Source organism: Borostomias antarcticus (assembly GCF_949987555.1).
Source record: "Borostomias antarcticus genome assembly, chromosome: 21".
In the NCBI taxonomy this organism is placed as follows: Eukaryota; Metazoa; Chordata; class Actinopteri; order Stomiiformes; family Stomiidae; genus Borostomias; species Borostomias antarcticus.
The window spans coordinates 18101649-18154148 of NC_140254.1; the positions used below are offsets into that span (position 1 = coordinate 18101649).

The window sequence follows — 52500 nt, forward strand, 5'->3', positions numbered from 1 at the left end:
CTAAATCAAAACCTTAACATTAAACCTAAATGAAACAAGCTCTTGAAGGCCAGTACAGAAACCTCACTAAAGTTTGCAAGTCTTCAGAAACAGGGCTACCAACTCCTGCTCTGGACATAAAAGTGTGTGACCCATTTTTACCCATTCTTCCCAAAGAAAATCATCTTGGCAGTGGTCAGCCAAGCAGGTCGGCTGTCCCAGTGTCCTGGGAGAGGAATCCAGGGAGGATATTCCTGTGTCTGGTCCACGAAGAGACTCGGAGAGAGATGCTCCGATATGCTGCGGATACCCAGCCACCTTTAACCCTGGACTCTCCCTCCCAAACCCTCTCCCTCCTCCTCTGTGAGACTCACGACACCGGCGTCTCAAGTATGGCTGGATGACCTCGGTACGATAAGCCTGGCTGTGATCCTCAGCTAAGTTGAGATCAGATCAATACCTACTCAAGGCAGAGAGAATAAATGACTAGGCCTCATTGAGGCCTGGAAACCTTCAGTAAGAGATCTTGTTAAAAAACATCTCTCGTTGAAATTCTCGTTGAATTCTCGAGTCACGTTCAAATTCTCATCGTTGACATCGTCGTTCCTCTCCTGATTTGTGGTTTCAGCGTCTCTCGTCCTGCTTCTACGTCTCTTTCTCTTCCCTACTCTGGCTTGCGTCCTTCTCCTTCTCCCTCTTCAATCCTTTCTGCCCGTTCCTCCTTCAATCTTTCGATTTCCTTCGTTCTATCCCTCCGCCCCCTCCCTCTCCTCTGTCTCAATCTCTCTCTCTCTCTCTCTCTCTCTCTCTCTCTCTCTCTCTCTCTCTCTCTCTCTCTCTCTCTCTCTCTCCCCTCATTTCATGCAGCTCTGGGGTTACCTAAGAGACTGGGCCTCAATGGAGAAAATCTCCTTTGGTACAATGAACTGGGCGAGAGGCAAAGGGGGAGAGAGGGAGGGAGCGGAGAGAGGGAGGGAGAGAGGGAGGGAGAGAGGGAGGGGGGCAGCGAGAGGGAAAGATAGTGATGCAGAAGCAAGACAGAGAGAGGGGTACAAAATCCAAAATTGAATAAGTGGCTGCGCTTGTGTGATTTCGCCTCAATGGTCAGTCTTTTGAGGGTCTCCACCCCCCCCCCCCACCCCCCTCTCTTCCCCAGTCGGTCGGGCTGTTAGGTTGAACCAAAATTGTCCCTCCACTTTAGAATCTCATGCTGAATGCTCGACAAAACTCTCCCCTTTCTCTCTTAATTGAATGAAAACAAATCTGTTCTTCTGTTAGGATGAGTGAGAATTTTACTTTTTGAATAGGTTGATTTATACGATAAAAAACGCTCATGCATATTCAGTTTGTCATTTCGTAGAACACGTTAGTTCTGGAAGTTTCGTTTTAACAGTTAACAGTTTTTAAAGAAAGTCATTTTGTTTGTTTGTTTGTTTACCCAGAGAGAGAGAGAGGTGAGAGGTCATAGAGGATCAGACCTCTCTTTACAGAAACAAGTGTGTGTTTTGACAACACAAACTGTCTCTCCTTTTCGCCACCCGGATCCATTCACCAGCAACCGACAGACGGTTCTACCTCACAGATCGGTCCTAGAATCCACCCCAATGACACCAGTCATCCCGGAACTGATCAGTAATACTCTCACCCAGTTCATTTTCTGCTTGCAACCTTATTGGGAAACTTAATGATGCCATTCTTTTAGACACTTGTTTTCAAGTAGCAAACAAATCCCCGCGGCCCCCGAGTCTGTCTGTTTATAACCCTCTCCTCAGCAGGATGTGAGGAAACAATGGAGCTTGTAAAAGTGGCCGAGATAATTACAACTAGCTGATGAAGAGTCGCCACTCCCACACTCTACCACACATGAATAGCACCGGTACTGTGAAATAGGATAGATGGCAGACTACTAGATACCCCTCTGGTACAGCTTACTGCTAGGGCCGATCCTTATTCTTGTCTCCATGTATGTTTGTGTCTATGTGCCAGGCTGATTCCAAGATCGCCGTGGTAATGACTTTATCAGATCACATGACCAGGAGTCCTGCAGAGGAATGAATCTGAGTGGGTTGGAGGGGGGGGGGGTGGGTGGTAAGAAGGGGGAGTTTAGCTGGAGCGTTATAGGTGGAAGGAGCTGTGTGTGTGTGTGTGTGTGTGTGTGTATCTGTGTCTGTGTGTAAAGAGGGGGGGTAGCCAGGGCAGATTGTCTGCTGCTCGGTTGAATGAAGTTATTTCCAGGGCCCAGTCCATCTGTTACCGTGGCAGCGGTGACTGCTGCGTTGCCATGGTACGGCTCACACAAAAGGGCGTGGCGTGGGAACGGGTCCAGGGGTCAGGAGTGAGGGTCAGCAGGTCAGGGGGTCACAGCCAGCTGGACAACACACAAGAGGAGGCCAGTGTGTGAAAAGAAGGAGGGAAGGGGAGAAGAAGAAGGAGAGATGGGGGTGCGGTGTTTTTTTGCGCGGGAGCGGCCTGGCTGGACACCACTGGACATTAACATTGAACTGGGTGGTGAGATGAAAGGGGTGAGGTTGTGGGGGAGAAAGGGGGATGGGAGGGTGGGGGGGTGGGGGGGGGGGGCAGAGAAGGGGCCCACGGTCCAGGCTCTGTGGAACGCTCCTCGCATTAGGCCAGATATCCACTGGTGCCTAATCGCGCATAGCATTTGACAGGCAATTGACTCTGGTCAATGTCCACGCAAATGCAACCATTGACAGGGCTGCGGAAGGCTCTGTGTGTGTGTGTGTGTGTGTGTGTGTGTGTGTGCGTGCATGCATGCGTGTGTGCGTGCGCGCGTGCGTGTGTGTGTGTGTGTGTATACTTATGGACAGATAAGTGATGGGTAGAGAAAACAAATCTGCCGTTTGCTACATTTCAGTCAGGCGGCTTTAGAATGTAAAACCCTCAGGGAAAATAGGATAGACAGAATAAATGGGTGGGTTCAAATGCAGCTCACATCTCCACACCATACCAGCTTTTACCATTACATTTCATGTTTACAAGTTACAATTCCTTGACAAAAGCAATCTTGGGCAGCATACTGAAGTACTATATACTATATGACTATATACTATACTATATACTATATATAGAAGCGTGTGGGGAGGGACAGGAATCCCAGCATCCAGCTGCCCAGTGACTAGCCCTATTAAGAGCTCAGAAACTCGGGTTACCAGCTATGACTCAGGTACGGAGGGAACAGCTTACAACGCAATTAAAGTTACACCACCACCCAGAGCCCTGTGGTCACCAGCCAGGCTTGCACATCCCCACGGACCAGGAACAGAGGGTGATCGATGAAAAGCTGCGATCCATACATCACAGACACCAGTAATAGGATTAAGGACAGCCATGGTAGAACATGGCAGAGCTGGGCCTCCTCTCTCTATGAGATCGTTTGTAAATCTGCAGAGATGCCGTTCAGAGCAGGAAGATGGAGGGAGGACGGCGTTTGATGATGTGTTGTCGTGCCGATGGGAGAGGGGTGAGGCAGGGTCCCACCCGGGACAGATACCATTACATCCTGAGGTTCTGACATCTCAATCGCTGCTGCTTTTGGTGTTGGTTCGAGGCGACTTTCCGAATGCTGAGGAGAACTTTTATCTTGACATTTCTGATCATTGATAGCTAAGCTCTGGCGTGTTTTCTTCCAGGGCTAACTTAATCTTAAAACTGCATCCCAGTTTCTAGTGGAAATGCCTCATTGAGCCTAGCCATAGCCCTACAATCATATATAAAGGTTGTTAAAACATATCTTTCCTGGACTCTTTACTATTTAATTCTCTTCTTGTTAATAATAGTGAACATTGAACATATGACGTAGAGAGACATCATGGTTTACAGTCGTCCCGTCCCCCGTCCCCCCTTCCAGTGCGAAGCGGAAGGACGATCAGATCCTGTAGTTCTGCGCTCCAAAGAAACACATCCTGCCAAGTCTCAGGGACAGGAGTTCAAATCCAGTCACCACAACACAGCTTTTACCCCTTCATGTAGTTTTCATTTTTAAAGGCCTCGAGCCCTGTGGCCTGTACTCCCTATTCTCACCATGAAACGACCCACCCCACACTGGGCTGAGCTGTGCTGCTTATCCACCACCCCCAAACTGTCACGAAAAAGAACAACATGGGGAAAAAGACACGGTCTTCTCCATAAAGAGCTTATATTTAATTAGATATGCATTCAGCATTACTAAATGCTTTTTATTCATTCATTCATTTTATTTGATCCTGAAAAAACGGTGAGCTGATTCAAATATGGGCCCATGGCTTTAGAAACGTCCTGAGACCTCAGCTGCAGAGCATGTCTTTGTGCTCCTTTAAACTTGACATGCTTTCCAATGATACCCGGCTCTGAATGAACGAAAGGCTGAATGGATCCCAAATTAGAAAAGGAAACGTTTGACTGGATGGGCTGAAAAAAGAGCCCCTGGAATTGATGTGAAGGGAACGAGTGTGAAAAGCCCCGTCTTCACGGCTAGGTCATGTCTCCCTCCAAAGGGCTGACAAAACTGTGAGAACGCAAAAAGAGCGGTGCATACGATTATGGGCCTTGGCCCGGAGCCGGGGAGCACGACGCTGCAGACGGACAGAGCAAAGGACGTTTACCTTGAACCCTGGCTGAGACGTCTCAGGGGCGGGGTCAGCGATTGTAGCGAGGTCTGACAGGGTCAAGGGGAGAGAGGGGAGGGCCAGTGACAGGGGACACCGGCTGCCCCCAGGGGTCGTGGGTGCCACCCTGTGGGGGGGCGGGGGCGGGGGGGGTGGGGGTGAGACGGGGTATTGGCAGATTTGGGAGGACAGATGCTCAATATGCAGATGTCTAATCGAATTGTGGGATGTTAAACTGGCCCCCTGATTTGCATCAGAACAATGGGGGCTCCTTGGCCACCTCTGGCCCGGGGGTCAGTGCCCCTGGCTGCTCAGACCCAGGCAGCTGTCTGTGTGTCTCAGAGGCTGTGAACTTGAATCAGACTTTTCTCAGTGAGAGGGATGGATATACGTTCTAATCTCTTCTCCATGTTTGGTTTGAATATATGTCTCATATAAAATAAACATCTATATATCTTGTGTAGTTTTGCATCTCTGTGGAAAAAAAGACAGGCTGATAGTGTGACTGGGGACATATTACCGAATCATACACCACAAAAGCTGTGTAGAATGTATACCATGTGTGCTCTATGTATGAGTGTCTATTTGTCTGTTTCTCTTTGTATGAATTGAATGAAACAACAAAAACACCACCACCAACAACAACAACAAAAATATGACCTATAAAGTTCTAATCTGGGTCAAATTATTTTAAATGTAAGATCGAGTGGGTGCACATTATTTTCTGGGGTTACTCACAAGTAAGGAGTCAGCCTGTCCCATTCTTGAGTTTGTGTAAGGTTATCTGCAAGTGATAAGGGGGTAATGGAAAATATCGCCTCTCTCTGACTCTCGCTGCTCCTGCCATTATAGGGGAAAAAAACTGCTGAGCAAGACGCTTTCTGAACATAGACGCCTGTATTTTGGAAGCCATAACAAATTAGAACAACCTTATTTTATTTGCCACTAAACTGTTTCACTTGGGTTGCTTGCTCGAGGCATCTGGCTTTTCTCCCTCCGGTCAATGTTGACCTGCATTTCTCTGTTGGCACCACAGGAGGCAGTAGTCCCAGCACACCAAAATAAAGAAGGACACCAAAATCAACCTGCCGATCTCCACTGCACAAGTAGAGTAGTGGTGATCTAGTGATTACTAAGGGCCTGACTATCGCTGTCTCCTCTATCAGTGACCTTGCTCTCTCCGACCATTTCTGTATCTTCTTCACTGCATTGGTTCCTAAAGTCAAAAGTAGTACTGAGCGCATTGTCAAGAAACAATATCTTACCTCCACAGTAGCTGATAGTTTTAGAGAAATAATGATGAGACAAACAATTTATCAACTCCAGAAGAAGGGCCCTCAGGTAATATTGAAGACTTGGCAACGACCTTTAACACCAAAGTAAGGGCAGCCTTGGATTCTGTAACACACATAATTCAAGAGTGCTCTGTCAGTACAACCTGCTCTCTACCTCCAAATGTGAGGAATTTGCAGCTTACTTCAGAGATAAGATTACAAATATTAGGAGTAATATCACCCAGGAAAGGCCATGCGTTCCGCTCACTGAACCTCTTCCTCCATGTAATGGACATAATGGGCTTGTTTACACTGGTGGACACAGAAATGTTGAGAAAAGTAGTATCCCAACTCAAGTCCTCCACATGCCTGCTGGATCCTATCCCCGCCGATTTTTTCAGAACTATTTTTGACTCTGTGTCTTATGACATTTTATCCATTGTCAATGACTCCCTGTCTACAGGTATCTTCCCACCAATACTTAAAACTGCTTTGGTGAGACCCATGCTGAAGAAAAACAACCTAGACGCTTCAGTTCTTAGCAATTTTAGACCAATCTCCAACCTTCCCTTTTTAAGTACAATTCTGGAAAATATTGTTTTCAAACAGATTAATTTCCTAGTTACAAGTTCTACCCTCAACATTTTCCAGTCCGGCTTCCGCGCCCACCATAGCACAGAGACGGCATTAGTCAAAGTTGTAAATGACCTCAGAACTATAATGCTGACTCCAAAGAGCTCTCGTCCTCCTGGACCTGAGTGCAGCCTTTGATACTATAGATCATGCGATCCTCACCAAAAGACTGGAGAAGTGGGTTGGGCCCTCCGGTCCAGTCATTAATTGGCTTAGGACCTATCTAACCGGTCGTGATTTCTTTGTTGCCCTCGGTGACCATAGCTCAGGAAAGATTCCTATGACCTGTGGGGTGCCTCAGGGATCAATCCTAGGACCTCTACTCTTCAGCCTGTACATGCTGCCCCTTGGCAGTGTCATCAAGAGGCACATTAGCTACCATAGCTACGCAGATATTTCTGTAACACCCAGTAACTACAGCTCGATTGACTGCCTTGTTGTGTATTACGGATATAAATGTATGGATGTCACATAATTTCCTCCAACTAAACCAAGACAAAACAGAAGTACTTATCATTGGTGAAAAAACTGAAAGAGAGAAACTATCTGCACATTTAAAAACTCTGGCAATTGACACCAAATGCCAGTCTAAAAACCTAGGTGTTATGCTTGACTCAGATCTTAATTTCGAAACCCACATCAAGAATATTACGAAGACATCTTTTTACCACTTAAGAAACATTGCCAAGGTGCAACCGTTTCTCTCTCAGGCTGATACTGAAAGACTAATGCATGCTCTCATCACAAGCAGGCTGGACTACTGCAATGCTCTACTATCTGGCCTACCAAAGAAAGCAATCTCTAAACTACAAATGATACAGAATGCTGCAGCACGAGTCCTCACTAAGACTAGACGGAGGGCACACATCACATTAGTCTTAAAATCACTACACTGGTTACCTGTCAATTCTAGAATAGACTTTAAAATACTTTTATTAGTCTATAAATCTCTCCAGTCACACACCTGAATACATTTCAGACATGCTTGTCAGGTACATGCCCAACAGACCACTCAGATCCTCAGGTACTGAACTCCTAACAGTTCCAAAAGCCAGGACCAAGAAACACAGAGAGGCAGCTTTTAGTTTCTATGCCCCCAACCTCTGGAACACCCTACCGGAGTGCCTAAGAAGGGCCGAAACAATGGAAACCTTCAAGCGAGATCTCAAGACGTACCTTTTCAGCCTAGCCTAAAATCACTAGCCAGGACCGACACCGAAAGGCAGCTTCCAGCCTGCCTGTGAATCCTCTGTTTACATTGATGTATATCCTGTTATGCACTGTATGTATATTTAGAGCTGTTTGCCCTGCAACTGGCACATTCTGTTTTAATATCTGTGTTGCTTTTATGGCTCTGCGTGCTACTAACCCTGTTCTGCCTTCCCTCTCCCTAGTGCCTCTCTCTCTCCCTCCTACCTTCTAACCAGGTCCAGTGGATGCCCCACTGTCACCCACAGACCACCCTTAGTCCGATAGATACCCCTGTGTCTACTGTGGATGTCCAGTACAGCCACTAAACCTGTCCTCCTCCCTAGTATCTCTCCCTCTTATACTCTAGGTCTTGTGGACTCCCCCTGTCTCTTGCACGCCACCCTGTAGCAGGCCCCAGAGAACTCCCCCTCCCCTCCGCCCTTGTCCTCAGCCAAAAGTCCACCCTATGGCTCCTGGAAAGGCCCCCTGCCTCCCCATGACTAGCTCCTTCCCACTCTGTGTCGTCAGCTGTCCCTACCCAGCCAACCCCACCCATTTTTTCTTTTTTTTTTTTGCCTTTGGCTCTCTGCTTTCTGTTTCCCCGCCTCTGCCTTGCGGCATTCTCTATGAGCCTGTTCTGCTAAGTGCTTGCTTTGTTATATGATTCACTCTTCACTAAGCCCTTATCAGGTTTCTTACCTCACCTGCACACATCTCAATTTATATCAAATTGTTGTTGTTATTTTATATTAATATTTGTGCAAAATAAACTATAGTACAAACTATAAACTATAGTACTCAAATATCATATTAGAGACTACAGGGATAGCTAACACATAATGGCCTACCATGTAGGCAACTTCTCTGTAACTATTTGTGCACTCTCCTGTTAGTCATGTCTCTCTTATGAAGTATCTAGCCCATGTTTACTGATCTGTATATGTTCTTAGCCAATAGACAAACATTTTCCAGGAGCTTACTTGATCACTTTTCTGGCCCCTGGGTGAAACAGTTTTTTTTGCTTCCCTCTGGAATATGTAGGGGTGGGACCCATGCCCACCCTCCCATTGCTCTCTGTAAAGTGCATTGTGTTGCCTCTGTGTATGATATGCGCTATATAAATAAAGTTTGATTTGATTTGGTGAGAGCATATGTGGGTTCAATGCCCTGGTGGAGATGACTTTATGGGACTATACCCCAAACCTCCACATGTTCATCTTTTCACTCCGACCTTTAGCCCTTGCCTTATAGGTCAGATCCTGTCCCAACCCCAACCAACACTCCTTCCCTTATAGGTCAGATCCTATCTCAACCCTTATCCTAAAGCCAACCCACACTAGGGACTGGAAGAAGGACACCAAAATCAACCCGCCGATCTCCACTGCACAAGTAGAGTAGTGGTGAAAGCATTGGACTCCCACCCGGGAGACCACGGTTCAGGGAGACCGGGGTTCAAGGCCCTGGTGGGGATGACTTTATGGGACTAAACCCCAAACCTCTGTCATAGAAATTGTAATTTTACTACCTCCCTCAACCTTTCACATAGCTGTGCTAACCTCATTTATGACAGGAGGACCTCTTCAGGAGGTCGACACACCTAGACGTTGTCTGCCCTGAATAACCATCCTTTGTTCCATTGTCCCAGCAAGATTTACCGCCCTTTCTCATATCAAGTGTCTCAACTCTTGACCATTGTTGATGATGTCTGCCATTTAATATGACGTGTACAGATGGGTTAGCCAATCACATCCCTGGAAGCGTCATACCTGTGTATTGCTTGAATATAAGGCCGCGCAAGACCAGACTGCGGGACTTCTGTTGGATACCACTTACGTGCGTTATCCTGAAGTCCTTGCGCTCGTATGTTTTCTCAATAAATAAGACTTAACCTTTTTGAGCGAACCTTGGCAAATCTTTTTACTTTCGATTTAATTCCATTACACCTCCACATGTTCATCCGTTCACTCCAATCGTTTTATCCCTTACCCATACGCGCAGTTTGACTTTTTGATCAGGGGGGGCAGTCAGTCCCAGCCCCCCCCCCCCCCCCCCCCCCCCCCTCCATCAAATAGGGATTATAATAGCGGTAAAAATACGCACGAACATTGGAATGTGCATATTATGTTACAGCTGCATGATTGCCCCACAACATTTCAAAACACAGTGCTTATTCTTTCCAATATCAACGTTTCGTTCAACTGCGCCTCCGCTGCGCCAGAGTTTGAGGCAGAGTTTACAGACTTTTTATTTCTTCATTAAAACAGAATGTATGCTACACCTTTCATACTTCAATGTCGGGATGTGTCATTATACAGCGTATTAGAATCCAGCAATAGCCTCTTCACATATAGCCTATCTGCATTTATATCAAAGAATAATCACCAAAAGAATAATACTGCGTGCATAATCGATTTGACAACTGGACAATGGATACGTTGCACAGCAAATATGCAGTAGGCCTATCCAACAGTTCGTTCATGGCTAGCAATGGTAGGCCTACAGCTATGGGATTAGCTCATGTTTGGGTTGCTGTCAAAGCTGCCACTCTTATGTTGCTATAGCCTACAATTATCAGAACAATATGAACATTCAGTTGAAGGTTTTCCATCCACCTATAACTGGATGAGGAATAAGCACTGCAAAAGCTATCAATTCTCACACAAGCAGGAGCCAGGAGCTGACTCCTGAATAGCTAACATTACAGGAATCATCAGGGTAACTGCTATAGCCACTGACCGCTACCATTAATGTTATGGAAGCTGCTGCTAGTTGTTGTGAGCCTAGACCTGGTCCAGGGCGATATCCTACGGATAACGCCCTGTTACTCTCAATGCAATTTGCAATTCTACCGGCGAATCGGCGCTCAACGCTTTGTTTAGCCTACTCACTGCTGCCGCCCATGTTGGGGATGATGCATTACATCTTAAATGGTGTTGAGAGACTTTAAGATGTAATGCATCATCCTCGACATGGGCGGCAGCAGTGAGTAGGATAAACAAAGCGGTGAGCGCCGATTCGCCGGTAGAAGAAGACAGTCGATGCGCTGTGGATATAAAACATTTAAGTGTACAAATTTGCCTTTTATTTGAAAGGTGGGGGACTGCAAACTGTAGCGACTTAGGAGAAAAGGCTTTCATCTTTCCAACGATGTGTTTACTTTGGTGAGTAACGAAACGGTTTTGTCTGTAGACTCAGACGACCGGGCCGATGAAGCGCTTTCATAGGCAAATTGCATTGAGAGTAACAGGGCGTTATCTGTATAGATATCGGCCTGGACCAGGTCTATTGTGAGCCCATGAGCTAACTGGCTATCCCACTCTTATTGTTCTGGATTCTCGCATTGGCAGCATTGAAACTGATGTGTCCAGGCAACAATTTATCAGACATTATTTCATGTCATTTCAATTCACAGCTATTTCAGTGGCATGACTAGCTTCCGTCCTACCAGTCCTGAACAGAAACAAGCCAGCCACGCACATAAGCCAGGCTGGACCTGGCCTGGTTTCAGGATGAGGATGCTTTTCGGAGAGGTCGTGTGTATCTCGCGGTGTTTGGACACGCTCTCCTCTGTTTCTTGCCCGGGAGTGAATGAGATCTCGCGATATCCCAATGAGTTGACTATTTGCCACGTCTGTGAAAGCCTAGCTAGCCACACAGCAGCAGTGAGTGGACAAAAATAACAAGCATTTATCGGATAAACCGTCGTTACAGACAACGCTGCTTTCCAACTCACCCACACGACACAGCAGTAGCTGACAGGTGAGTTTGAACGGCTTTTGTCCGCAAGATCATGTGCGAGACAGTCGATGCTGCATCAATGATCAACTTGTTAGCATTAGCCCACTAGCCAGGATACAACTATAACATTGTTTGCTGTCTACTTTGTCGCCATCCATTACACACCGGAAGCAAATATATCATAAAGCAAAAGTTAAATTGCAATGACCGGTGAACGTTAATGTCAGTTACTAAGTTAAGTACAGGGATAACATTAAGTTAACATTATTGCTAGTCACTAGCTTTCCCCTAGCTAGCCATTCAGACTGTATTTCTATTACTAAGTTTTGCTGCTAGCCTCTTCGCTAGCAAGCAATGGGTACTTTATCTTCTTGAGAAGCTAACGAGCTGGTGTCCTTGTGTACAGCAACATCTTAATTAGGAGATGTATATCTAGCTGTGTAAGTATGACTTGCAAACCCACTACACAACACTTAGGACCTAATTATGGGGAAATACCTTGTGTGTATGAAGGGATAGGAAGCAGTAACGTATGTGTATGGGCTGTAGTTGTAACTGTCTCTCTCTCCATCTCTCCCTCTCTCTCTCTGTCTCTCTCTCTGTCTCTCTCAGGTGATGCGATGGCCCGCCATGGAAGTCTGCTAGCACTGACCCTGTTCACTTCAGCAGCCCTGCTGCTAGCTGCCCAGCTAGCTCACACACACTCTCACGGGGACCATGGCCATGCCCACACGCACGGCGGCGGCGGTGGCTGCCATGGTCACGCCCATGGTGGGCAGGTGAAGATGCACCACGGGGCCAGCAAGTATAGCGCAGAGGCCAACCTGCCGTCACCAGAGGACGCACATGGACATGACCACGGGCACGCTCATGACCACGGGCACGCTCATGACCACGGGCACGCTCATGAACACGGGCACGCTCACAAGGAGAACAGTGATCACCTGCACGCCGATGGAGGGGAGAGGGTGAAGAGAGAGGTGGAGGGAGAGAAGAGAGACTTGGTGGAGCTCTGGATGCAGGTCTGCATAGGATGGATGGATGAATGAATGAATCAATGAATGAATGAATAGGCCTGAGGAGGTGAATGAGTGTGCACGTGTGTGTGCACGCGCTAGAACGAGTCGGTGTTTCCTTATGTTAGTGGTGTTACCACTGTAACACTATAGTCAGGTGACATAATGGTACTTATGGATACATCCTGTTTCAGACTGTAGTCACTATACTAGTTCCTGTTCTACCTCCTAAGACTGTGAGCAAACACAGCTTTCTCTGGAGATTAAACAAATCCCTAGGTACACAAGCAAACAATATGGCCCTTTTCACCTTTTACAAACTACTTCCTTCTTGCAGCCTAGTCTGGTGTTTGGTTCCAACTCAGCAACCTCCATTTTCAACGTGGCAGTGTACTGCTGGTACTTGTGGATTGTATTTGATCACATACAGTAGGCTACTTTTTAACGACTTTTAATGACTCAATCCACTCGACCTCATTCTTTTACTCTCCCTCTCCCCCCCCCTCCCCTCCCTGCCTCCATCTCTCCATCCCCTCCCTACCTCCATCTCTCCATCCCCTCCCTGCCTCCATCTCTCCATCCCCTCCCTACCTCCATCTCTCCATCCCCTCCCCTCCCATCTCTCCCCCCCTCCCCTCCCTGCCTCCATCTCTCCCCCCCTCCCCTCCCAGGCCATCGGAGCCACTCTGTTGATCAGCGCGGCTCCTTTCGTAATCCTCTTCCTGATCCCGGTCCAGTCCAACACGGACCAGCACCAGAGCCTGCTTAAAGTCCTTCTCAGCTTCGCCTCCGGAGGGCTGCTGGGAGACGCCTTCCTGCATCTCATCCCCCACGCCCTGGGTAGGTGGGCGACTCCGCCCCCTATCTCACCCTCAAGCACACGATCACGCAAAATAGCCATCTCATTATGCTGAAGCTTCGTGGAAGAAGACTCTTGTTTTTGCACTAATTTGCACAAAATGTTTTTGCACTAATTTCAAACGTTCCGTCTTCCACTCCTCTACACAGAACCCCACTCTCACCATGGAGACGAGGGACACGGCCACTCACACGAGAGCGAGGCGTCACATGATCATGGCCACTCCCACGGTGCAGATATATTACATATGCAAACTAGCGAGTCATTCAGTCAAATTTTATTTGGTAAATGGTAAATGGACGGCATTTATATAGCACTTTTCTCCAAAGCGCTATACAATGGCCTCTCATTCACCCATTCACAGACACATTCACGGCACACAATGAATGAAATGGAACAATTTCAATGTCTGTCTGTCTGTCTGTCTATCTAAGCCATACACTTCACAACACTATAGTATGTCTCTGACCCACCCTTCTCTCTCTCTCTCTCTCTCTCTCTCTCTCTCTCTCTCTCTCTCTCTCTCTTCTCCTCCCTCCCTCTTGTCCTACCCCTCTCCACCAGGTGCTGCCCATGGCCACATGATGTCTGTTGGTTTGTGGGTCCTGGCGGGCATCGTAGCCTTCCTGGTGGTGGAGAAGTTTGTTCGACTTCTTAAGGGCGGCAATGGCCACGCCCACTCCCATGGCCACGCCCACTCCCACGGTAGGCAGGGCACGCAATCATGAACAGCTGAAACTCAAGCAATCATGTCAACCTGATTAGCTGCTGATGGGGATACAAATAAATAATAATCATAATAGTGATAATAATAACTATAATAATAAGATGTATTATTATTACATTAATAAAGAATATGTCTGATAACATGTATAACATGAATTATAACATGGATCATTTGAATTGATGGCAGAAGTCTCTAGAAATTGTTCTAAACCTAGATCCTGTGTTCCTTATTTAAGCTGCCCCTAAGGCGAAGGAGAGCGACGGAGAGGAGGAGAAGGAGGAGGAGGAGGAGGAGAAGAAGAAGAAGGAGGAGGGAGGAGAAGAAAGCAAAGATGAGAAGAAAGAAGAGGAGAAGAGCACAGGTAAGACTATGAGGCTGGTGAGCGATGCTGATTCAGCTCATTCCTACAACTCTTAACTGTGGTGATACGGAGGAATATGACCCCCCCCCCCACACACACACACGGTATATTTGCTGTTTGTTAGTTTTAATCCTAAGTATCAGAGTATCTCTTTCTTATTATGTTTCATTATGTTTCTATTGTCCTATTGTGTTGTCTACTGTGTTTTTTGTATTGATTGAAATGACGAGCACTTTGGTCAACTCTTGTATTAAATGTGCTCTATAAATAAAGTTGGATTGAATTGTGTACGCGTACGCGACAAGTGCATATTTTGCGGTTGCGCATTTACAGCCTGCGCTCTAGCCCAAAAAGTGCAAGACTGCAAGCCTAGATCTCATGGCACTGTAGCGCTAAAAAGCGCTTGGAACACAGCTCTCGTCTCTATAGCGCCCTAGAGCTCATTACCCGTTGTAAACAACGAGAAAACAGCGCCAGCTCTAAAACACAGCTCCCCGGTGGACACGCACCTGCATATGTGTTGTATATAATACTGCATATGTGTTATCCCCATGCCCCCTCCCCCGGCTAGACATCAAAGTGTCGGGCTACCTCAACCTGGCGGCCGACTTCACCCACAACTTCACGGACGGGCTTGCGATCGGGGCGTCGTTCCTGGTGAGTCCGGCGGTGGGCACTGTCACCACCATCACCATCCTGCTGCATGAGGTGCCCCACGAGATCGGAGACTTCGCCATCCTTGTCCAGTCTGGCTGCACCAAGAGGAAGGTAAATTTAATGCGTGAGGAAACGCTGTCTCTCAAGTTTGTCACAGTCAAACTGTGTCTGTTTTGTTTTGTCATTGTCTGTTTTGGTCTGTTAAGACTTGGGTTTGTAAATAGACAGGTAACTACTGGTAGGGGTAAATGTAAACCAAACCACCACTCTTACTGTGCACTCACACAGCGAGCGACTTGGGCGACGAGAGCGGTCGGCTGCCATTCATTCTCAATGGAAGCTGGCGACAGGGCGACGGACGCCTCGGCGGCAGAGAGCGACGCGATACCAGCGATCTGAGCGTAGATTTGAAGTTGGGCAGAGTTCAACTTTATGCAAATTAGCAGTGACATCGCCGAAGCAGCAACCAATAGCAGATCAGTTTACCTCAGAATGGCAGTAGAATACATCTTCAATAATGTGAGTGACACATGAATGACCCGCCCCCCCAGCGTCTGCAGCTCTTGGCTGCCGGGGAGCTGGCGACGCGATGCACGCAACCAGAGCGACCACTGTCCCCAAGTCACTCGCTGTCTGAGTCTACAGTCATCCTTTGTTAGATGAGTATTTGCAAAGTTAGTCGCACTGAAATGAAAAAAAACATTCTGTCCCATTTTGGTCCACATAATTGGTCATAGTGTTCACCTATTCAACGATGTATGCCAAAATATTTACAAAATTCTACTTTTGTTGTAATCTTATATCAAAGTATATAATTTCTTACTTTCTGGAAAACGGTAGGTCACGTGCAGTGACGACAACAGGTACCTTAGATTTTAGGCCAATAATCTCACGACATCCACCCGTCAATCAGCGCTATCTTTCTATGGAATCTGTCTAAAGTTCTTAAAACCCGTCCACTTGTCAATGTTCCAATCAAATTCCTCTAAACATATGTCCCACCCTTATAGCTTGTTTGCGTCGGAAATACGTCAAACTACGGAAGTTAGATGATCTCAAACGTCCGTTTCAGTGCGACTTTAATGTATGTAGGGATGTATAGAAACCTCCTTGGCAGATTCTGAATCCTACTCAACGCCTACTTCCTGTTTTCCCTCAGGCCATGTGCCTGCAGCTGCTGACGGCCTTGGGGGCGCTCGCTGGCACGTCCTGCTCCCTATTGGCCGAGGGGGTGGGTGCAGCCGCCACCGCCTGGATCCTGCCATTCACGGCCGGTGGTTTTGTATACATCGCCACGGTGACCGTCCTGCCGGAGCTGCTGGTTGGCCGCTCCAGTTTCGGCCAATCACTGATGGAGATTATGGCCTTGCTATTCGGGGTGTACATGATGGTGCTGATCGCTGAGTACGAGTGAGCGGGCGAGAGAGAGAGAGACTGAGAGATGGAAGGATGTAGGGAAGAAGGAAGGAGGAATGAGGGAGGGATGGAAAGTGGGAGAGAGTAGGAGGAGGAGAGATGGTGGAATGTTACCTGAAGGCTAGCATTTGAAATCTGAGTTTTAAGATGAAGACCCAATGAGGTGTGATGAGCAGCAACTGACAGAGAAGGATCTTTCGTAAGAGAGGACCGTGCTAAATTGAATGTTCCAATTAGGAAGTGACCAACCAGTGGGAGGGGAGAGAAGATCTGAACTCTGAATGGTTGTCATCAATGGGACCGAAGGTAAACTGAGACTCTTAAGGGAAGAAAGACCCGGAACTGGACAATATCAGTCTATCCACCCTTTTCTTATCCCCCCCTGTACCGTTGATCTATTCTGTCCATGAGTTTAAAATAGAACTACGGTACCACAGCATTCATGTTTATTATGTTCTTACCTTATTCTTTCTTGCTTGTATGGTTAAAATGTAAAAGGCTGAACACAAAAAGCTCAAGAGTAAAGCTGTGTGTCAGTGTATGTAAGGCATTGCTGTGGAAAAGTATGTCTTAAAATTGAGCCTGCAACTGGAAACATTCCAACCAAATTAAGCCTGGCATTATTTCATGTTTGTAAGTGGCAGATATCATTGGAATTTTAATGTTAGATACAATTATAGAAAAGGCATAATAAGCAACGGGACTTATTTGAAAGGTGCATTTGAATCGTTAGACTGCTATACACCGTCTCAACCACTAGAGGGAGCGAGAGATTTTACTGTTATTGGTCTGTCTGGGCTGGGTTTCCCAGAGGCATCGTATGCCTCTGGGAAACGCAGCCCTGTGCAATTGTACAGAAGGGGGTGTGAACCTCTTCATCCGTTTCTATTTTATGTTAAGTTTAGATGCTTTCCGCATGTGCTCTTCTCCACATTTAGATATTTGCTTGTGTAGATGTTCATGAATGTGAAAAGCCAGTTGTGTGGGAAGTGAACTGCACTACTCTGGGCTGAGGGGAAATGAGGGGGGGAAACGGGTAGTTCTCACATGAAGTGGCCTCCGCTGCTGAACGCACGCCGCCCGGACGCTTTCAATCTTGTGACTGTTGGCTTGCTATTACACCAGGACAACTCACTGATAACCCCCCTTTGGTTTTTATGCTGTTGCTATGGAGACGGGTTAAACATAAGTTTAAATTGTCTCCAATGCGAGTCGTGACCCAAGATATTCACTCGATTTGTTTCCCCTTGTTCCACAAGCAATCTACTACACAGCAGCCCTACTTCATCAAGATGTCCGAAATTAACCAGGGTAAAAAGACCAAACTTCTCACTCAGACAATCAGTGCTGTAGGGGTGTGATTCCAAACTTCCACCCTGACCCTCTCCCTAGTTCCTTATTGATTTCCACTCTTGCAGATCTCAAACTACTGTCTGCCATGTTAATCTTAAACTCTGTGGGGGCGTAGGTTGGTGTGATGTGTTGATTCGGAATCAGACCATGGCGTTAGAATGGAACACCGTAGTCTGGGGGCGGGGCATGGAGGCAGGACAAGATGAGGGGGTGGATTTGTTTAGTTGTAGTTACTTTATGTTTTGTTGACTTTACAATAATAAAAATGAATAAAAGACCTAATTTCTTGCATTGTGTTCGACTATCAGGTCAGATTCAGGTCGGTTTAACTGATTCTTGAGAAAATGGCAGGTTTTTCCAGGTACTAATTAAAAACGCACAAGCCTGTGAAACATGTTTTGTTGTGTTGGCATGGCTGCTTGCAACACACCAATTGCAATTTATTAAAATAAAGTTTCATGGCAAAAGGATAGAACAATTGTAGCTTCCCTATAGCATGGGAAGTCTGACAGATAAAGTTTGACCATAGGAATATGCCAGCATGACCAGCCTTGGGGCAAATTGTTCAATACGCACCTCAAAGCAACTAAACCTACATTTGACCAAGGTCTGGATCTGTCACTCGTTCTGCCCATCCGCTAAAAACAGCTTAGCCTCATTAAACTACATTCATGCATGACGTCAATACAGCCTACACATTATAACCAGTAAAACTTCAGCTTTAACCATCAGCTCAGTGCAGAAAAGTCAGCGTGATGAGATGGTGGATCTGAGGGTTCCTGGTCAGGTGTTCTGTCCAGACATCCAGCCCCTGGTCCAGACATGGTGGTAGAGAGCCTCGCCTGCCAGCACTGTGGCCAGGAGGAAAGGGAGGCAGGCCAAGCCCAGCCCAGCAAACATCTCCTGGGACGACACCGTAGGGGGCGCTAGAGAGCTGGAGGAATAGTCATCTGCTGGAAAAACATGAAAATAACACATCTACAGTATGTACTATTTCCACTGACGTTTGAGAGAATACACAAAATATACAGTATATTATAGCAACTACCGTGCCATACCCTTTTAACCTACCCTAGCTTACCACTACAGATCAAACTAAACTGACCCAAAATTAATACAGTCACATGATCCACGGTAAGATCTGAGATAATAAACAGGATAACATACACAGCCAGAGGACCTCAAAGGCCTCGAGGGATAAACAGGATAACATACATAGCCAACGATACAAACACTGACTGATACCACTTGGAGTCTTTCATTTCTACTTTTTCTCCTTCCTCTCTTTTTTATAGTTTGATATGGCAGGGTTTCGGACCTGTTGTCACAGCTGGAACTAGAAATGGTGCTCGGAGAGGCTTCCTCACATGATCCATGGTGACCTCTGAAATGTAAACAACACAAACACTGACTTATCAGCTAATTCTCACCACTTGGAGTCATTGATTTCTTCTCCTTCTTGTCCTTCTCTTTATTGTTTGGCGTGGCAGGGTTTAGGACCTCAGTTGTCATAGCTGTAAAAAATGTGGGAAAGTCTTTTGAATAGTTGAATACTTTTTCCGATACCAATTACAACTGGGACAGTGTACCAAAGACAGTGTTCAGTAAAATGGCTGCCTGCTGAATTCAAATGGCAGAAATTCAGAGATTCTTTCTATAGAGGCATCCAGAAGCTACACAATCTCTCAACAGGCCCCACCCCCTCTGTCTGATCCATCTCATGCACAATTTACTCAGTGACAGACTGCAAGCTGTGCAGGTGGGGGGCGGGGCAACCATATCACCTACTCCTACACTCACCACTGAAACCTGACAACTGCAGGATGGTGTGTTGAGCCCCTTCCTGTACACACTTTACACCAATGACTGCATCAATCAATCAATCAATCAAAGCTTTATTTGTATAGCGCATTTCATACCCAGAGGCAACAAAATGCGCTTTACAGAGAACAAGGGAGGTGGGTATACGACCCACCCCTACATATTCCAGAGGGAAGCAAAATAACAGTAATCACCCGGGGGCCAGATAAGTGAGCTGTAAAAATTCTTCCCTGACCCCTCTCAACAAGGCGATCGAGCAAGCTCCTGGAGTATGTTTGTCTACCGGCTAAGAACATTTATAAAGCAATAAATTACATTGAATTACATTTTCATTTTCAGAGTAAGAGAAGCTAAAAAACAACATAGGAGAGACATGGCAAATGGCTTCACCACTGGTTCACCATCACAGTAATACATCCCAGTGTCTGAGGCCTTCACGCTGACTATAATCAATGACATGTCTGCTACTGAACCATAACGTTTGCCAGGGTCAGAGAGGTGTTTGGTCTCTCTGAAACTTCCTACTTCCACAGTCAGAATGTCAACTCTCCTTCCATCTGTGTCTCTGCTCCATGTCACTTTACCCTGCACAAAGTGACCACAGCTCAGCTGGGGGGTGGCCTTCTCCTGGACAGTTTGAACGGTGATCTCTGTCATGACAAACAGGGATGAATAAAGTATAACTGTTAGTGTTACAGAATGTGACCAGATGCAGGATGGATTCAATATTGTGACAGCATTTCATCCATCCTGCTTCCGTAGCCTGTACGGCAGTCTAAACTATAATTATGAAACATACTGTATAATTCTGTTGTTTGGAAATTATTGCAATAATAAAAATGACTGGAAAATGACTTAATTGTCGGATATTGTCAGACATACAATAAATTGAAGAAATATACTGGTAATATAACGGTAAAAGTAATTAAACCTTCTGATATGAAAAGACAATCACAACATCTTCAACTAAGCAATACACATTTAAGAAACAATATGAAATTGTATCTACATATAAAAATATGTTAAATAAATGTATAGTCTTACCGCAAGAGACACTGCACACAAAGGCTGAACCAGAACCAGAACGTAGAACAAAGCGTACATCTTCACTCACTGTCACTCGTCTGTCTGTGTGGGTTCATGTGTTCCGTGTATACATTGTGGTTAAACCAAGAGCAGAGACCTATGTGTCATTGTAGCTATAGATGGCTTCCTGCTAGTTTTCATAACCTTTGCTATTTCCCATCATGACTGCTCTGGCTCTTCTGTGGTTCTGTTGATGTGGAGATGATTGAGGTACATCATACTGAGGTATCTTACATGTATCATCTTCAATCAGATTCAGATGCAGATGCCTTTATTGTTACATCCTTTGTACGAGTACAGGGGAGTACAATTCTTGGGTTCTAGCTCCTCAACCTCGTAGCAGCAACATAATAACAACACAGGATAGTGACAGTAAGGAAGTATGATACAGCATAATAGTAAGGATGTACATTTCCTGAAGAAAATGTAATGTGAGCATCCCCAGCCTCTCTCTCCCAGCCCCAGCCTCTGTCTCCCAGCCCCAGCCTCTTTCTCTCAGCCCCGGCCTCTGTCTCCCAGCCCCAGCCTCTCTCTCCCAGCCCCAGCCTCTGTCTCCCAGCCCCAGCCTCTCTCTCCCAGCCCCAGCCTCTGTCTCCCAGCCCCAGCCTCTATCTCCCAGCCTCTGTCTCCCAGCCCCAGCCTCTTTCTCCCAGCCCCAGCCTCTATCTCCCAGCCCCAGCCTCTGTCTCCCAGCCCCAGCCTCTGTCTCCCAGCCCCAGCCTCTGTCTCCCAGCCCCGGCCTCTGTCTCCCAGCCCCAGCCTCTGTCTCCCAGCCTCTGTCTCTCAGCCCCAGCCTCTGTCTCCCAGCCCCAGCCTCTCTCTCCCAGCCCCAGCCTCTGTCTCCCAGCCCCGGCCTCTGTCTCCCAGCCCCAGCCTCTGTCTCCCAGCCCCAGCCTCTGTCTCCCAGCCCCAGCCTCTGTCTCCCAGCCCCGGCCTCTGTCTCCCAGCCCCGGCCTCTGTCTCCCAGCCCCAGCCTCTCTCTAGTCCCAGCTTCTCTCACACAGTTAAGTCCAAGGCGTTTAGCGTAGTATCTGTTGTAATATTGTAATTACCTCCACCCCAGTGACAGTGCAGGGGCCTCATTTATCATTGTGAATCATGACAAAACTCGATGGGAAATATTGAGATATATACACAATATTTCCCATAGAGTTGTCATGATACATCACATTATTTGCGGAGAAAAGCACGTACAAAAATCAGGTGTAAATGAAAAAGGGTGCATCCACAATGATAAATGAGGCCCCAGGATGAGAGGTGACGCTTTTAGTGCCATATTTGTTCGTTCATTTGTTTATTGGTTGGTGGATTACGCAAAAACTAACAGATTTATTTACAAATTAGATAGGGAACTCCGCCCACTTATTTTTTCTGGGTAAAAATGATAGATTAGATTAGATAAAATACGCTTAGATAGACAACAAAGGATGGTGTGGCTAATTGTAATGTTACGACGCAGTAGCCACAACACGGTGTCGACCTCCCCGACGCATGTGCGTCAATACAAATGTAGACCTATTGATGCTTGCATCAATTTGCCAAAACCACATGATTTTTCAAACGAAGCTTTGTACGTTACGCAAGCACCCGACTCGTATTGAACAACACATCACATGAATGTGGGCTCATTTGTATTTTGCACACAATTCCTCTCGGATTTGACTTGTCAATCAGTCGATACAGCCGCCACACCATGAATTGACCAGCAGATGTCACTATGGAGCTGCTGTATCGACTGCATCAACAGATCAATAGAAACATTACATATTTTGCTTACTAAGGTAAAAATGTGTTGCACACAACTTAAGTGCCCTTTTTTAAACTTCCTCCCCTTCCCCTCTAACATCCAGTGCACGTCCCTGATATACAGTGAGTATGCAGAGTGTAATGTGTAGGTGGTAGGTGAGTGTGTGTATGTGTATGTGTGTGTGCGGCGGGATGTGTGAGTGCGGTGCGTTCTATACATATTCAGGTCATGTGCAAGTGTCTATTGACAATGTCTCTCAGCAGTGGGGAGGGGTCAGGGGGGACACCAGCCTTGTTGGTGTGGGGAAGAAGCTGTGTCTGTGGCGTGCAGACATTGTCCTGATGGGAGGGGCACGAAGAGGTTATGGTCGGGGTGGGAGGGGTCGGCCGCAATCTTCCTGGCCCACATCAGGGTCCTGGAGTTGTGCAGGACCAGGAGGGAGGGCAGGTTGGACCAGGAGGGAGGGCAGGTTGGACCAGGAGGGAGCTACTAACCCTGCTCTGCCTTCCCTCTGCCTTCCCTCTCCCTAGTGCCTCTCTCTCTCCCTCCTATCTTCTAACCAGGTCCAGTGGATGCCCCACTGTCACCAGCAGACCTCCCGAAGTCCGATAGATACCCCTGTGTCTGCTGTGGATGATGTAGCATGTCCGTAGAATATTCTCTCTCCTATGATGCTTTTAGCCTCTCTCACTCTGAAATGTAATTTAATGCAATGTATTGCTTTATAAATGTTCTTAGCTGGTAGACAAACATACTCCAGGAGCTTGCTCGATCGCCTTGTTGAGAGGGGTCAGGGAAGAATTTTTACAGCTCACTTATCTGGCCCCCGGGTGATTACTGTTTTTTTGCTTCCCTCTGGAATATGTAGAGGTGGGTCGTATGCCCACCTCCCTTGTTCTCTGTAAAGCGCATTGTGTTGCCTCTGGGTATGAAATGCGCTATACAAATAAAGCTTTGATTGATTGATTGATTGGCAGGTTGGACCAGGAGGGAGGGCAGGTTGGACCAGGAGGGAGGGCAGGTTGGACCAGGAGGGAGGGCAGGTTGGACCAGGAGGGAGGGCAGGTTGGACCAGGAGGGAGGGCAGGTTGCAGCCGATCACCTCAGCAGATGGGATGACGCGCTGCAGTCTGGCCCTGTCTTTGGCTATAGTGGCGGAGTACCAGATGGTGATGGAGGAGGTGATGATGGACTCAATGATGGAGGTGTAGAAGAGTACCATAATTTGCTTTGGTAGACCGAATTTCTTCAGGTGCCTCAGGAAGTACATCCTCTGCTGTGCCTTCTTCACGAGGGATTTGGTGTTTGGTTCCCATTTGAGGTCCTGGGAGATGGTGGTGCCCAGGAAGCGGAAGGAGTCCACAGTGGACACTGGGGTGTCATTCAGTGTGATGGGGGGAGAGGGGATGGTTTCTTCCTGAAGTCTACAATCGTCTCCACTGTCTTGAGACCGTTGAGCTCCAGGTTGTTTTGGCCGCACCAGTACAGCAGCTGATCGATCTCCCACCAGTAGGCAGAGTCGTCTCCCTCAGAGATGAGTCAGATGAGAGTGGTGTCATCCGCAAACTTCAGGAGCTTGACAGCTCAAAGAACATGACTTACTGTGCCTCCTGGCCTCTCCAGGTGTGAGTAAGCTCTGTGGAGTAGGTAGATGATGGCATCGTCCATGTTGATTCAGGCCTGGTACGCAAACTGCAGGGGTCCAGGAAGTCGCTCACCATGGGCCTCAGGCGCTGCAGAACCAGTCTCTTGAATACCTTCAAGAAGTGACATCAACGGCCTGTAGTCATTGAGGACACTAGGACATGCTTTTTTTGGACACCAGAACAATATAGGAGGTCCTCCACAGCTCTGGCACCTTCTTCAGCGTCGGTTAGAGGTTGAATAATTCAGATGCCGGCTATGCAGTCGTGGGTGTACAGGGAGTCGAGAAGAGGGCTCAGGACGCAACCCTGGGGGGGGGGGGGGGGGGTCTATGGGGCGGAGGTGTTGGAGCCCAAACTCACCACCTGGCATCGACCCAACAGGAAGTCCAGGAACCAGCCACACAGGTCAACACTGATTCAGCATCATTGTGTTCATTCACCAACGTGTCGTCACCAACAAAGTGTCAGATGATTACCTATTCTAACATAAAACTATAGATCTTGTTAATCTTTCAGTCGATAAAATTAGCTAAGCCTGACCTGCATGCCAAGCAGAGAAGAGTGCAGGACAGATTAATGGTGTTCATTGTATTTGCACTGTCTTTACACTGTCCTGTCCTGCACCCTGTCTAATGTCGTCTCCATCAGTGTATGCACCTTACCCTAAACAAATTCCTAGTATGTGTAAAACATATACATGGCGAATAAACCGATCTTGAATCTCAAGGAATGAAAAGACCGAAGAGTCAGAGACATCTTTCACATTTGACCTTGGAACAGTCAAGGAATCTGACGCAGCACATTTAAGGGGTGGTGGCGTCTAGGCTCTGGAACAGTCTGCCATGGCACATTAGGTCTGCCCAGACCGTAGAGTCTTCTTTAAAGACTCACCTGTTCTCCCAGGCCTTCCACTCAGGTTGAGCTGGACACCCGATGGCCTCTGTATTGTAGGCTACTGTTTTTATATTGCGTATGGACGGTGCATGGTGTATTGTAGTGTTCTGTTGTGTGCTGTGTGTTTGTTGCTCTGGAGCTGTACAGCACTTTGGTCAACCTCGGTTGTTTTAAATGTGCTTTGTAAATAAAATTTGAGTTGAGTTAAGAGCAGAGCCTAAAAAGGCATGACTTAATTAAAAACCTAGCTTGGTATATTGGCCCACCGCCAACCAATAATTATGTTGCCACTGTCCTAGCCCAATATCTGCAATAGCCTCTGTGGATCTGCTTTGATAATATAGATCGATGTATATATAGATATATAGATCGATGGATATGAGAGCCAGTCCAGTCAGTTTTATCAAGTATTATTTTTCTGTCGATCCTCTTGGATGAACATGGCCATCAAGTCGTGTTCAGACTGAGAGGTCACCCCTCCTGACCTTTCCTGGACAGGATAGGCTAGGCTGAATAGGTGATGGATAGGTGTTGTTGACTGAAAGGTCTAACTGGGCTATTATAAACTTCACTGGTGTAAAATGATCAAGCTATGCTCTCTCATCATAGCTTTGCCCTCATCATGTTGGGGCAAAAGGGGAGGGTTGTCGAGGAAGCGAAGTGGGGGTAGCAGAGGAAGAGCGCAGCCAGGGCCTACCACTTCTTTTCATGCGAAGAAACGGCACCGTCCAAACACGTTAGTAAACTGCATCGTTGTTGCAACCATTCATATTTTCACGAGGTTAGATGGTATTTGTGTAGGTAAATGTCATGGTTAGTTGACGGTGTTTCCAATCTGGCCAACAACACCGTGGTAGTTAGCTAGCTAACGTTAGCTGTAGCTAGACTAACGTGATACAGGAGCTGCAGCCTTTCGTCCGATCTGTCTCGATTCGGAGGAAGTCATGTTATTGTAACTGTTGTCTAGCTAAACGGAACATTTCGCTGTTTGTTGATGTGGGCTCAAAAAGGAGAGTAAATGATAATGTCGCTGGTTTGTTGTCAGCTAGTTCGCTAGCACTAGCTAGGGCTTGCTTCCAGGCCGTCTTGCAGACAGAGACTGGCTGCTAACCTGCTAGCTAGCTGGGCATAACTACCAACATGCTTGTGACTGCTAGTCCCACTGTCAACAACAAACAAACAAACAAAAACATTGCAAACGAGTGGTCGCGAATAAAAGCCGTCACTGAACAATTTACTGGTACAGATTGGGCGTATTTTTGTCTGAGCAAACGCTCGTCATGATGTTCATATGTCTTGTGTTGGAATTTCAGCCCCATTTTGGTCACCCCAAACAACTCTGGCCCGGGCCTCAGTCCGCGGTCTCGAGTTTAGTTTGAGGCCGAGCTGGCAGGCGGGCTGGCTGGGAGTGAGTACGCCAGTTAAGAGCCTCACCACGTACTCTCCACCCCTGAGGCCGTCATGGGCGACAGCAGAGGTAAGCTATCTAATTGTTAGTGTTTTGGTGTTTATGAGGTCAGTTTTACAGTTAATTGGGGTGGGGGGAAGACTGAGCCAAACATCCCTGAGATTGAGTCTGCATTATGTCAGGCAACTGCTTACCTACCATGATGCTTTATAGTTTATATGCATCTGTGTAGCCATGATAAAACTAACAACATGTAGGTGGTAACTGCAAAAGTAAGAGTAAGTGGTATATGTTATTAACACTGTAGCTGTATTAAGTGTTTTTTTTTGGTCCAACCTTGACCATTCAACTGTGCAGTAGGCCTACTTAAATATTATGAATCATCACTAACCGACATGATGTTGTAGTTACCACCTTATCTCCAAATTGATAACTGACCTGTACTGTTACTGTAATGTTCCCAGATTCCCGGAGCCCGGACAGCTCCTCTGTGTCGTCCCCTCCATCAGGGCATCGCTCCTCGCCCCCCCTGGCCCCCCCGGCGGCAGCCATGACCTCCCTGCCCCCCATCACCTCGGCCGTCAACAGCCCCATCAGCAGCATCGGCTCCCCCTTCTCCGTCATCAGCTCCTCCCTGGGCTCCCCCTGCCTCCCGGGAACTCCCTCCGTGGGCTACGGCCCCATCAGCAGCCCCCAGGTGAGCTTCAGAGCACCAGAAGCTGCTAGCTAATATGCAGATGGCTTGCTAGCTAGACAGCTGACAACAGATTTTTTTTTTTTTACACATTACTCACACTCTCTCTCCTTCTCTCTCTCCTTCTCTCTCTCCTTCTCTCTCTCCTTCCGGCCCTCTCCCCTGTTTCCAGATCAACTCCACAGTGTCCATGTCCGGGCTCCACGCTGTCAGCAGCTCAGATGACGTCAAGCCTCCGTTCGGCCTGAAGCAGCTGTCGCCCCACAGCCCCGGAGGACCCATGATGTCCCAGAAACGCCTCTGCTCCATCTGTGGAGACCGCTCCTCCGGTGAGCTGTGAGACAGGGAAAACATGCAGCAAAAATAGTGATGCACCGATGCGGCATTGACTGGAACCGGTCGGTTTTGCCCTTTAAGTAACCGCCGATTTATTTTGTATTTTGTCTTGTTTAAAAAACTGAGAATTAAGTGAATTAAGACGGTTTATATGGCTTAATTCACCACAAAATGTATCTTAAAGGACAGGTCCGGAATTTCGCAACCTTCCCATGTTATAAGGTTAATTACAATCATATATAACGGCCGACATCAAAGTTTCGTCAAACGGTGGACTCTCGAGATATAGCCTGTCACCGCTAACACACTCACTGGGTCCATAGGTTCATTTGCAAAATCCCTCAAAAACACCATAAGCTCTCGTTTTCAAAGAGAGGAAACTCACTGAGTGGTCACTGGTGTCCACTCTACCTCCACACCTCCCATCCCTCTCCCTCTCTCCCTCCACACCTCCCATCTCTCTCCCTCCACACCTCCCATCTCTCTCCCTCCACACCTCCCATCTCTCTCCCTCCACACCTCCCATCTCTCTCCCTCCACACCTCCCATCTCTCTCCCTCCACACCTCCTATCTCTCTCCCTCCACACCTCCCATCCATCCCCTCTCTCCCTCCACACCTCCCATCTCTCTCCCTCCACACCTCCCATCTCTCCCTCCACACCTCCCATCTCTCTCCCTCTCTCCCTCCACACCTCCCCTCTCCCTCCACACCTCCCATCTCTCTCCCTCTCTCCCTCCACACCTTCCCTCTCCCTCCACACCTCCCATCTCTCTCCCTCCACACCTCCCATCTCTCTCCCTCCACAACTCCCATCCCTCCCCTCTCTACCTCCACACCTCCCCTCTCTCCCTCCATCTCTCCCCCTCTCTCCCTCCACACCTCCCATCTCTCCACTCGCACTATCCCCCCACCCCCTCGCTCCTCATCTTTCTACACCTCCCTTCTCTTTCTTCCATCACCCCTCTCTCTTTCTCCTTCCCACGTCCTGTCACTCTCCTCCACCTTCCTCCTCTTCCTACACCTTCCATCTCCCTCCATTGCCCCCCCCCACCTCTCCACTCCTCCCTCCCTCCAGGTAAGCACTACGGCGTGTACAGCTGTGAGGGCTGTAAGGGGTTCTTCAAGCGGACAGTGCGCAAGGATCTGAGCTACACCTGCCGGGACACTAAGGACTGCCTGGTGGACAAGCGGCAGAGGAACCGGTGTCAATACTGTCGCTACCAGAAGTGCCTCGCCATGGGCATGAAGAGAGAGGGTGAGCACAGGGGGCCCACCACCTTTATATATGCTGCACTCTCATTCACTGTACTCTACTGGACTCGTGTCTATTCCAAATACTCTATGGTACTTTATTATACTATCCTCTGCTCTACTCAATTTTTTTTTCGTTCCCTCGATGCAATGAGGATGTTGGTTATGCGTTGTACACATGGATGCGTGCTTGCGCGCGCACACACACACACTTATGTGTCTATCCACTGAATCAGTGACTGCATAATGGAAATGTTGATGCTGTTTGAATCTAATGGGAGGCTACGGGTGGTGCTCGTAGGGGATGGACAGAACGAGCAAGAAAAGTGGCGGAGAGAGGGGAGGGTGAGCCTTGTCAACACTAACACCTATTCCCCTCTCTCCCTCTTTGTTTCCTCTCGTTCTCTCTCTCTCCTTCTCCCTCCCTCCCTCCCTCCCACCCATCCTCTGTAGTGGTCCAAGATGAACGACAGCGATGTAAGAAGGGAGGGATGGAGGGAGGGAGGGGTGTGTGTATGGTTGTTTATGAGAGTGAAAGTCTAAAGAGGTGGGGGGGGGGGGGGGGGGGGTGTAGTACAAAATACTGTCCTGCAGTCTATGATAATGCTCAGGAATGGACCATGCCTACTGGGAGACTAGGGTATGAGCTAAACATAGGCTACTACAGTACATACTAGCGTAGTAGGACTTGAAGAGGTGTTTAAAACAACAGTGGCCTGTGGTTTTGAAATGGTCCATTTCTGCGATCGCACCGTGTTCTGAATGTGGGTGTGAAAGGGTGAGAGTGGTTTAAACTAACCAAGAAATGTACATATCTGTGTATCTCTCTCTCTCTCTCGCTCGCTCTCTTTCAACATCTCTTTTTCTAACTGCCTCTCATTCACTCTTACTCCGCTCCTCTGTCAACCTTTCCCTCATCTCTCAACTCCTTCTGCTTGTCTTTCTCTCCGCTCTGCTCCTTCTGTCTCTCCCTCTGTCTCACGCACATCATCCTTCTATCCTCTCTCGTTCGTCTGCCTCCGCCCGTCTCTCTCCCTCCCTCTACATTTCCCTGTCTTCTTCTCTCCACCCCTCCCCCGTCCCCTCCCTCTCTTCCTCCTTTCCTCTCTCCCTTGTCGTCTCTCCTCCCTCTTCTCCCCCATCCCCTCCTCCCTCCCTCCTCCCCCCCTGTGCCCGTGCAGCGGTCCAGGAGGAGCGTCAGAGGAACAAGGAGCGGGATGGGGAGGTGGAGTCCACCTGCGCGGTCAACGAGGAGATGCCCGTTGAGAAGATCCTGGAGGCAGAGATGGCCGTGGAGCAGAAGACGGAGACGGAGCTGCACGCTGACGGGAGCTCCGAGGGTAGCTCTGTAAGTGTGTGTGTGTGTGTGTGTGTGTGTGTGTGTGTGTGTGTGTGTGTGTGTCGGGGCGGGGGTCTTGACTGTGTGCTGACCCCATCACCCTCGATGTCATAGTTCAGTTTAGGTGGTCTATGACTTCTCCTTTTGGTGATCAGATCCTCTCTCTCTCTCTCTCTCTCTCTCTCTCTCGCCCCCCTCCCCTCTCTCCCTGCAGCCCAACGACCCAGTGACCAACATCTGCCAGGCGGCCGACAAGCAGCTGTTCACCCTGGTGGAGTGGGCCAAGAGGGTCCCTCACTTCTCTGAGCTCTCTCTGGACGACCAGGTCATTCTGCTCAGAGCAGGTACACACACACGTAAACACAACCGTACTGCGCACACACAGACCTAAACACACACACACTTGAACATACACGCACACACACACACACACGCACAGTCATCCAAACACACATACACACTCAGAACGTATCACCCCTTCCTGCCTTCCCTCACCCCGCCCACAAAAAAAAAATCCCACCTCTCTTCCTTATTGGCCCTCGACACCATAGACCTCATCCTCTGATTGGCCGGTGACCCGGCCCCTCTCCCCTGTCTCTGTCCCGATAGGCTGGAACGAGCTCCTGATCGCCTCCTTCTCGCACCGCTCCATCTCTGTGAAGGACGGGATCCTATTGGCCACCGGCCTCCACGTCCACAGGAACAGCGCCCACAGCGCAGGGGTGGGGGCCATCTTCGACAGGTAACACACACACACACTCGGAAGGCATTTACACACACGCACACACACACACACTCTCAAGAGACATGCACATCGAGATGTGTACGCCCCGCGGTATACTTGCTTTTAACTACGCGTACAAAAGACTGCGTCCCTTTGGAGCGCTGGCTGTGATTGGCCGCGCGGGCCCCTCGGAAACGAAACGCGCCGCAAAATAACGCGCTCGTCTACGGTGGCTAACGGCAAGTATACCGCGGGCTTTAGACACAAGCACAAGCACATCGAGACGAGCGCACACACACACACACGCACTGAGACATTGAGGCGTGCGCGCACACACATACACTTACAGACATACACATTGAGGTGTATACACACACACATTCTCCGAATCAAACGCACATAGGCGAGAGTTGATTATGACCCACAGTTCATTCCAGGACATCATGGATCACGTATGCAGCCATCTTAACATCTCAGCCTCACGCCTCACACAGGAAAACACGCTTCATGCACTGGAGAGGAGATGGGGGGCTTCTCCTCGGCCGCACAGCGTGGCTCGCTGGGTGTGAGGAGGGGGAGGAGGGGACGTGTGTTGGTGTGTGTGTGTGCGTGTGTCTGTGTGTGTGAAGAGGGGGGGGGGTCTTGTTGGCTGGTTCTGTTCCTGCCTAGGTAGACTGACTGCCTCTAGAATGATGGTGCATGCCAGGCGACGGGGGACTAATTCTTCTGTAGACACGGCTGTTGATTTCAGTAGGACACACACACACACACCTAACAGTGTGGCTTCTACACTGGTAATTACATTGTTATTAAGTCTCGTCTGAGAGACTGGTGGTGAACCCTCCTGTCCTGCCCCTGCTCGAGTCTGCTTCAGGCTTTTTTGTTTTGTTTACAGCCATTTGCTCCAAACCAGACACCTATGCTTTTTGAGTTAGCATTGCCTCACATTTTTTTCTGTTCAATTTTGTTTTATTATCGTGCTCTTTTTTTTTAATAGCTAATTTCTTTTGCCCCCCCCCCCCCCCTCAAAAAATTAGCCCAGTCTTTTTTGTCTTCCAGTTTGTCTATTATGATTTATGCCTAAATTGATTGATTCCATTAACCTGACCATTCTGCTTCACTTGTTGTTCTTTTCTTGATCCTCTAATGTGCTTCTGCTTCCTGCTTCACTGTTATTGGCTCACGCTATTATTACCCATAACCCCTGCTGATTTATAAACACCAGTTGGTTATGTTACACACTTCTATTGCGCATTCCTTAACTCGACCAGCGAGTGTAAAGCACACAGTCCATCCATACTACAGGGTTAAATACAGTATTCTAAGATACGTATGGCCTTCATAGTGGATTTATGGATCAGACTAACCCAATCTACATGCTAAATCTAACAACACCTCATCTAGTATGGTGACCCAAATGTATTCAGCCTTGTATCCATGACGATGTGACTCCTGTTTCTGCAGACTATACAGCCTGTCATATCTCACACACTTAATATTGAAACATTTGTGTTCAGATGGACATAGATATCTCTTGCAACCAGATACTTATATTTAAGTGTATAACAATATTTATAAGTGTCTAACCAGATGGAAGTAAACACATCTGGTGTATCTGAGTCTTTCCCCTGCTCATGCTCCCTAGTTGTTCTGCGGTCAGCAACAAACAGATCCCGAGGCTACGTTTACACTAATACGTTTACACTAATACGTTTACACTGATACGTTTACACTAATACGTTTACACTAATACGTTTACACTGATACGTTTACACTAATACGTTTACACTAATACGTTTACACTGATACGTTTACACTGATACGTTTACACTGATACGTTTACACTCATACGTTTACACTCATACGTTTACACTAATACGTTTACACTAATATGTTTACACTTATATGTTTACACTAATATGTTTACACTAATACGTTTACACTAATACGTTTCCGCATCAAAATACAGACCTTTTGCCACGTTTATGCCCAGCGCCCACGCTAGGGCTGTCAAAAGTGCCATGAAATTGAGTTTGAAAATATTCGAACGATATTTGATTAAAAAAAAAAAAAAGAAAAGAAATTAAAAGATTTTTCATTAATTGCTCTACCTATTCAGAAAGTACCTTTTTATAGTATCTACTGTAAACAGTACAGGTACACATTGAGCAAAGTACTGTATGCAATGTATATTAACAGTCAAGGGGGGGTTGTGTCATAGAAGTATAGCAAAAAAGGATTCTCAAAAACAATCTTGCCCTATTGGAACAGTGCGCTCTGTGTGTCTGTTCATACAGTGTGACCGTGAACAAGCTCTACTAGCTTCGCCTCTGTTCATACAGTGTGACCGTGAACAAGCTCTACTAGCTTCGCCTCAAAACCTTCCAACATTGTTCTCATTTGTTCAGTCTGCTGCTGCTGACCTGGTTGTCAGATATACTGCCCCCCACGCCTCATCTGCTGAACTGCATCTTGCAGACGTATCTGGCGGGGCCTTTATTTCTGAGGACCAAAGGAACGCAAAATACACCATACTGCGTATGCGAACGCGTAGTTGAAAGCAAGTATGTTGCGGCCTTTACAACCAGATGTAGCTACAGCTTGTCACACGTTGGCAAGAAACGGCAAAGCCGGTCCTTTCAGCGATATTGGGTTAGGGATAGGGCTGCTCGATTAATCGGATTTTAATCTAGATTAAGATCTGGGCTGTCAACGATCATTAAAACAAAATAATCGCCATAAAACGATTTTGCACAAATCAAGTGCACCCTTCACTGCAGAGCTATACTGTCTCCCATGGGAGAAATGTATCTAATCCAAAGAACATTGTTAAAAAGAAAAGCAAGTCAACATTTAATAAATTAATTGTTATCAAAGTCAATGTATAATTTGATATGTTAAGAAAATGTTAAAACTTTTGATTAAAAAAAAAAAAAAATCAATGAATAATCGTGTTAAATAATCGTGATCTCAATATCAATCAAAATAATCGTGATTATGATTTTTGCCATAATCGAGCAGCCCTAGTTAGGGAGGGAGGACTCGTACAGAGAACAGGATCTGTTAACCGTTTGTGTACCAAATACATTGACTAGACAGTGACAGACAACAGTAGTTAGATTAAAATTTTCTGATCGAAATTATTACCAGGGATAATTCAGTAGTCTCAGAGTAAACTATCTGCTTCCTGTTTACACCAGCACGCCATATGCATTTTCAGGCATGTTAGTGGGAATTATTTTATTAGATTATTTTTCAAATGGTGCTAAAACGCTTATGTGGACAGAGATCGTTTACTTTTTTAAAACGCCGTAAGATGAAAACGTATTAGTGTAAATGTAGCCAGAGAGGGAGACTACTGCACTACTACACCAACAACAGCCTGTGGCTTGTTCCTCTAGCTTTTGACCTTTCACCCCCCGCCAAACCTTGACCCCTGACCCAGCCTGGGCCCCCCCCCCCCCCCCCCTCCCCCCACTGCTCTCCTGGCCTACCTACTGTCATAACAACAGCTATAGTAACAATGTAACTGTGTAATGACATGGTAATAACACATTGTGATTGAACACACAGGGAGAGTGCGCACAATGCAGAGGTTGGGGCCATATTTGACAGGTAATGACGCCACTACACGCCAACACCCCAATAACAAACAAACAAACAACACAATACCCCAAAAAACAGCACCCAGCCCTTTTCTGGAGAGACTGGGGTAGCGTGGTTTGGGTTTCCCCGGGCACGGGGGAGGGTTTCTGTGTGTCCTCTTCTCTCAGTGAGTGTTTTTTTGTTTTGTTATTTTTGCTCTCTCTTCTTCTCTCTCTTGTTCTCCCCTTCTCCACATCAGAGCGCAGACTCGACCAGGTCGCTGCGACGCGGCGCCGACCGTCAGCTCACTAAAGACGGCCACTCGTTTCGCTCTCCTCTCTCTCGTTGTCTTGTTGCCTCTCCTTGATTGAACTGAGGATGTGCTTGTTTTGGTGATAATGTGTTCAAGGTGCAGACGCCCCATGAAAAGATTGTGAATAGGAACTGTCGTGCGGGTTATTTTCCGGGGATTGATGTCTTGAGAATATGTGTGGGGTTTTTTCTTGGTGTATTTGCCTTTCTGGAGAAAAGTCACTTAGAGGAGAGGAAACATGGCGTAACACCCACCACACATCCAGAGCTGGTCGTCACACCGGGCCTAGACTTGACAACCGGACTGCGTTTCCCAGAGGCCTCGTAGCGCTACGGCGGTCATCATAGCTCTGGGAAACGCAGTCCTGGCCTTTGGGCCGCCACACTTTTACACCTGTCATTAAAATGCGTTTTGGGTGATCTGATTGCAGTCGGATAGATAAATCACTAGCCTGGCTTCGCCAGACCCAATTTGTAAATGCGAAAGGGGTCTGGAGCTGCTGAGTTTATTTTTGATTTCCAAGGGGCGTTATCAACGGTCGCAGACCAAAACACCTCTGGATGCAATTGGATAGACCGATAACCAATCAGAGCAACGGAACATGGGTTAGTCGTCGTATCATCGTATCAAATGGGTACAGCCGTTGTATCAAACCCGCCCCATATTAGATAAACGGTTGTGATTGGCCCGGCAAATATCTGCGGGGTGGAACTCAAATCGGAGCGTGGCCAGACTGATCGGCGGAGGGGAACGGAATGTGAGCTCACGTGATCGGGATGGCGAAGCCAGGCCGCTCAACCGCATGAGATGCACCCAAAACGCATTGAGGACAGATTGTGATGTGATCGGCCGAACCACCTCCGGAGGTGGTCAGGGAGGCATTGTGACCACATTGAACACAAGTGTAAATGCAAATGCGTTCTCAATCCATTTACAGCAATGCTGAACCGATTTAACGTTCGGTTGTTTGAGCTGGATAGAGCGATCTATAGACATATATTAATACCAGGTGTAAATGTAATCAGTTTAAATCATATCTACATACAGGGATGAAAATTTACTTTTTGTCTCACGGTGAGTCACCTGCCAAGGGGACTGTAGATGAAAAAATCTACCGGCCAAGTATATATTTTTTTCACATAGCCTTCCCAAATCTAGTCGCCAATTGGAAATTTTATCTGCATTTGGCCGGTGACAGCTGTTCATTTTCAGCCCTGTCTACATACAATTTGGATAGGAGACGCATTTTAATGTCGGGGGTAAAGGGGGTGTTGGTTAGCCCTTGGGAAGTCTGATAAACACATTAGATTGTGCTAGATGGTTTACTGTCTGCTACACAGCTGAGTGAAGCCCGATGATTCTAACCTCTCTTCTCCTTCTCTCCCATCCCCTCCACTCCCTCCTTCCACTCTCGTCCCCGTCTTCTCGCTCTCCTTTTATCCCTCGCTCCATCACTCCCTCCACGCAGAGTGCTGACAGAGTTGGTCAGTAAGATGAGGGACATGCAGATGGACAAGACGGAGTTAGGATGCCTCAGAGCCATCATCCTCTTCAACCCAGGTAACACGCGCGCTCTCTCACACACACACACACACACGCACACACACAGCCCATGCTGCATAAGTGGTATTTATTCCCAGGTTAACAAACAGATAACGCTCCCATAGGATCCCTACACGCTCAACTTGCGATCCCCTAAAACTGAACCTGAACCCCGTTCTTCGGTAGCAACAGAATGAGCAGATTCAAGGATTTCCACGATGTTTATTGGTCATATGTACAAAATGCAGGTACTATACCATGTACGGTGAAGTGATGAAGTGTGTGTGTGTGTGTGCGTGTGTGTGTGTGTGTGCGTGTGTGTGTGTGTGTGCGCGCGTGTGCGTGTGTGCGTGCGTGCGTGCGTGCGTGCGTGTGTGTGTGCGTGCGTGCGTGCGTGTGCGTGTGTGCGTGCGTGCGTGCGTGCGTGCGTGCGTGTGTGTGTGTGTGTGCGCGCGTGTGCGTGTGTGTGTGTGTGTGTGTGTGTGTGTCCTGGGCTCCCCAGATGCCAAGGGCCTGTCCAGTCCCGGGGAGGTGGAGCTTCTGAGAGAGAGAGTGTACGCGTCGCTGGAGTCCTACTGCAAACAGAGATACCCAGACCAGCAGGGCAGGTCGGCTTACAGGAGACACACACACATGCAGGCTCGGACACACACACAGGCATGAGCACACACACACACACACACACACACGCACTATCAACAATAAAAAGACCTGTTCAAATGCTTGACCATCCTTGCTCCTCCTCTCCCTTCCTCTCCTTCCCTCTCTCCTCCTCCCCTCTTTTCTCCTCTCCTCTCCCCTCTTCTCTCCTCCCCTCTCCTCTCCTCTCCTATCTTCTCCTCTCCTCCCCTGTCCTCTCTTCTATTCTTCTCTCCCCTCTTCTCCTCTCCTGCCCTCTCTTCTCCTCCCCTCTCTTCTCCTCTCCTCCCCTCTCTTCTCCTCTCCCCTCTTCTCCTCTCCTCCCCTCTCTTCTCCTCTCCTCCCCTCTCTTCTCCTCTCCTCTCTTCTCCTCCTCCCCTCTCTTCTCCTCTCCTCTCTTCTCTCCTGCCCTCTCTTCTCCTCCCCTCTCTTCTCCTCTCCTCCCCTCTCTTCTCCTCTCCTCCCCTCTCTTCTCTCTCCTCTCCTCTCCTCTCCTGCCCTCTCTTCTCCTCTCCTGCCCTCTATTCTCCTCTCTCCTCCCCTCTTCTCCTCTCATCCCCTCTCCTCTCCCCTCCTCTATGCAGGTTCGCAAAGCTCCTCCTTCGACTGCCAGCGCTGCGCTCCATTGGCCTGAAGTGTCTGGAACACCTGTTCTTCTTCAAGCTGATCGGCGACACGCCCATCGACACCTTCCTGATGGAAATGCTGGAGGCGCCCCACCAGTTGACCTAGGATTGTCCGGTCCGGTTTGGTCCAGATCCGGTTCCAGGTCCGGTCTGATCCGCGCCAGGGTTTCCACGCCCCCAGGTCCTGCTGGGAGCTTCATCGTGTCTGCCGGTCTCGATGTCCTGCTCACACAAACCACTCCCAATCGTGACCCTTCACCACCAGTCGACCTTCCTCTTCACACACACACACACACACACACACACACACACACACACACACACACACACACACACACAGTTCTACGCTGTCTAAAAACACACATGAACACACACAAACACACTTTCCTTACACACACCTCTTCATGGTATCAGCGGTTGAGATTAATCTCCCTTTCTAAGCATCATAATCATGTCTTAAGTTTTGTCTTCATTGTCAGTTACCCCTTGGTTCTTTTTTCCCCCCAGCTAAATCCATCTCTGTACATTATAACTATTGGTTAGCTTGTCTTTCAGTTATGCAAATGAGTTGTGTATTTCGATGCATAGTCGCCCCCAGCTAGTTGGGCTGTGATTGGTCAGTCAGGAGAGGTAGACGGACGCGCTCCTCTCACGTGACCTGTCGGAATCTGAATAGGATTTGAATATCGCGCTTTCACTTGTGTGGCCACGAGGCGTAGGGTGTGTTTCTGAAGTACTGTACTCATCAAATGAGACCCTTTCAAGGCATTGAGAGCCAGAGGAGGAGACTTGATGTTTGGCCCTCACCTGAAGCGCACATCAGGCTTTTTAAGAAAAATAATGACTTGAATGATATTTTGTTTAGTTTTTTTTGTTTCCGTTTTGGTTTCTCCTCCATTTTGGCAATATTTGGTCTTAGCTAGTCCAAAAGAGAAGACTATTGCAAAACGGCATGGTCGTGTTCTCTGGTCTTCTCCGACACAATCTCCTTGCCTGGTCTTTTAAAAATGGTCTTTTTATTTTGTTTTGTTTTTTTGCACTTTGTGAACTTTACTGTGTATGTGAACGTCTTGTTGCAGACCTTCCCTCTGCCCAGCCTCTCTCACACTGAGGCCCACCACCACACCGCTTCACACACCGGGACTAACTCCTCATTTATCACTCTCCACACAGATCTCACTGGATCATAACACGGCCTACAGTCGGGACACGCTGTCCTAGTGCTTTGTTCTGTGAAATGACCATCTGATCCCTAATGAGGATACCCTTCCTGGTGTCTTCACACCCTGTCTTTCTATTGGTCAAGCTAAACCCACTGAATTGTGTCATTGGTCAACTAGACCCTCCAGAATTTTGTCATTGGTCTATGATCCCCCCCCCCCCCCCTAGATTTCTGTGTGTGTAATTCAGTGCTTGCAGCCCTTTTCTGTTATATTTTAGAGACGTGTAAATAACATAACATTTAATACACGCCAACTCCTTTATATGAGAGGCACAGGGCATCCATTAACTATGCATACAAGTAGGGACTTTATACAAACACACACACACACACACACATTATGTATGCAAAGACATCAAGGGATGCAATATGAAACTGATACCTACAGATAATGTAGTGCATGTAGTGCAAGAAAAAAACATGTTGACTTTTTGCCTACCAGCAGTTTGACTACATCCTTGGAGATTCACGTCCTTGATTGGTTAATGCTCTCTTGATGTCATAAAATAGCTCCCTTTGGGGTCAAGGGGTAAGCCCCACCTTCTCGGCCAATACTTCCTCTTTAGTTTGGACCTGATTGGCTAGACACCATCAACTAGAATTAGAATTGTGCTGCATTGCACCATGGTCGGGCTCCGAGGTACATTTCAAAGGGCCGTCATTATTAACACTTCAGGAAGTAGGATGATCCTGACCTCTACTACCGGTGCTAAGTGACTCGTGGCCTAAACTGTTACAGACGGTGCAAACACACACACACACACACACAGGCATACACAGAGCCAAGAGTATGCAAGTTAAGAGATGCATCCTCACCTTTTTAAAAGCTGAGATCTTCTCTCAAATAGGTTTTCCACTCTCCTGTCAGTGTTGCGTCTCTAGACTTAGTTCCGGCGTGCGCGTTCTTCCCCGAGAGGAGGAGGCCCCTCCCACATGTGATGTGACTCCGCAGGGTCCGGCCTGTGTGACAGACTGACCCTCCTCTCACTCACTGGACCACCCGTCAGAGACCCCCTCAGAATGGGATTCAGATTTCCTCTTAAACATCACCTTTACAGACCCCGCCCCCGGCAGTATTAAGTTCACCAGGGGAACTCTCTCTCTCTCTCTCTCTCTCTCTCTCTCTCTCTCACACATGTATGCAGCATCGTCACCGAATGGCCAGAATCATCCTGCACAGTTGTGACGAACGGCCGTTTTTAAACCGCAGGTTTCTGACTGACTTTCTTTAGAGCGTCCTTTGTTGAATGTGAAACCCCCCCTCCTCCCCTCCCCCCCCTCCACACGCCGGTGCTTCAAAACCGCACATTCACTTCATCTCCGCGTCTATCGAGTCTATTAATTGAGTTCGCTACGAGCAGGGATTATTTAGTAGGGTACAGGAAGTGAAATCTATACAAACTCAAGGATTCTGCAGGCGAGACTTTTTGCAAGGTGTGCAGACTGTTGACCAGAGCAACGCTCAAGGTTTTACTGACTGTTTTCTTTCCGTTTTAGTTTTTTATTTTTTATTTTACAGTGTGCACCACGAGTGCTCACCTGTTCTGTTACGAGTGTGAGTGTGTACAGACCTGTGAGCCGTGAGGCCTTGAGCTCCGCACAGACCTGCAGCTGGGAGACAGACAGACAGACAGAGAGAGAGAGAAGAGAAAGAGAGAGAGAGAAGAGAAAGAGAGAGAGGGGAAGAGATGTTTTGGTAACAGAACAAAAGAAGCGCAGCAGAGCAGGAAGTAGCAGACTAAAGGGAGGGGGGAGGAGCCTAGCTCGATTAGGTCACAGTACTACCTAGTCAAGTACGGTGCTCTTACATGGTAGTATTACAGACCAAGGTCCAGTACATTACTAGCACATGTTACAGTATGACTTACAAAGTACAGCACTTTTACAGTACGACCCCCCCTATTGGAGTGTTGTTTGTCCCTTCTAAGATATTACTTATTAGATATTCCTAGCGGCAGCGCCAGTCTGGGGCGTGTGGTGGTCCCAGCTGTGCTCCCCAAGGATGCGCGTACTGGAGGCGAACCCTGGACCCGTTTTTTTGTGTGTACAGTATCTCTGCCTCGTCTTTTACTTGTGAAATCACACGCCTTTTAAAATTTCAGACAAAAAAAAGAAAACGTGAAGAATGCTTCTTGAAATGATTGGTTGATTGATTGACCGACCCAGTCTGGGGTGAGCGAGGTGGCGCCTCTGCCCACGGTGTGAACCCCCTCTCCAGGGCTTGGTACACTGTACAAAATAAAAAAGGGTATATTCTATATAGAACCTATTTGCAATGACAAGAACCCTCTGAAAACATTTTCCGGATAGAACCCTTTCCATGTCAGAAAGAACCATTTACGGTTCCAAACGGAACCTTGCGGACCTGAAAGGGTTCTTTGTGGAACTTTTTTTTTGTTCTATATAGCACCCTTGTGGCATACTGAGTCCTGGACAGGGTGTCTATTGTATTGTTACACTGCCAAACGAGACCAGAAGCTCCCCTGTGGCCGACCTGAGAGAGTGGTCAAAGTGGTTTTAGTGCATATTACCAAGTGGGGCAGTGCACTCTAGAGGGACCCTAACGACTGTTGCATACTTGGTATGGCCCCTTAGTAATGAGCGACGAGGGCATCTCAAGTTGCATGCCTACTAGAGTGCATACTGAAAAATGGACCCTACTAGTAGTGTGCATACTAAAGATGGCCCCTAGTAGTGTGTGCGCTAGGCCCCCTTATAGGAAGGTCATAGCTGGGGAGAGGAGGGGCTGGTGGGGAGGAGGTGACCAGCACCCCCCTCTGGTGCTCCCGTTGTGCATTGGTGCTTTATAAAGGGTTGGCCTTCAGGTTTCAGATAGGAGTCACATGTTAGGAGCATGGGAGATCATTGGTTCAGCGACGTCAGCCTATGCAGATTACGCTTCTGTCACCCAGTCCAGTGAGGACGGAACGTTCAAGTATGTTGCGTCGTGGGGACACTGCCAGCGAGAGCTTGAATTCACAGAGGAACACACACACACACACACACTGAGAGACCCCAGAAGTGCAGCCGGGGGTGAAACCACACCCTTTGGCGATGTGTCCTCACACGGAATTAACTTGAATGGAGGAGCCAACAGAGGAGCCAATGTCTCTCTCCGGGTTGAGGGGGATATGGTGATGCTTATCAGTTGGATGAAAAGCTTTTAAAGGTTTTAGAGAAATTTGCCAAGGATGGGTGTTGTATAGGGTGCAAGACTTCAGTCTTGATCAGATGTTGATTTGTTGATCAAGAAAAAAAAAAGCTATTTTTCCTTAGGTCTGTAGAGACTCATTGAGACCCTGCGTACATACAGCGCTTCTTCCTGAGTGAGTCTGAGTATGGCCCCTCCCTCTGTCTGCACTTCTCATCTTTGTGTATTCCGGAGTATCAAACAAATGCAAAAACATTGTTATATATTAACCTGTAATCTGGATCATCAGTTTTCTTTACTTCTCTCTATGTCTCTTTCTCTCTCTCTCTCTCTCTCTCTCTCTCTCTCTCTCTCTCTCTCTCTCTCTCTCTCCTTATACTTCGTCCAGTTTGTATCTCGGACTCCAGCATACATGTGGATGTGGAAATGATCGACTATTTTGTGTGCTTCTTGGGGGGGGAGAAAGAAAAATATGAATAATGATTTTTATTTTCAGTCAGTAATTCTGATGCTGTTTTTTCTGTTTGTTGTATCACGTCAGAGTAAAGGTTTATACTGTACCTTACCTGTTTGTCTCTGTGTTTCAATGTATGTTATCAGTGTGAGTCTCTTAAGAAAATGCACAACATGAATCCTGAGTACAGCATAGAACTACACTCAGTATAACGTAATTCAAAACTACGGGACACTCGAGTTACGGCTTTAAAATCATTGCCACAAAGTAAGTAAGCAGTTAAAACATCCTTTCCAGACCTCACAGATTAAAGCAGCTTTATTGTCCACTACATGGGATGTCCCAACCAGCCTGTGTCCACCCTGAGCCGAAAGGTGATATGGTCTGGTCCTCAGTCCAGCAGGACCCCCGGGCCCCGAGTGACCACTGAGGTTGTAGTTCCACTGTTCATCACCAGAGGGCGTGCTGACCTATGTCCGCCTACTGCGTCCGCTACACCCCTGCAACCTTCACTGGCCAGCCTGGATAAAGGGAGTGTGTGTCGGCGTGTGTCCGTCCGCCGCTCGCTCCTCTTCGGTAATGACCACTTCTCTGTACAAGTCTATTTTTTCCCCCGTCTCCCTCCGCCCCTGTCTCCTCCCTCCGTTTTTGACTGGACGTTGGTTTCAAATTATCCACGGGGCACATTCGGCATGGCCTTGGCAGTTTCTTTCAAAATTACAAACGCTTTTATAAACGATATGCATAACTTAGTTCGAGGATTGAGGCGCAGAATTCCTGGTTAAAATCATAGAGTAGCCTAGCCTACGTGTACCCTGTATGATTAGACCATGCATAAACCTATGCATATTGATGTATTTGGGTTATTTTGATGTATACATGTATTTAGTATATTTAGTTGAGCTAGAAGGTACTATTTTCTTTCGGAGCTATCGTTAACTGGCAATTCCCCAGAGTCTAGACTCAATAGCTTACAGTTCTGCGATGCAGTGCTGTGTACGGAAAGAGTTAGAAAGTGTTGGCCTTTCATTCTAGTTTATTAGTTTGTCACCATCCCATGTTAGACTGCCTTATTAACAAAAATTCCCGGTATTCCCATGTACCAGGTGTGCCGTATCAAACTGTCAATCTTGTGACCAAGGACTGTTTGTCGTTTAAATTATTCTACCGATATTTCCTTTCTCACAGCCTTGCCAACGCAGACGCTCCATTCTCAGTGTGGAAGGTGCGTCTGTTGTTCCCATTCTGTCCAGTAGGGGGCGGAAATACAAAGACCCCTCTGTTGGCTTGATGTGTGTCGTGGTGTTGCAAGCAGTAGCTCAGTGAACGAGTTCAGCTGTTGGTCTGTGTGTGTACGTGAGATAGACTGTGACCCTTGGAAATAGATCCCTTGTTTTATTGACTTTTGAATCAGGGTTAGTCCTGAAAATATGTCATAGATTCCATGATAGATATCTCGAAACCCGACCTGACAGAATCTTCTAAATAGATTTTCTCTGTTCTCAGTTCTCTCTCTGGATGTGTCTTCCTCCAAGGTCTTCCTCAGCTGCTTAGTCTTTCAACACCTCTTCTCTCCAACCCCCCCCCCCTTCCCTCCCTGTGGACTCTCCCTCTCTCCCCTCAATCTCTCTCCTCTCTCCCCTCAATCTCTCTCTCCCAATCTTTCTCCTCTCTCCCCCAATATCTCACTCACTTCCAATCTCGGTCAGATTCTCTCTCTCTCCTGTCGTCTCCCTCTCTCTCCCTCTCCTCACCCATTTCCCCCACATGTGAAAGTTGCCATAATGGCTCCTTTATACGGGAGGCGAAATTCCTCTCTCTGCCTCAGAAATTTGGGATTTGCTTTAGGCGAATATTATTGTTGAGTATTGAAATTAAAAGATGTTTGAAGTCATCTGACACCGTAGCCTACCGGTGGGCCCCTGTACAGTGAGGGGGATACCACACACAGGTATACAGTATGCCTCTGCCAGACAGACACTGCATTGACCCAGTGTATTCACTGCTCGCACTGTACAGACCGCAAATCCTCCAGGGTTGAGGTGTGAGGTGTGTGTCTGGTGTAGGGAACCCACCACGCTGGTCCAGCCCTATACATCCTGCACACTGTTCCATGTGAGACACTCCAGAATGTAATCAATGTCAGGTATGAAAGCATTGGATCTTTAATAACTCAAATCTCCAGGTTGCATGCAGGCCTGTGTTGGAATGCTATTTTATTTTTTGAGCGTTTACTTAAGTCTACCTGGACTGGAGTGTAGGGTGGGTGTGGTTTACATTTTTACAGAACAGCCCATTCCACATTCCAGTGTGCCAGACGAGAGCAATCAAGCACATAAGTAATTTAAATGATTTAAAATAGTATTTGGACTCAGGCCTGGTTGTACTGAGTTAGGTTGGAGGGTGCTACGGCTCCCTGGACAGGACATTTATTTTTACAAACCAGATCTGACCCCCAATCCCGGGGATCAATAAAGTACTACTACTAATCATGTACACATTCTAGAGGACTCTTGTGTGTTTCCATCTCTCCTCCTCTCTCTCCTCTCCTGTCTAGTCTGCCTAATCTAGATTAAGGCCTGGGCTCTTTCTACCTGTCTCCTGAATACCTCTCCCTCCTTTAGGGCGGATTCATAGTCGATGCAAACTACATAAGCGCAAGCTTCGCAAGGCCACACAAGGTCTCCTTGCGTCCTTGCGTGTCATGCCGAAATTTGTCACTTGACGCAAGCAATAGTGCAATTCCTTGTGTTTCCACAAAACAAAACACAGAACGCAAGCTCTCGAGTCATGTTGGAGCTTGCGTTCGCCTTACTCCTGTCTGATGACCTGGATTTAACACTTCCTCTACCCCTTCTTTCTTTCTTTCTTGCTTTCTCTCTCTCTCTCTCTCTCTCTCTCTCTCTCTTTCTCTCTCTGTCGCGCTCTCTCCCTCTCTGCACCTTCTCTTCTTCCTCTCTGCACCTTCTCTTCTTCCTCTTCCTCCTCTCACTTGCTCTCAATTACACTAACCCAGTAATCCTGGATAGGGCACCTGTCTTCACAAGAGTATGACTTGGGGTTATAGTTTTTTGTTTTTCCATCCGTTCATTTTCCATTTATTTTTTTTTCCCATCTCAATTTTCAAACCACCTCCATTACATCCGCATGATGTTAGAAATCAGGTTAGGATGACACTCCTGAGTCTCAGTCACTCACTGAAGTATTTGACCAGACGCTGTCTTCTCCAACAGACCGTCCTCTCTGCCTGTTCTCTGTGTTCTAACAGACCCTGTCCTCTCTGCCTGTTCTCTGTGTTCTAACAGACCCTGTCCTCTCTGCCTGTTCTCTGTGTTCTAACAGACCCTGTCCTCTCTGCCTGTTCTCTGTGTTCTAACAGACCCTGTCCTCTCTGCCTGTTCTCTGTGTTCTAACAGACCCCGTCCTCTCTGCCTGTTCTCTGTGTTCTAACAGACCCTGTCCTCTCTGCCTGTTCTCTGTGTTCTAACAGACCCTGTCCTCTCTGCCTGTTCTCTGTGTTCTAACAGACCCTGTCCTCTCTGCCTGTTCTCTGTGTTCTAACAGACCCTGTCTTCTCTGCATGTTCTCTGTGTTCTAACAGACCCTGTCTTCTCTGCCTGTTCTCTGTGTTCTAACAGACCCTGTCCTCTCTGCCTGTTCTCTGTGTTCTAACAGACCCTGTCCTCTCTGCCTGTTCTCTGTGTTCTAACAGACCCTGTCCTCTCTGCCTGTTCTCTGTGTTCTAACAGACCCTGTCCTCTCTGCCTGTTCTCTGTGTTCTAACAGACCCTGTCCTCTCTGCCTGTTCTCTGTGTTCTAACAGACCCTGTCCTCTCTGCCTGTTCTCTGTGTTCTAACAGACCCTGTCCTCTCTGCCTGTTCTCTGTGTTCTAACAGACCCTGTCCTCTCTGCCTGTTCTCTGTGTTCTAACAGACCCTGTCCTCTCTGCCTGTTCTCTGTGTTCTAACAGACTCTCCCCTTTGCATGTTTACAGTATGAGTCCAGTGCCCACTCATAATATTCCCCCTGAACTAAATTGAGAGATATGAAACTGTTTGCTTTATTCTACACAGTCTCCAGACTTTTTACCTCCACCCCAGTGACAACTGGTTGTGAGGTAATGTTTTTGGTGGTCTGGGTTTATTGATCGGTTGGTTGGTTGGTTGGTTTGTTAGCAGGATTACGCAAAAACTGGAGCGGATCTGAATCACGGGGCGGGTCCACGAGACACCCAAACACGGCCACCCATTCAAAACACGGCCACCCATTCACCTGCATTCATTTGGAATTCATTGTCAATGGTAGGAATTGAAACAGCCATATCTCGACACGGGAAGGACACAGAGACACAAGGTTTGGACTGGCATAAAGTTCTTGACCTAACAAATGCAACAAAACCAAACGTCCTGCTCGCACGCACATCTGCGCGCACAGATCCACAAAATGCATTCATGGGCGGAGGTCTGTGCTCTCCAAGTACCATTTCTAGTCTTAATCAAATAGGTTGTAACTTAATAACAGTATGTGTTCAGTTTTTATCATAAGGAATATATCATACTAGCTCCTTCACCTCTAATTTCATAATCAATGTCACAGTAGTTGTAGGTTTTGCAGCTGTTACCCGGCTTCATGTAAGGACTGAGCGGTACTGGCAGGGCAGGTCAAATGTCCTGCCAAGTTTAGTTTAATGATATACTATGGCATGACTGTGTTGTCGTATACAGGGAATACAACATCAACCCTCACATTTACGGCGCATGAATGGCCTCTAAGTACAGCCTAATGAGAATGGAACATGGAACATAGCATATAATTCTAGATCTCAGAGATCAGCCTGTTCTGGTCCAGAGACAGACTGAACAGAACTCTGTAGTTTGGAGACCCAGTATAGCAGCACGCCAGATGGACGGTTACTAGACGATGTGATGACCTTCAGTTTTGTGTATTTACAAGAGCGGTTCTGATGTGAAAGGTTCATGACCTCGTTTTTATACCTGATCAACCCTGAGCAATCCGAGCCGAATCGGTGAGCCAATCCTAGAAAAAGGTTGCAGCTCTCTCAGCAAAGTTGCATTTCTTCATTGGAATTCTCCCGTTTACACGTCGCAAAATGAGATTCTGATGCTGTCTGATTGCTAGACGAGAAACCAGCGACGCAAACACTCTGGATAGGAAGAACTGGAACAGGAGAACAGGAGAACAGGAGTTCTCATCACAGGAGAACACCTGTCTGTTTGTTAAAGGATTAATGAGGTCAAGGATTCCGGTGCCAGAAGAGAACGAGAGAATAGAGAAGAGAGAGAAAGAGAGAGAGAAAGGTATGAGGACACCATCCAAATATGTGTCGGAGGAGTGAGGAGGAAATGGACAGAGGAAAGGAAGAGTCCTGACAGAAAAGGAAAGGGTGTAGGTTCTTATTATTCCTCATCATCGTCACACTCTGTTATTATTGTAACTAAACCCGTTGCCTGTGTGTGTGTGTGTGTGTGTGTGCTGCCCCGGGCCGGATGTGACCAAACAGAAATCAAACGGACCCGGGGAGGAGTTTCTTTGATGGCTTTCCAACGACACATCGCTAGGAACGTCTGAACTTAAACATTCCTGTGATTTGTGTGATTGCTTGTATTGTGTCTTTTTCCCTGACCTGATTAGATCTGACCCCTCTGCCATGGGTCTGCTCTCTCTCTCTCTCTCTCTCTCTCTCTCTCTCTCTCTCTCTCTCTCTCTCTCTCTCTCTCCGCTGTCTCTCTCCCGCTGTCTCTCTCTCTCTCTTCCTGTTTCTGCTCTCTCTCTGTCTCTCTCTCTGTCTCTCCCTTTCTTCCTGTCTCTGCTCTCTCTCCATCCCTCTTCTCTCTCCCTCTGTCTCTCTCCCTCACTCCCCCTTTTCTCTCTCTCCCTCTGTCAGTCAGTCTTGTTTGGGATGATGAAGACTCTCCACCTCCTTCTGTCGGCACCTCTCTCTGAGTCACCTCCTGTCCTCCTTTCTCTCCTCCTCTCTTGCTGTCCTTTCCTCTCTGGTCCTCAAACAAACAACAAACAAACAAACATCTTAGTTTGTCATACAGTGAACCACAGCACCCAGAGTAGAGCGGCAGCGACGCTGAAACACACACACACACACACACACACACACACACGGGTGATGGAGCGTCCACCCAAGTTTTTCAGCGTGAAGGGCAGCCGGGAGCAGACTGTAGACGCATGCCTGAGCCACCCTCGGGGACCAGTCCAAGTGAGCCACGCTCGGGGACCAGTCCAAGCGAGCCACGCTCGGGGGCCAGTCCAAGTGAGCCACGCCCGGGGACCAGTCCAAGTGAGCCACGCCCGGGGACCAGTCCAAGTGAGCCACGCTCGGGGACCAGTCCAAGTGAGCCACGCTCGGGGACCAGTCCAAGTGAGCCACGCTCGGGGACCAGTCCAAGTGAGCCACGCTCGGGGACCAGTCCAAGCGCTCCTCTCTGTCTTCACCAGGGACGGCCAGCGTTAGCGATCTGTTCTTCTGCATGTTCTTCGTATTGGGTTCTTTATGGGGGGATCCCTAACGAACACGGGGAGAACATGCAAACTCCAAGATTATGCTCAATACAGAGAAACTCCAATAATCAATTTACAAATTAAAAATGTAGAAGTAACAAATTTACAAATTACACAATAAATACAATTTCTATACAGTATAAAGATAGGGGTAGGATAAGATAGATACTGGTCTGGATGAATTATGTACATGCTATATATAGATATGAATAAATAAATAAATAACCCTGAGGGGGGCATGGGTGTGTAATATATATATATATATATATATTATGTATGTATATATATTATGTACATGCTATAGCTATAATAAATGATTCCGGGGGAGGGGGGGATTGACATGTTATGTACATTTGACATTCTATGGACACTAGATGTTCTCTCTCCCTCACCCTTATCTCTCACCCTTATCTCTCTCTTGTCTCTCCAGTCCTCCTCCTCCTTCTCTCTCTCTTTCTCTCTCTCTTCTTCTTTCTCTCTCCAGTCCTCCAACTCCTTCTCTTTCTCTCTCTCTCCTTCTCCGGTCGTCCACCTCTCTCTTTCCCTCTCTCCTTCTCCACCTCCTTGCCTCTACTGTACCTCAGGCCCGTCTCTGCCGCTTCCTGCCTCACAAAAGACCCCTCTGTTTCCTCCTGCCCCGTTTCCCCTGCTGCCACCCCCCCCCCTTCCTCAACACCCTAGTGGTACATTCCCGGCCTCCCTGGGCACCCCCGCTGAATTCCACGTTGACCCAGTCCCACTGTGGACAGGGCTGGCTCTCTGGCAGACCTGGCTCACATACTGAGATGAAAGTATTTTAGGTGCATTTGATTAACTTTGGTGGTGATGGTGGTAGTGGTGGTGGTGGGGGGGGGGTTGTTTTACAAGGTGAACTAAATCATGCCAAGTGTCCAAATTGTAATTGACTGAGTTATTCTCCCTGGCTCACCTCACACAGTAGGTCCTCTCGACTCCATCAGAACTCTACAATTTAACATGGGGTATATCTGTTTGTGAGGTACATGCTTATAAATTGGTAAATTCTGTCCATAGTCCAGATTTTATAATATGACCTCTCACAAATTGCATCAGAAACTTTTCAACTGTTCTAGTCTCATAAGCATGTCCTTTATAACATATCAAAAGTCTTAAGGAATCAAAGTGGTGGAAAGTATTGAACCAGGCCAGGTCCAGCCTGGCTTATGTGCGTGGCTGGCTTGTTTCTGTTCAGGACTGGTAGGACGGAAGCTAGTCATGCCACTGAAGTAGCTGTGAATTGAAATTACATGAAATAATGTCTGATAAATTAAGATAGGTCTAGCCTGAACACATCAGTTCCAATGATTCCAATGCTAATCCAGCACAATAAGAGTGGGATAGCCATCTAGCTCATGAGCTCACAACAACTAGCAGCAGCTTCCATAACATTAATGGTAGCGGTCAGTGGCTAAAGCAGTTACACTGATGATAACATAAAGTCATCCGCAACGGATCTTGAATGGTGGGAATCCAATGCTAGGAGGAGGTCCCATTGAGATCAGGAGATCTCTATTACAAGGGAGATCTAGCCAAAATGGCAGCAGCCATTTTCAAATGCACTTGAACAACTAACTGGACTGGACGGACAACACAGAGGCCCTCTAAAGGAAAGGACAGAGCAGACTGGTCTTTGTTAGGAGGCTCAGGTCCTTTGATGTGAGCAGCAGGCTGCTGCAGATATTCTATCAGTCTGTGGTAGCCAGCGCACTGTTCTTATACCTGCTGGGGAGGCAACATCAAGATGGGGGACACCAACAAGCTGGTGAGGAAGGCCAGCTCTGTTGTGGGGCAAAATCTGGACAGTCTGGACATCGAGGTCGAGAGGAGGGTGAGAAACAAGTCCATCCTGGACAACCCATCCCACCCCCTCCATGATGAGATGTGGCTGATGGGGAGCACCTTCAGCCACAGGCTCATCCCACAAGTGTAAGAAAGTGGTTCAGGGATTCCTTTGTGCCAGCAGCCATCAGACTATATAACAACAGCGCCAAAACCATAGGATTAGCCATGCTAAAGGGCAATGTTAAGGTCATGAAAATGGTCAACCTTCCCTTCATCATTGACAGCTGACTCTGATTCCTCTTCAAGATCATCTGGTTCTTTTAACGTGTTTTAAGGCTCCACCCACAATGTATTTTTCTGCTGTATATTTATTAATGTCATCATATATTTGTATATTTTTCTCTAATCCTGTCTCCTCTGTCTCTTTTGCCAGTGTGCTGTACTTGTATTTGGATTGGTCCAGGGTGCCAGTGTGCTGTACTTGTATTTGGATTGGTCCAGGGTGCCAGTGTGCTGTACTTGTATTTGGATTGGTCCAGGGTCCCAGTGTGCTGTACTTGTATTTGGATTGGTCCAGGGTGCCAGTGTGCTGTACTTGTATTTGGATTGGTCCAGGGTGCCAGTGTGCTGTACTTGTATTTGGATTGGTCCAGGGTGCCAGTGTGCTGTACTTGTATTTGGATTGGTCCAGGGTGCCAGTGTGCTGTACTTGTATTTGGATTGGTCCAGGGTGCCAGTGTGCTGTACTTGTATTTGGATTGGTCCAGGGTGCCAGTGTGCTGTATGTCTTTGTGGATTGAAAAGTTCAGTGATACTGATTGTTTTCAACTTTCAACCCGATTGGTCCACACGGGTCTATTAAACTATAGTTGTTCTCTCTCTCTCTCTCTCTCTCTCTCTCTCTCTCTCTTTTGCTCACCTGAAGAAGGTCTGAAATGTCCCATTAAAATATTTGTGTGCAAGTAAAGAAGACAGTGTGCAGGTTTTTTTTTTTAATTATTTTTGTCACAAATGTGTTGAAAGTAATATAAAAGTGCTACTTTAAGTGATATTTAAATTATTTTGTTTTACATTTATGTTAATAAATGCCAACATTTATATGGATAATTGCCAAATTATTTTGCCTTGTATACTAAGTATACTAATATAGTGATGTTGCTTTAAAATATTTATTTGCAGAGTATGGTTAAGAAACACATTTGAAAAATACTTTCCACCACTTGGATCTCTTAATATTTGTATGCCTCTGCCAGGCGATAGCTTGGCCGGAGGCATTATGGTTTCGGGTTGTCCGTCCGTCCGTCCATCCGATTTTTTTAATGCAATATCTCGGGAACGCATTGACGGAATTTCTTCCCTTTTGGTACAAATGTTCACTGGCACTCAAGGATGAACTGCTTAGATCGTGGGGGTCAAAGGTCAAAGGTCAAGGGTCACTGTGACCTCCCAAAAGGTGTTTTTGGCCTAGTGAACACGATATCTCAGGAATGGCTTGACAGAATGTGTTCATATTTGGGTAAAATGTCCAGTTGGACTCAAGGATTAACTGATTACATTGTCGGGGTCAAAGCTCAAGGGTCACTGACCTCACGAAAGGTGTTTTTGGCCTGCTGAACACGATATCTCAAGAACGGCTTGACAGAATTTGTACATATTTGGCCAAAATGTCCAGTTGGACTTAATTAGATTAATTGGATTAGATTTTGGTATTCAAATGTCAAAGCTCAACTGAATGTTAACTGCAACTTGCATTGTTGGGCAGAGGCATTTAGCCGCTACGCGGTTTTTCTAGTTCATATATTATACTTTTAGGAGTAATAAACATTTGTCAGATTTTCTGTGTGTGTGTATTGTATCTGTGTGTCCCTGTGTATGTG

General features: G+C 47.3%; 2 protein-coding genes across 3 annotated transcripts; both read left to right on the plus strand.

The window, feature by feature from the left end:
* Window positions 1–11301: 11301 nt before the first annotated feature.
* On the plus strand, window positions 11302–17985 carry slc39a7 (solute carrier family 39 member 7). Its single transcript, XM_084455312.1, has 8 exons — window positions 11302–11440; window positions 12032–12441; window positions 13107–13275; window positions 13444–13524; window positions 13859–13999; window positions 14257–14382; window positions 14954–15150; window positions 16199–17985. Exons 2-8 carry the CDS (start codon window positions 12040–12042, stop codon window positions 16451–16453), a joined length of 1371 nt encoding a protein of 456 aa, XP_084311438.1. The 5' UTR covers window positions 11302–11440; window positions 12032–12039; the 3' UTR covers window positions 16454–17985.
* Window positions 17986–25647: 7662 nt separating this feature from the next.
* On the plus strand, window positions 25648–42390 carry rxrba (retinoid x receptor, beta a). 2 transcript variants are annotated; one of them, XM_084455310.1, is made up of 13 exons: window positions 25648–25738; window positions 26316–26479; window positions 26875–27107; window positions 27277–27433; window positions 28518–28697; window positions 29147–29170; window positions 29875–30041; window positions 30247–30376; window positions 30642–30774; window positions 34330–34371; window positions 36123–36214; window positions 36699–36804; window positions 37420–42390. In XM_084455310.1, exons 2-13 carry the CDS (start codon window positions 26464–26466, stop codon window positions 37565–37567), a joined length of 1428 nt encoding a protein of 475 aa, XP_084311436.1. In that variant the 5' UTR covers window positions 25648–25738; window positions 26316–26463; the 3' UTR covers window positions 37568–42390. The 2 variants fall into 2 exon arrangements, with proteins under 2 accessions (XP_084311436.1, XP_084311437.1); XM_084455311.1 differs by lacking the exon at window positions 34330–34371.
* Window positions 42391–52500: the final 10110 nt, after the last annotated feature.

Excerpts from the sequence above, each read along its gene's own strand:
- slc39a7 (XM_084455312.1), top strand. The coding sequence starts at position 12,040 with ATGGCCCGCCATGGAAGTCTGCTAGCACTGACCCTGTTCACTTCAGCA. Across the intron at positions 12,442-13,106 it reads TGGTGGAGCTCTGGATGCAG|GCCATCGGAGCCACTCTGTT; the intron begins GTCTGCATAGGA and ends CTCCCCTCCCAG. Across the intron at positions 14,000-14,256 it reads TGGCCACGCCCACTCCCACG|CTGCCCCTAAGGCGAAGGAG; the intron begins GTAGGCAGGGCA and ends TCCTTATTTAAG.
- rxrba (XM_084455310.1), top strand. Across the intron at positions 27,108-27,276 it reads GCCCCATCAGCAGCCCCCAG|ATCAACTCCACAGTGTCCAT; the intron begins GTGAGCTTCAGA and ends CCCTGTTTCCAG. Across the intron at positions 30,377-30,641 it reads GGTCATTCTGCTCAGAGCAG|GCTGGAACGAGCTCCTGATC; the intron begins GTACACACACAC and ends CTGTCCCGATAG.